The sequence below is a fragment of the Oncorhynchus tshawytscha genome, unplaced genomic scaffold (genome assembly GCF_018296145.1).
Source record: "Oncorhynchus tshawytscha isolate Ot180627B unplaced genomic scaffold, Otsh_v2.0 Un_scaffold_2614_pilon_pilon, whole genome shotgun sequence".
NCBI lineage: Eukaryota > Metazoa > Chordata > Actinopteri > Salmoniformes > Salmonidae > Oncorhynchus > Oncorhynchus tshawytscha.
The window spans coordinates 101063-173151 of NW_024609547.1; the positions used below are offsets into that span (position 1 = coordinate 101063).

General features: G+C 45.8%; 1 protein-coding gene across 1 annotated transcript; it reads left to right on the plus strand.

Moving 5' to 3' along the window:
- The first annotated feature begins 8969 nt into the window (after positions 1-8969).
- Positions 8970-33896, plus strand: has2 (hyaluronan synthase 2). Its single transcript, XM_024388889.1, has 4 exons — positions 8970-9530; positions 21468-22094; positions 29928-30029; positions 31997-33896. The coding sequence occupies exons 2-4, from the start codon at positions 21468-21470 to the stop codon at positions 32930-32932; spliced, it is 1665 nt and encodes a 554-aa protein (XP_024244657.1). The 5' UTR covers positions 8970-9530; the 3' UTR covers positions 32933-33896.
- The last annotated feature ends 38193 nt before the right edge of the window (positions 33897-72089 follow it).

The following is a 72089-nucleotide window of genomic DNA, read 5'->3' on the forward strand; positions in this document are numbered from 1 at the left end:
GTCTGGTTGTTCTAGGAAGGCTTCTAGAGAGAGTTGCAGGTCAGGGGAGTGATAATGAAGTCAACACGTCACGCTCTCTCTTCCTTTTTCACTATCAAATGTAAATGTGGGAAACGTGTGGAGTGCTGTGTATAATCACTGGAGACAATGGAGGCAGTTTGATGGTGCAAGAAGCCGTGGTGATGAATGGAGCTATGGAGCCTCCCAGCATGGGGCGGTAAAGGAGCTAGGGAGAAGACTCAGGAGATCACCACCCCATTTACACCTGGTGTTTAACATGCCTCCTGTGATCAGAATCAGATTTTTTTTTGTCTTAAAGGGGCAGTGTCCTATTTTGAGACGCTTAAATATGGTAGTAATAATAATGATAACAATGTATTGCATTTCTTTGTAAAGTGGTTTCTTGCATCATGTAACACAATATAATCCCATTTGTCAGTCATCTATTTGGCCAATTGTTTTAGATCATTTCTTATTTTTATAAAAGGATGTGAGCTTTTGCACAACGTAAACATCAGTCATGAAATGGTTAAACCATGCATCAGGTTTGAAAAAGTATCTTAGACTGTAGGCCTACATTGAACACCACATATTGACTATTGTAGACAATATCACAAAGGCCAATAGCTATATCCATGTGGAAATGTTATGGCATTTTCTCCATTGGTTTTATTGATAAGCCACTCTGATAGCCCTACCTGCTCTGATAGCTACAATAGCCTATTGGCCACTGTCTGAAACGGAAACTTCAAGCAGGTACAGCCTCAGTGTTCACAGTTAACACACACCAGAAGTTACACAGAATGCTGGCGGCAAAATGAACGTTTCCTGTCTCAAGACCTTTTCTCAGTGCCAAAACATTTTTGTGGGAACATTGCTAGATACATCCCTTTAACCTGTTGTTTAGTTGCATATCACTGTGTCCTGTCCTGCCAATGACAGACAACCACAGTCATGAACAGTCAGTCTGTAGTCTGCCCTTACTGCTGTAGTGGTAATAAAGCTTCTCTTTGAAGCTGAGGAGAGTGACTCAGGGTGGAAGAGAAGCAGTAAAGAGCAGTATTGTGACTTCCTGTCTGTCGTAGGGGGCATTGATTAACTCTGTGACCTCTCAGAGACTTCCATACAGTAATGAAGCAATACTGACGCAATGCGACCGTGACTCCATCATGGCTCAAATGGCTCCAGTCACTTCAAAGGAAACCTTCAAGGCAGGACTACAAAAGTAAACTAAGTCATATTGCATGGTGTCAACCAGTGATTTATATGTACACTAGATAACTGACAGGAGGAGCTGTTTGAAGCCACTGAAAGCCCATCTTCACACTCCCCCACTGTTGTAAAAAAAATATTTTGGAAGCTATACAAATGCATGTATTAACGTCGACATTTGTTTTTGCCACATTTATTATATTACAGACACCTTAATGTATACTTTTAAATTAGATATGTGAGGTAAACATCTTTTTTTTAAATAAAAAACATATATATATAAAAAGGGTATTTAAAAAATAAAAAATAATGTTACTGAGCACACTACAACAACACAATACTTAAATACATGTAATTTTGTCATTGAAACACTTAATTGAAATACTGTAGAATTCCATTAATTCTTATGGAGGACTGCTTCTTCTGGGGAGAGCCAATATGGCCGACCGGTGGTTTCAAAGCCTCTCATTGGCCAATACAAATCATCAGCAATCCAGGGTTTATGTAAGTCATTGGTGACAACTCATTTGGTTTTGCAACTTTAGGAACAACAACATTGTGATTTGTGGAGTTTCTGGATTGCAAATCATCCTAAAATTACATAAAATCAGTATGAAAATATGGTGTAATGATATACACGGCCATTCAAAACATTGTTTACAACACGATCAAAAAACTTGCCAATCGACTCTGATAAATCAGTAGAATGTTGCTGTGTTGAGGGGGCTTGACTACAGTTATTACAGACCTGATCCTTTCACTTTAATCTTCATAATAGTATTCAAGTTGTGTTGTGTTCCTGCCAACTCACTTCCTTCCCATCACAGTGATCTGTCTGCTATTCTGCACTATGGCGAGCTGGTCTCTGATCTGTCGCCTGGGAAACGCTAAAAACAAGCCATGAGGAGAGGGCGGAGGAGGAGGCGGAGGAGGAGGCGGAGGAAGAGTAGGGGTGTAGTCTATCGTCATCTTAATCTTCTCACACTAAAGAACACATGTTTCATTTGGAGAAGATAACTCTTCGGGGACGCAGCAGACACGCATAAACAGTCAAACACTCAACTCAACAGCACAACGTCTTACAGTAACGAACTGCCCTTTAGTCAATGGATCCATTCTCTCTGCAGAGAGCTGCATCTCCCACGTCTCTGATTAGTCAGCGATAATGGAGTCTCAGTGAAAAGAGTGATTATAGTTGAAAGGAAGCCCCTGACCAGAACGTGACTCTAGTGGAGGAGGAGAGGAGCTAGCCAGGGATATCACTGTGGAAAATGTGATGGTGAGCAACCGGCCAGGCCACCTCAAAGCATAGTAAGGTGCTTTCCTTAAAGAGTTCAAAGGGCATTAGTACCCATTACTCACGATCCACTCCCACTGTCTCCGGGTTTGGGGCGATACAGTATAGTAGTAATCCTACAAGACATTGGAAGGGGCTGATTCAGTGAAACCTGTCTAAATAATCCCTAAACCACATCATCTTCTTAGCAACAGGACCCGGGGAAGCTAAATATCAAGACATGGTATTACTCTCAATTGTGCTCTTTTCAGCAGGCTTGTGCTTTAAACAAATGATATGCTTATCCAATTATGGGATAAGGAGTTTGGCTCTCAATGTTCATTAGGATAAATGGCAATACATGAAAGGGACATTATGTGTTAACTGTATGAGTACATTCATTATGTGTTAACTGTATGAGTACATTCATTATGTGTTAACTGTATGAGTACGGCTTTCTTTACCATTCATTATGTGTTAAATGTATGAGTATGGCTTTCTCTACCATTCATTAACTGTATGAGTACGGCTTTCTCTACCATTCATTATGTGTTAACTGTATGAGTACAGCTTTCTCTACCATTCATTATGTGTTAACTGTATGAGTACGGCTTTCTCTACCATTCATTATGTGTTAACTGTATGAGTATGGCTTTCTCTACCATTCATTAACTGTATGAGTATGGCTTTCTTTACCATTCATTAACTGTATGAGTACGGCTTTCTCTACCATTCGTTATGTGTTAACTGTATGAGTACAGCTTTCTTTACTATTCGTTATGTGTTAACTGTATGAGTACAGCTTTCTTTACCATTCATTATGTGTTAACTGTATGAGTACATTCATTATGTGTTAACTGTATGAGTACAGCTTTCTTTACCATTCATTATGTGTTAACTGTATGAGTACAGCTTTCTTTACCATTCATTATGTGTTAACTGTATGAGTACATTCATTATGTGTTAACTGTATGAGTACAGCATTCTTTACCATTCATTATGTGTTAACTGTATGAGTACGGCTTTCTTTACCATTCGTTATGTGTTAACTGTATGAGTACAGCTTTCTCTACCATTCATTATGTGTTAACTGTATGAGTACGGCTTTCTTTACCATTCATTATGTGTTAACTGTATGAGTACAGCTTTCTCTACCATTCATTATGTGTTAACTGTATGAGTACAGCTTTCTTTACCATTCATTATGTGTTAACTGTATGAGTACATTCATTATGTGTTAACTGTATGAGTACAGCTTTCTCTACCATTCATTATGTGTTAACTGTATGAGTACGGCTTTCTCTACCATTCATTATGTGTTAACTGTATGAGTACGGCTTTCTTTACCATTCATTATGTGTTAACTGTATGAGTACGGCTTTCTTTACCATTCATTATGTGTTAACTGTATGAGTACATTCGTTATGTGTTAACTGTATGAGTACGGCTTTCTCTACCATTCATTAACATTTAAGTGTAGTTTGTTTCAGTTTAATCTGTTTGGATTGTTGATAGTTGTAACACTGGACACCATTGAAAAAGAGACCCTGGTCTGAATTGAGATTATTTTGAAGCCTATAAATAAAGGTTAAATAAGTGTATGCATTGGTAATGTACAGTATGTGTAAGGACAGACACTGGAGACGAGAAGCAAGTACAATGAGTGAACATTTAATGAAAACACAGACAGGAACAGAACACAGACAGGAACAGAACACGGACAGGAACGGAACACAGACAGGAACAGAACACAGACAGGAACAGAACACAGACAGGAACAGAACACAGACAGGAACAGAACACGGACAGGAACAGAACACGGACAGGAACAGAACACACAGAACAGAACACAGACAGGAAAACACGGACAGGAACAGAACACGGACAGGAACAGAACACAGACAGGAACAGAACACAGACAGGAACAGAACACAGACAGGAACAGAACACGGACAGGAACAGAACACGGACAGGAACAGAACACGGACAGGAACAGAACACAGACAGGAACAGAACACGGACAGGAACAGAACACGGACAGGAACAGAACACAGACAGGAACAGAACATGGACAGTGTCTGGACAAGAGAAAACATAACAACATGAATGCTGACATGGGGAACCAACGGAGAAACAGACAGATATAGACGGGTCAATCAACAAGGTGAGGGGGCCCAAGGGTGAGTCCAATGAGTGCTGATGTGCATCATAATGGTGACAGATAGTGAAGGGCAGCCTGGCCCTCGAGCGCCAGAGAGGGAGAGCGGGAGGAGGCATGACAATATGTGATGAAGTCGTCCTATAGTATAATGGAGTGTTATTGATTTAACTCTATGTATTTACTGTATGAGAGGGAGTAATGTTTACCTTAGGAGTCTATGCCAAATATGATTTTTCTCTGACTGATTGTGTTTTGGTGAGGAGAGACTTTTTTCCTATGATAAAAAAAACCCCACTGCAATACTTTAGAGGGGCCACTGCATTACCTTAGAGGGGCCACTGCATTACTTTAGAGGGGCCTGGAGATCACTGCATTACCTTAGAGGGGCCTGGAGATCACTGCATTACTTTAGAGGGGCCTGGAGATCACTGCATTACCTTTAGAGGGGCCACTGCATTACCTTAGAGGGGCCTGAGATCACTGCATTACCTTAGAGGGGCCTGAGATCACTGCATTACTTTAGAGGGGCCTGGAGATCACTGAGATCACTGCATTACCTTAGAGGGGCCACTGCATTACCTTAGAGGGTCCTGGAGATCACTGCATTACTTTAGAGGGTCCTGGAGATCACTGCATTACTTTAGAGGGTCCTGGAGATCACTGCATTACCTTAGAGGGGCCTGGAGATCACTGCATTACTTTAGAGGGGCCTGGATATCACTGCATTACTTTAGAGGGTCCTGGAGATCACTGCATTACTTTAGAGGGGCCTGGAGATCACTGCATTACGTTAGAGGGTCCTGGAGATCACTGCATTACTTTAGAGGGGCCTGGAGATCACTGCATTACCTTAGAGGGGCCACTGCATTACTTTAGAGGGTCCTGGAGATAACTGCATTACTTTAGAGGGTCCTGGAGATCACTGCGTTACTTTAGAGGGTCCTGGATATCACTGCATTACTTTAGAGGGGCCTGGAGATCACTGCATTACCTTAGAGGGGCCACTGCATTACTTTAGAGGGTCCTGGAGATCACTGCATTACTTTAGAGGGTCTTGGAGATCACTGCATTACTTTAGAGGGTCCTGGAGACCACTGCATTACTTTAGAGGGGCCTGGAGATCACTGCATTACTTTAGAGGGTCCTGGAGATCACTGCATTACTTTAGAGGGTCCTGGAGATCACTGCATTACTTTAGAGGGTCCTGGAGATCACTGCATTACCTTAGAGGGGCCACTGCATTACTTTAGAGGGTCCTGGAGATCACTGCATTACCTTAGAGGGGCCACTGTATTACTTTAGAGGGGCCTGGAGATCACTGCATTACTTTAGCAGGGCCTGAAGATCACTGCATGACTTTAGAGGGGCCTGAAGATCACTGCATTACCTTAGAGGGGCCACTGCATTACTTTAGAGGGGCCTGGAGATCACTGCATTACTTTAGCGGGGCCTGAAGATCACTGCATTACTTTAGAGGGGCCTGGAGATCACTGCATTACATTAGAGGGACCTGGAGAGAAGAGAACAAATCAAAGCCTCAATTCTCCATGCTAATGCCTAGGCTTTAGCGTGACGAGCCGACACATTCATCCTGGATACCAGGGTTTGATTCCTGGTTGGTCAACAGAGTGTTGTTAGCAACAGTTATGGGCCCTGTCACATGATGCCCTGTAGGCTTAGTCTGACAACATGGATTAAAAATCACCTGACTCATCTGAGGAAAGGGAACATTGTCTCTCTGCCCATCACATTAAACCATGACAACATCCTCTCATAATGCGTCTCACGTCTTACACAATCAACACACTAAAAGGCAACGTTCCTCTAAAAGTGCCACTGTTTCTAGTAGAAGAGTCAAGCCTGACGACCTTCACCTGCGTCAGTTTAGATATTTTCATAAAAATGTCATATACTTTCAAATACTTAAGAGGCACTTGATTGACAAATTCAAAATGAAAGACACATTACAGTTGAATACATTCAGTTGGACAACTGACTAGGTCTCCCCCTTTCCTGTCTTTATTATGTACATGTAGGTAAAGTAACTACGCATGGATAATGAACAGAGAGTAGCAGCAGTGTAAAAATGAGGGTTGGGGTTGGGGACAATGTAAATAGTCCGGGTAGCCATTTGATTAACTGTTCAAGAGTCGTATGGCTTGGGGGTAGAAGCTGTCAAGAAGCCTTTTTTTTCACCTTTAACCAATTTGGAACCAAATTAACCAATGGAACAGCACCAAAAGTATACACCTCAACAGTCTACTGTTTGGAAGGAAAGAGACATTTAATGTGATGTCATAATTGTTTTATCACTAGCGAGGAAGCCAACGTGATGTTTAGATTGGTGCTTGGTTGGCGAGACTGACTAGGCCTTAAAACAATACATGGTTTGTGTCCTAGCCTGCTGCCATTGCTTCTGCTCTGGGCATCCTCAGTTGGGAAACATATGGTTGTTGTTCATCAAAGTCAGGGAGAGCTAGCGTTCCAAATGACACCCTATTACCTATTTAGTGAACTACTTTTGACCATAGCCCATAGGGAAACCCATAGGGCTCTGATCAAAAGTAGTGAACTGTATAGGGAATAGTGTGCCATTTGGGACGTATCCTAAGAAAACCAGTGAAGGCCTGAATTCATCACTCCCCAGCTCTCAGCACTTCTCTGGGCTGATGGAATAGCATAGAACCCTTCATGTTCTCTGTCTCTCTCTCTCTGGCTCTCTCTCTGGCTCTCTGTCTGTCTCTCTTTCTGTCTCTCTCTGTGTCTCTGTCTCTCTCTCTGGCTCTCTGTCTCTCTCTCTGTCTCTCTCTGTATCTCTGTCTCTCTCTCTGTCTCTATATCCTTGTTTGAATCAATATAGTGGCTGGGCAACATAGACAGGAGAAATAAGGGTACTCATATTTGGCCCCCTGTCAAACAGGCCATGACAATGTCCCTCCCTGGCAGAGAAAGTCATTTGAGCTTGACAGGAATATGTTTCATACAGAACAAATAAACACACACAGCTGTATGGGGTATTTCAATGACATGTCATTCGATCCAACTGTTCGTGTTCAACTCAGGGATTATAATAATAAGAAATGTGAGCGACCAATATTATTTTCATCTTATATATTATGTTTGGAATTTCAGCCAAGTGACTTTTAATTAGGAATTTCTGTCACATTCAATAATGATAACATACAAAGCTCTTGGGACGGTAGATGAAAATCACTTTTTCTCTGTTGAAAACATGAGCTAATGAATCACATCAAATAGTATTTGTCACATGCGCCGAATACAACAGGTGTAGTAGACCTTACAGTGAAATGCTTACTTACAAGCCCTTAACCAACATTGCAGTTTTAAGAAAAATACATGTTAGGTAAAAAAAATAGATACTTAAAAAAATAAGAAATAAAAGTAACAAATCATTAAAGAGCAGCAGTAAAATAACAATAGCGAGGCTATATACAGGGGATACCGGTATAGAGTCAATGTGCGGGGGCTCCGGTTAGTCAAGGTAATTGAGGTAATATGTACATGTTGGTAGAGTTAAGGTGAGTATGCATAGATAATCAACTGAGAATAGCAGCAGCTTAAAGGGGGGGGCAATGCAAATACTGTGGCTAGCCATTTGATTAGCTTTTAGAACGACTGATATTGACATTTTTACACCTATTTGAATTCCATCACAAGGTAGAGGATTGTGCCTTGTCCAATGACTGTGCATCTACAGTAGGCCAGAGTCATATATTTAGATCTTATTACATGACTCCGCAGTAGACTATTCCATGGCAAGGGCTCTAGTACTGGGTTTAGAATTATATGGCGCTCCCTGCTGGCCAATGCTTGTACTGCGCTCCTACTGATGGATGGCAGACAAATACCAGATGGATAATTACGGTCTTTACGGGCACAGAAATGATAGCTGGAAAATATTGCAAGTTATATTGCAAGAATAATAGTTATTATTTCGAGCTAGTATAACAACGACTAAATGCAGTGTTTTTTTGTTTTGTTTTGCTAAAGGATTATGTGTTTTACCTGTAGGCTATACTCTGACATTGTCATGGAAAACCCTCATGCAAAGTAGTAAAGAAACTATTTGCAGATTTCGAAAGCATATTGCACGTATTCAAAATCGAATGCAATCTCTCTGCATGTATTGCCCCAATAACAAGGCACGTCTCCATCCCCGGGTCCACGTCTCAGAAGTTTGAATGGGGTACTTACTTGTGGGCATCAACTTTTTTTTTCTCTTCTCTCCTCAATATGTTGCTCCTCCTCATCCCCAAACCTTCCCCCCTTATTAAAACAAGTCCAAAAACTCTCCCTGGTTAAGAGTCTTTTGAAATGTAAGGAGCTACGTGCAGGAAGCATAAACCCAGGACGTCTGGAAGGAATTAGACGCTGAAGAAGTAGTAAAAGTAGCGTGGTTGGGCAGTTCATGACTTTAACCTGTATTACCTACAGCTCTTCTCACCAACATTGACTACTGTTGAATGACAATTTTTTCTTTTTTTATTTCTTTTGTTTATTTCTTTTATTCGTTGTATATATTACACTTATGCCAAAGTTGACTAACAAGATGATTTGTATACATTTAAAATGTATACATTATATAATTAATGTATGCAAAGAGAGAAGTTAAAAGAAGAAAAAAAAATACAATACTTGAATGAATGTTTTTAACCGTTCACAGCAAAGGAGACTTGGAAAATTGCACAAACTTTTTTCTTTATGAAGAGACATTTTATGAAGCTTCATGAGTGTTTCTGCAAAGGTGACTCTAGAAGATACGTTGCTGAGAAGTTTTCTCCAAGTTGAACGCTGCTAACCGAGCCTATGCTGACTGCATCCATTTAAAGAAACGGCACAGCCACACACAGCTACTTCAAGGTATGCCCATCACATCAATATGATTCACTTTGACAACTTTGTTATCAACTAACTACCTGTTTTTATTTCATTATGAGAACATACATTTTTATTTTGTTTTGACATTTTCATTTAGAATAATTTGAATTCAATGAATGGAGCTTTGGATGAAACTTGGCAACTAAAGTTAATTGACATGTCATGATTGTCCGGTAGTTGCCAAGTCATGGTTTAATCCACATCAATGAATCGTGATGCTGTATCTTTCAGGGTGTGGAAAGTATTTAGTGTTTGTTATATTAAAGTACTATGGCATATGTTTGGGATATGGTAGGATATACCCCATACAGAACAGTCCTGTAGACATGTTGATGTGTGGTTTGGTTACGACTTTTTAATTTTTTTATAGACATTAGTATTGCATTAATCTCAGCCAATGCGGTGGATAAATGAAATAGTGGAACTATAAAGTCGAAACAACGTAGTTCTTTATTATTCCATGTTGCCTACGGGGATAAAACAAATCTACACCATAACGTAAACTGGATTCACACGGTACTCCATCGAGGATGGACATAATCACTGTCCAAATAATTTATTGCACCGTTAGAATAAAACATATGTCGACGTCACGGCCTCATACGTCATTCGAATCGCAGGGGTGCTTGAGCCAATGACACCGCAGCTATTGGGTTTCCTTCAGAGCACGCTCAGTATGTTCGAAATGTCGTTTTTTCCATGGATACAGTATTTGATTTATTTTGTATTTATTGTCATATACACGGGTCAGATGCAGTGAAATATGGTGTTTTACACGCCCACCATTCATTCCATAGCAGTTTATTTAGCTCGTGGTGTTGAGTTGACTTGATTCCATAGCGGTTTTATTTAGCTCGTGGTGTTGGAGTTGACTTGATTCCATAGCAGTTTATTTCACGTTGACTTGATTCCAGCAGTTGATTTAGCTCGCCACAGTAGTACTGGAGCAAATTAGGGTGAAGTTCCCTCCTTATTCAAGGACACAAAAATCTTCGAACTTCCTTCCTTTCCCGCTCAGGCGTTTTATATACCCTCAGCGTGGATGCGCGCGGTGTTCGAAACACATAAATAGCAGCCCACCATTCATTCCATAGCAGTTTATTTAGCTCGTGGTGTTGAGTTGACTTGATTCCATAGCAGTTTATTTAGCTCGTGGTGTTGAGTTGACTTGATTCCATAGCAGTTTATTTAGCTCGTGGTGTTACGTTGACTTGATTCCACAGCAGTTGATTTAGCTCGTGGTGTTACGTTGACTTGATTCCACAGCAGTTGATTTAGCTCGTGGTGTTACGTTGACTTGATTCCATAGCAGTTTATTTAGCTCGTTGAGTTGACTTGATTCCATAGCAGTTTATTTAGCTCGTGGTGTTGAGTTGACTTGATTCCATAGCAGTTTATTTAGCTCGTGGTGTTGAGTTGACTTGATTCCATAGCAGTTCATTTAGCTCGTGGTGTTAAGTTGACTTGATTCCAGAGCAGTTTATTTAGCTCGTGGTTTTGAGTTGACTTGATTCCATAGCAGTTTATTTACCTAGTGGTTTTGAGTTGACTTGATTCCACAGCAGTTTATTTATGATAAGCCTATATTTTATGGAGATAATCATATCTCATGTGTTGTGTAGGGATTATATATTTTTTCAAAGATGTACACCTACAGTATACAGTAGACTATTTTCATTTCTGAAAGTTAAATATCCCACTGGGCACAGATGTCAATTCAACGTCTATTCCACGTTAGTTCAACATAATTTAATTAAAATGACGTGGAAACAATGTTGTTTCAACCAGTGTGTGCCCAGTGGGATATGACTGTAAATGGTCAAATGATCAAATACATGCTTTGAACTGTGTGAAAACAAAACCACATGATTGCAAGGGTACATGCTGTCATTCATTATAACCGCATGAAGACTCCTGTTGAGAGGTGGGAGTCCTCAACTCAACATATATGGAGATGCTTAAAGCTGGAATCCTCAGTTGAAACAATAACAAAGCAGTCACCCGCCTCTGTTTTTTAAATTCATTAATCAATAAGTCCAAAAATGAATGTAGCAACTAAGAATTCTAGGTTTAACACAGCCACGACATAAACCTGTGGGCCGACTTCCCTTTCAATATATGTCACTATATTGTCAACATTGTTATGACAGATGGCAGGCATCATAGGTCAGATAACCAGCTTTTATCTACTTTCTCAGCCACAGTTATGACATTGTTATTAAATGGTTGAACATGACCACATAGAATGTCACAATGGCAATACTGTCTTAAAACTGAAACATCCAGTCATCTAGTTAAGACTACTGTCATCTACCGCAAGGTTTCACAAACTCAGTCCACCCCCACCCCACCCCGGGTGCGTTTTTGCCTTAGCACTACACAACCAATTTAAATAATCAACCCTTTGATTCAGGTGTGTAGTGCTTGGGGGGAAAAACTAAACGTGCACCCAAGGGGGGCTCCATGACCAAGTTGGGGAATCCCTGATCTACCGGACCAGTACACATTTATAGTTTAACAATAACTTTGTCACAATAAGCCCGCTGCCTGTGAGGAAAGTCGTTTGTCCGTTCTGGCTCGGACAAAGTTACTTACTCTTCCTTACTATGAGGAAAGTCATGACTCAGCATGCCTGTGTCTACGTGTGGGCCATTGCTCAACAACTTACACAGAGAGATGGCAACACACACAAACTAATGCATTGTTTATGTCTGCATTTCAGACTACCATTTATCCCATTTCTAGTAGGCGTACTCTTCCTATCTAATCCCACCTACACTATATACAGTGTGCAATCAAGATCTCTGAGGGTTATATCCACCAATGAGGTGGTTTGTGTATATACAGAGGAAGAGTTCTGTAGGACTATCCACCAATGAGGTAGTTTGTGTATTTACAGAGGAAGAGTTCTGTAGGACTATCCACCAATGACGTGGTTTGTGTATTTACAGAGGAAGAGTTCTGTAGGACTATCCACCAATGACGTGGTTTGTGTATTTACAGAGGAAGAGTTCTGTAGGACTATCCACCAATGAGGTAGTTTGTGTATTTACAGAGGAAGAGTTCTGTAGGACTATCCACCAATGAGGTAGTTTGTGTATTTACAGAGGAAGAGTTCTGTAGGACTATCCACCAATGATGTGGTTTGTGTATTTACAGAGGAAGAGTTCTGTAGGACTATCCACTAATGAGTTAGTTAGTGTATTTACACAGGAAGCATTCCACGCCTGTTCCGTATTAGTGCTCCCAGTCAGGGCCTTGCCAGCCATGCTTAGGACTATCCACAATGAGGCAGGGAAGACTATCCACTAATGAGGTTAGTGCAGGAAGGGTGCTCCCAGTCAGGGCCTTGCCAGCCATGCTTAAACACTGCAGGCTGGGAAGCAGGTAGGCAGGGAAGCGGGAAAGCTGGGAGGCAGGGAAGGAAGGAAGATGGGAGGGAGGGAAGGAAGGAAGATGGGAGGGAGGGAAGCAGGGAAGGAATGAAGTTGGGAAAGAGGGAAGCTGGGAGGGAGGAAAGCAAGGAAACGGGGAAAGATTGAAGCAGGAAAGGAGGAAAGCTGGGAGGGAGGGAAGCTGGGAAGGAGGGAAGCTGGGATGGAGGGAAGAAGGGAAGCTAGGAGCGAGGGAAGCATAAAGAGGAGGTGAATAGCAGAAAGTCAGGGAGCTGGAGCAACAATAAGTAGTAGTGGTGGAGGATCACTGACCGGACCAGACAGGAAGGAGGGAGGGACAGAGAGATGTGATGGATGAGTCAGAGAGCTAGCTGAATCAGGAAAGCATCCAGGAGCCAAGGATGGCAAGGTGCCACCACCGCCCAAGTTCAACATCACACACAGTCTCCTCCTCTTCCTGAGGTTCAACCCATCCAGAAAGAGAGAGGGAGTTGTATGAGGGAAGACTCTGTGCTGTACGGTAACTACTACAGCTGATTCCAATCAGGAATAGGGTGTTCCATTTAATGATGTAACACTTAATGACAACATGATTCCCCCACCAGGGAGAATACTGCAGCCACAGGGAAAGGCTGTACATCTACATAGGGTTCCGGAACTACAAGAGGGTTAAGGGGAGGAGGGGGGGACGGGGGACGTCACTTCACACACACACAACCACACACACACACACCCTTTTGACACATTACTAGTTGTCTTAATCACGTTTCAGAACCTCAGTGACTTTTGTTCATTGAGTTTGCTTATAAGTCCAGTTCAAGAGAAGGTTTGATCTGAACTAACTACAGAAGCAAGCCTAGCAAGAACTACAAGTAGCTAACTACAGAAGCAAGCCTAGCAAGAACTACAAGTAGCTAACTACAGAAGCAAGCCTAGCAAGAACTACAAGTAGCTAACTTCAGAAGCAAGCAAGAACTACAAGTAGCTAACTATAGAAGCAAGCAAGAACTACAAGTAGCTAACTTCAGAAGCAAGCAAGAACTACAAGTAGCTAACTTCAGAAGCAAGCAAGAACTACAAGTAGCTAACTATAGAAGCAAGCAAGAACTACAAGTAGCTAACTATAGAAGCAAGCAAGAACTACAAGTAGCTAACTATAGAAGCAAGCAAGAACTACAAGTAGCTAACTATAGAAGCAAGCAAGAACTACAAGTAGCTAACTTCAGAAGCAAGCAAGATCTACAAGTTATTAACTTCAGAAGCAAGCAAGAACTACAAGTTACTAACTTCAGAAGCAAGCAAGAACTACAAGTTACTAACTACAGAAGCAAGCTTTGAGATAGTACAGTGCTGTATATATGATTAACATCTTGTACAAGTATCCCTGGTCATTCCGCTCCTGTCTTTTAATCTGCTATAGAATAGTCGTCATGAGGCATGTGTTTCCTGACATTTATAATGGCAGTATTGAGGACCGTCTTCATTTCTCTGCAGCTGTGCCTCTCAGACATGAAGTGGAATCTCTGTCGTCTTGAACTACAGTACTGTAATATAGTACCGTTACTGTATTAGCATGTAACACAAATTCGTTATGAAACTATAAATAATGGAACGGGGATCTAACTTTACTGGTCTTCATGACTACACATGAGGTTCCACTTCAGCATGCAGTCTGTAAGTGCTACGCTAAATCCCATCCAGCAACACAAGGACATCACTTTAACATTTATTAAATACAGGACACCAACTGATTTTTTCCTTCAATAACCCCCTTCTATCCAGATACATTTCTCCCTTCTGCACATGCTGTAAGGTGTAAGAGCCATTGAAGCAATATATTCATGGTGATGGTACACCATTTGATTGATTGATTGATTATTCCACACATGAAGTTCCACCTCACCATACACCTGAGAATGTCAATTCAATGTCTTGTTTTTTCATTCAACAACCCTCTTCTATCCTTTCATCCTCCTTCTACACATACTGTTAGCAAGGCAACTGTTACCAAGACACCTGTTACCAAGACAAGGGTTATTAAGACAACGTTTAGCAAGCAACTGTTACCAAGACAGCTCTTTGCAAGACTGCTGTTAGCAAGACAAGTGTTAGCAAGACAAGTGTTAGCAAGACAACGTTTAGCAAGACAAGTGTTAGCAAGACAAGTGCTAGCAAGACAAGTGCTAGCAAGACAAGTGTTAGCAAGACAACGTTTAGCAAGACAAGTGTTAGCAAGACAAGTGCTAGCAAGACAAGTGCTAGCAAGACAAGTGTTAGCAAGACAACGTTTAGCAAGACAAGTGTTAGCAAGACAAGTGCTAGCAAGACAAGTGTTAGCAAGACAACTTTTAGCAAGACAATTGTTAGCAAGACAAGTGTTAGCAAGACAATGTTTAGCAAGACAATTGTTAGCAAGACAAGTGTTAGCAAGACAAGTGTTAGCAAGACAACGTTTAGCAAGACATCTGTTAGCAAGACAACTTTTAGCAAGACAAGTGTTAGCAAGACAACGTTTAGCAAGACAAGTGTTAGCAAGACAAGTGCTAGCAAGACAAGTGTTAGCAAGACAACTTTTAGCAAGACAATTGTTAGCAAGACAAGTGTTAGCAAGACAATGTTTAGCAAGACAATTGTTAGCAAGACAAGTGTTAGCAAGACAAGTGTTAGCAAGACAATGTTTAGCAAGACAAGTGTTAGCAAGACAAGTGTTAGCAAGACAACGTTTAGCAAGACATCTGTTAGCAAGACAACTTTTAGCATGACAACTGTTAGCAAGACAAGTGTTACGAAGACAAGTGTTACGAAGACAAGTGTTAGCAAGACAATGCTTAGCAAGACAATGGTTAGCAAGATAACTGTTACCAAGTCAACTGTTAGAAAGACAAGTGTTACCAAGACAACTGTTAGCAAGATTAGTATTACCAAGACAACTGTTAGCAAGACAAGTGTTACCAAGACAACTATTACCAAGACAACTGTTAGCAAGACAAGTGTTACCAAGACAAGGGTTATTAAAGTTATATCAAGTGTGGGCATGGATGTGTCCCAAATGGCACCCTATTCCCTATCTAGTGCACTTCATACAGCTGTGGCCTAGAGGGCTCTGGTAAAAAAGTAGTGCACTATATAGGGGATTTGGTGTCACTGACCAGGTGTGAACTGCACCTCCACGGCGGTAGACCCCTACATTAATAAAGTGTTTTAGACTACAGCAGGTATTCATTTTAGAGCTGTAAAGTCCATTGACTCCAGTCATTGCCACGATTATATTTCAGTTGTTGCACAGAACAGACTTCAAGTCCTCTTGGCTCAGTTTCAGCTAATGCTCAGCTCTGCTCTGGCCACAGTGTTGTATTTCATCTAAACTGTAAAAGCCTTAGAGTTTAGGTTTTCCCCGCTGACCACGATTCAACTCTCCGTTGAGTCAATCCAGCTCAGCACAGGAACCCCTCCCTGTGTCCGCCTAGCCTTTATACCCCTCCTGGAACAGGGCCAGCTCCAGCAGAATCAAACTAATGGTCTTCATGTTGGATTCTCAGACATGTAGTCAGACAACAGGTGTAAATATGAAGTCTTTACATGTCAGCTACCATGCCGACATGGTAGCTGACACGCACACGCACACACACACACACACTCTCTCTCTCTCTCTCACGTTACCTCAGCTGTAGTTATAGTACGGTACAACATGACATGTGTTAGATTTGCAGTTGGCTGCAGCCACAAGGTTTTTATTGGTTACTTTCACTCTCCAACATCCACCTTCACTTACTCAGCCTTCACTCTCCAACATCCCCCTTTACTAACTCAGCCTTCACTCTCCAACATCCCCCTTCACTAACTCAGCCTTCACTCTCCAACATCCCCCTTCACTTACTCAGCCTTCACTCTCCAACATCCCCCTTTACTAACTCAGCCTTCACTCTCCAACATCCCCTTCACTTACTCAGCCTTCACTCTCCAACATCCCCCTTTACTAACTCAGCCTTCACTCTCCAACATCCCTCTTCACTAACTCAGCCTTCACTCTCTAACATCCCCCATCACTAACTCAGCCTTCACTCTCTAACATCCCCATCACTAACTCAGCCTTCACTCTCCAACATCCCCCTTCACTAACTCAGCCTTCACTCTCCAACATCCCCCATCACTTACTCAGCCTTCACTCTCCAACATCCCCCATCACTTACTCAGCCTTCACACTCCAACATCCTCCATCACTAACTCAGCCTTCACTCTCCAACATCCCCCTTCACTAACTCAGCCTTCACTCTCCAACATCCCCCTTCACTAACTCAGCCTTCACTCTCCAACATCCCCCATCACTTACTCAGCCTTCACACTCCAACATCCTCCATCACTAACTCAGCCTTCACACTCTAACATCCCCCATCACTTACTCAGCCTTACTCACAATCAATTGAGATCATTGGCGGTGTTATCTCAGGCAAAGGGAGTGTCCCGCCCAGACCCAGGCCCAGACCCAGCCCCAGACCCAGCCAACACAGTGCGTCAGTCAGTCCGCGTTGCAAATGGCGCACTATTCCCTATATAGTGCACTACTTTTAAACAAGGGCCCATATGGCTCTGGTCAGAAGTAGTGCACTATACAGGGTGCCATTTGGGACGTATTGTCAGTCTGCAAGTGTTCAAGCTAACCCACCGGCAAACAGCCCAGGGACAACACACACAGGGCCTTGTGCAACTGTGAGGTGACATCATCTCAATACGTTGATGACACCCTCAATGTCGCACACGTGCACACACACACACACGTGCACACACACACACACGTGCACACACACACACACGTGCACACACACGCGCACACACATACACGTGCACACACACACACACACACGTGCACGCACACACACACACGCACACACACACACACACACACACACACACACACACGTGCACACACACACACACACATGCGCACACACACACACACACATTTGAAATACTTTATTTACATCCACCAAGTACATTTTATTTCAATCCACCATTCAATCCAAACATTTTAAAGGTCCCTGTATACATGGCACTCAAGGGTACAGAAAGCACCTCCTTCTCCAAACAGTCCACGACAGCTGAAACAGAACAGCACCTGGACAATTTCTTTGTGCTAGTTTTCGTCAGGCCCACAATCTGGAGGCTCCACCCGAGGCTGTCCAAGCGTGCCACGAGGGACTGGTGCTTAAGCAGCTTCTCGGCAAAGGCCTGCTCCAAGTAGCAGTCAAATGAGCAGCCCACTTCCAAAATGAGCACCCCCCGCCCCCATCAACAACAATATCTGGTGTTTGGCACTCAGAAAAACACATCATTATCAACATCAAACCAGGGTTTAGATCTACGTACATAGTGTCTGGAAGTACAAGGGGGTTAAGGGGAGGAGGAGGGATGGGGGGGGGGACGTCACTTCACACACACATTAGTGGTTAATCCTTCTGCATCTGGCCCGCAGGGTTTAGTTATCTAGGCTGTTTTAGCACCATCTGAATGAGGGGGTTTAGGTTCACAGTTCACACAAAGTGTAGCCTACAACAGTGAGACTTGAAAATAAAGATTTTAGGGTTGGGACACTCTTTGTACTGGTTTAACACTACAGGCGGTAACACCAATGCGTTAGGTTAACCAGTTGGCCAAGGGGTGGGGACTTGGACCATATGGAGGGGAATGGAGTCAGAGGTCTTGTAAATGTGATGACGCTTAAAGTCCAGAAACATGCCAGTTCAGCACTCAGCTCGCCTCACACACTGATTACATTCACTTTTCATCCTGTATCAAGTGAGCCAGGCCTTATTCGATGCCAAGGAGGTGGCTGATTTAACAAAAAGAAACCAAATTACAGTCTAGACACAAGGCGTATCAGGGTTTCTTTGCTTCACAACAGCACCGAAACACTTCAAGGTGTCACTTATGCAATCACATATCCAAGACTTTAACCACGATGTACCAGCTTCTTCTTCACTGTGACAGATAGAGAGGTATTTCATGGAGAGTAGCCTCTACTGAGTCCCCAACAACCGGATGTTCCAGTTTTCAGGGGAAATGGAAAGAGAGCCTGTGACTTTGTGTGTCTTCCACTTTTGGATGTTAACAAGTAGACACTCCATCTTAACCCATCCTCCACATTTACTGGATTGGTTGAACAGTGCAGAAGAGAACCTCCCCCGACAGTTTATTTCCTTCTTGTCAAGACCAGGATGTAGGGAATCTAGTTTCATACCAGTATGTAGGGGATCTGGTTTCAGACCAGGTTGTAGGGAATCTAGTTTCAGACCAGTATGTAGAGGATCTAGTTTCAGACCAGTATGTAGGGGGATCTAGTTTCATACCAGTATGTAGGGGATCTGGTTTCAGACCAGGTTGTAGGGAATCTAGTTTCAGACCAGTATGTAGAGGATCTAGTTTCAGACCAGTTTGTAGGGGATCTAGTTTCATACCAGTATGTATGGGGGGATCTAGTTTCATACCAGTATGTAGGGGATCTAGTTTTAGACCAGTATGTAGGGGATCTAGTTTCAGACCAGTATGTAGGGGATCTAGTTTTAGACCAGTATGTAGAGGATCTAGTTTCAGACCAGTATGTAGGGGGATCTAGTTTCAGACCAGTATGTTGGGAATCTAGTTTCAGACCAGTATGTAGAGGATCTAGTTTCAGACCAGTATGTAGGGGGATCTAGTTTCAGACCAGTATGTAGGGGATCTAGTTTCATACCAGTATGTAGGGGATCTAGTTTCATACCAGTATGTAGGGGATCTAGTTTCAGACCAGTATGTAGGGGATCTAGTTTCAGACCAGTATGTAGGGGATCTAGTTTCAGACCAGTATGTAGAGGATCTAGTTTCAGAGCAGTATGTAGGGGATCTAGTTTCAGACCAGTATGTAGAGGATCTAAATTCAGACCAGTATGTAGGGGGATCTAGTTTCAGACCAGTATGTAGAGGATCTAGTTCCAGACCAGTATGTAGGGGATCTAGTTCCAGACCAGTATGTAGCGGATCAGGCGTTTTGTTTACGCCTACTGCTTTAGGTCACGTGGAGAGAGGCCCATGCATGCAGCATTTTACATGTCACTGTTCCCGTTCCAGTCCCTAATCCAAGTCAAGGAGGCGGCTGATTTAAAAACTCTAATTACAAGCACAAGTCAAACAAGACATGTCAGGGGTTCTTTGCTTTTAGACAGACTTGGACAGCCTTGGACTGCAACTTAGACTACATATGTAGTCTACCAAGACTCCCTCAGCCTTTAATGTAGTCTACCAAGATGACCTCAGCCTTTAATGTAGTCTACCAAGACGCCCTCAGCCTTTAATATAGTCTACCAAGACGACCTCAGCCTTTAATGTAGTCAACCAAGGCGCCCTCAGCCTTTAATATAGTCTACCAAGATGACCTCAGCCTTTAATATAGTCTACCAAGACGACCTCAGCCTTTAATGTAGTCTACCAAGATGACCTCAGCCTTTAATATAGTCTACCAAGACGACCTCAGCCTTTAATGTAGTCTACCAAGACGCCCTCAGCCTTTACTTGACCAAGAAGTACCACTTTGTTCTCCATTGTGACAGATGGGTCTTTAGTGTTACTGGACAGGCCCATGCAGGCAGCATTGGACACATCAAAGTGTCACTTATGATAGATCCAAGATCTTTAATTAAAACAAAGTAACAAGATGCACTACTACCTGCTTCACTGTGACAGAAGGGTCTTTAGTGGAGACCCAAAAAACTGGCATTCAAATAAAACAAGTCGTGATTAGTGTTTCATTGCTTTTCAACAGCATTAGACACCTTGAAGTGTCACTTAAACTATCACATGTCTAACCTTAAACAAAAGGTGCCACCCTCCTACTGCCTCAACTGATAAAATGTACCATCATATTGTTCAATGTGACAGAAGGGTCTTTAGTGGAGAGGCAGCGTTTTACATTTCCCTGCTCTTGTCTTCCCACGGAGATATAAACAGATGATGTCAGAGGGTGGTGCTCGCTCTCTCTCTCTCGCTCGACTCGTACGTCTGCCCAGCAGATGGGATGCAGCATTAATTAAAGAGACTTGGAACAATCGGCCATAGAGAACCATCTGACATTTAGAGGGGGATTTTGGGGAGGGGGATGTAGGGAGAGAGAGATGGGAGGAGTCTGTTTACAGTCTATCTGAACCCGTTTTTTGTTGTTGTTGTGAAACATGGAGTCTGTTGCTATGGTGACAGTGTAGAGTTAGGGAAGAGCTTTTACAGTGACGCATCGTAATGATGATTATTAGGTACATTTATCATCATTATCATCATTATGGTGATTATTAGGAACATATATCATCATTGTCATCATTATGTCTTCTGTATATCTCTAACAAGTTGACCAATTAATATCTGAAGCTGTGTTCATTTAGTAATTACCATATCAATGTCCTCCCAGTGTCACTACTGTCATCTCATTATTGATCCCACTGTATGTCTCAACTGTCATCTCATTTGACATTGACAGTGATTCTGTTCTTGCTTGCTTTTCCAGATGAAATGTGACAAAGCTCTCACCTACCTAAGAATTTTCGGGACGACAATGTTTGGAGTCTCGCTCCTCGTGGGGATCTCTACCGCCTACATAATGGGCTACCAGTTTTTCACCACGGCACGAAACCACTTGTCCTTCGGGCTGTACGGGGCCATCCTGGTCATCCACCTTATCATCCAGAGCCTGTTTGCTGTCCTAGAACACCGGAACATGAGGAGATCCATGGAGACGCCCATCAAACTCACCAAATCACTGGCCCTGTGCATTGCAGCCTATCAGGAGGACCCGGCCTACCTGAGGAAGTGTTTGGTATCGGTCAAGAGGTTGACCTACCCGGGCATCAAGGTCATCATGGTGATCGACGGGAATAACGAGGACGACAAGTACATGATGGAGATCTTCCGGGAGATCATGGGGTGGGATAAAGCCACCACGTACGTCTGGAAAAATAACTACCACCACAGGGGATCTGAGGAGACGGACGAGATGTACGCTGAGAGCCTGCAGGCCATCTCGCGCCTTGTGCTCAATAATAAATGTGTCTGCATCATGCAGAAGTGGGGAGGCAAGAGGGAAGTAATGTACACAGCCTTCAAAGCCCTGGGGAGGAGTGTGGACTATGTTCAGGTAAGTCCTGGGGGGAGGAGGGGTTGGAGGGGGGGGGGGGGTACACAAAGACCCTTTTGTGCTCTCCTTCTTTAAAAGGATGGTGTGGAGGCCTTGTGTATGTACTGTAGCCCTACGGCTGTAAGGCTAATGCTGTTCACAGAGTGCTAGAGCTCAGCGTGAAACCCATGTACATATGTTTCTGCACTCAGTCCAACTCAGACAAAGTGGAGAGACCTGTGGACTAATAGGTTGGAGTCAGATCATGTTGCATAGCATCGCGTCAAAACACACAGTATTCTCAGTGAGGAACTTTAAAAGTGACAGTATCCGCATTAGATACTATCCCAAGACGTGTATTAAGTTCCTTCATTAACATTAACTAAGTAAACAGCATCAACTGTGCTGTATATACTACATCGTGAATAGTTATACAGCAATACTGTAGTGTAGGTCCTACAAACTGCTCTGGGTAATACTGGAGTGTAGGTCCTCCAAACGGCTCTGGATAATACTGGAGTGTAGGTCCTCCAAACTGCTCTGCATAATACTGGAGTGTAGGTCCTCCAAACTGCTCTGGATAATACTGGAGTGTAGGTCCTCCAAACTGCTCTGCATAATACTGGAGTGTAGGTCCTCCAAACTGCTCTGCATAATACTGGAGTGTAGGTCCTCCAAACTGCTCTGCATAATACTGGAGTGTAGGTCCTCCAAACTGCTCTGCATAATACTGGAGTGTAGGTCCTCCAAACTGCTCTGGGTAATACTGGAGTGTAGGTCCTCCAAACTGCTCTGGGTAATACTGGAGTGTAGGTCCTCCAAACTGCTCTGGGTAATACTGGAGTGTAGGTCCTCCAAACTGCTCTGGATAATACTGGAGTGTAGGTCCTCCAAACTGCTCTGCATAATACTGGAGTGTAGGTCTGATCAAACTGCTCTGCATAATACTGGAGTGTAGGTCCTCCAAACTGTTCTGGATAATACTGGAGTGTAGGTCCTCCAAACTGTTCTGGATAATACTGGAGTGTAGGTCCTCCAAACTGTTCTGGATAATACTGGAGTGTAGGTCCTCCAAACTGTTCTGGATAATACTGGAGTGTAGGTCCTCCAAACTGCTCTGGATAATACTGGAGTGTAGGTCCTCCAAACTGTTCTGGATAATACTGGAGTGTAGGTCCTCCAAACTGCTCTGGATAATACTGGAGTGTAGGTCCTCCAAACTGCTCTGGATAATAGTGGAGTGTAGGTCCTCCAAACTGTTCTGGATAATACTGGAGTGTAGGTCCTCCAAACTGTTCTGGATAATACTGGAGTGTAGGTCCTCCAAACTGCTCTGGATAATACTGGAGTGTAGGTCCTCCAAACTGCTCTGCATAATACTGGAGTGTAGGTCTGATCAAACTGCTCTGCATAATACTGGAGTGTAGGTCCTCCAAACTGTTCTGGATAATACTGGAGTGTAGGTCCTCCAAACTGTTCTGGATAATACTGGAGTGTAGGTCCTCCAAACTGTTCTGGATAATACTGGAGTGTAGGTCCTCCAAACTGCTCTGGATAATACTGGAGTGTAGGTCCTCCAAACTGCTCTGGATAATAGTGGAGTGTAGGTCCTCCAAACTGTTCTGGATAATACTGGAGTGTAGGTCCTCCAAACTGTTCTGGATAATACTGGAGTGTAGGTCCTCCAAACTGCTCTGGATAATACTGGAGTGTAGGTCTGATCAAAATGTTCTGGATAATACTGGAGTGTAAGTCCTCCAAACTGCTCTGGATAATACTGGAGTGTATGGCACCTATTCAGTGCACTACTTTTGTCCAGGGCCCCTAGGGCTCCATTTGGGACGCAGCCTAGTACACTGCTGTCTTTCCACCGTAAACTCCTGGTTTCAGTGATAATTCTAACCTCTGATCCAAAGCTTACGGAGGGCTAACTGTGTTGGCCTTGTCACAGATCTGTTTTAGCTAGCTATTAGCTACCAGACCTGTGTGGTTATTCTCACTGTGGGGATGTCTGTCTAACGTACCTGATCGTGACGGTTAAAGCCTTGGCTTGGCAACACACAGATGACTTCCTTGACTTGACTTAGGATACGTCCCAAATGGCACCCTATTCCCAAACATAGTGCACTACTTTTGATCACGACCCTAAGGGCCCTGGTCAAAAGTAGTGCAGTATATAGGGAATAGGGTGCCAGTTCGGTAGAGTTCGTGCATATACTGTATTATAACAACATTGCGTGACATGTTTGTTAGTTTTGGACTTCGGTCAGGGGGTTTTCAGCTGTTCCTGCACACAGTGTTTTTCTGGAGGCAAGCCTAAGTTCGGTGTCTGACGTTTCCACCCCTTGGTCGGTGATTGGTCAACGGTAGGGATTCTTCAATAAAGTCTTTGTTGTCATTCAACATGAGACGACTTGTTTTCATGCACATTTTTTCATTGAAAAACACAGCACCAAACATCTTAATTAGATGTAAGATCACTAAGATCACTTCGGCAAAAAAAACTATTTCTTGAGTTATCTTGGATTAATTCTGACTATTTTGAGGAAGTGTATACTGGCTACGGCATCTCAAAATGGACAAACAGTACTATTGCCGCTCTTTTATCATTTTTAAAGTGAAGGTGTTTTTAAGGGAGTATGCTAGCACACTCGTTTGGTACGACTAGCTTCAGCCAACAAGTGCTACTAAACATAGAAACGTGCCATTTTCAAATATGTTGACGTTGGAGTGGTGCGGGAGAGGATGGCTATGAGGTTGAATTGTCCCTTTAAGCATTCCTCTTAGCAGTCCTGTTATGTCTGATAAGATATGTAGACGTTGGAGTGGTGCGGGAGAGGATGGCTATGAGGTTGAATTGTCCCTTTAAGCATTCCTCTAAGCAGTCCTGTTATGTCTGATAAGATATGTAGACGTTGGAGTGGTGCGGGAGAGGATGGCTATGAGGTTGAATTGTCCCTTCAAGCATTCCTCTTAGCAGTCCTGTTATGTCTGATAAGATATGTAGACGTTGGAGTGGTGCGGGAGAGGATGGCTATGAGGTTGAATTGTCCCTTTAAGCATTCCTCTTAGCAGTCCTGTTATGTCTGATAAGATATGTTGACGATGTAGTGGTGCGGGAGAGGATGGCTATGAGGTTGAATTGTCCCTTCAAGCATTCCTCTTAGCAGTCCTGTCTGATAAGATATGTTGACGATGTAGTGGTGCGGGAGAGGATGGCTATGAGGTTGAATTGTCCCTTTAAGCATTCCTCTTAGCAGTCCTGTCTGATAAGATATGTTGACGATGTAGTGGTGCGGGAGAGGATGGCTATGAGGTTGAATTGTCCCTTTAAGCATTCCTCTTAGCAGTCCTGTCTGATAAGATATGTTGACGATGTAGTGGTGCGGGAGAGGATGGCTATGAGGTTGAATTGTCCCTTTAAGCATTCCTCTTAGCAGTCCTGTCTGATAAGATATGTTGACGATGGAGTGGTGCGGGAGAGGATGGCTATGAGGTTGAATTGTCCGTTTAAGCATTCCTCTTAGCAGTCCTGTTATGTCTGATAAGACATGTTGCATCAGTGGATGAACTTGACGTGACCTTTCTCTAGCTACCGGTTGCTGCATGATCATCACAATAAACTAACATGGCCGAGTGCGTCCCAAATACCACCCCCTTTTTCCCTATATAGTGCATTACTTTTGACCAGGGCCCATAGGGTCAACAGAACTAAACCTTATATTCTCACCATAACTGTGTGTGGATGTATTGATATGTTGTCATAGGGTAACACTTAACTACACAGGTATAAGAGAAACTTAGTGTAAAGAGTGTTACCCGGCATTGCTTTGCGGTGTCATTATTCTGTTGGCAGGTGCATTATGGGTAATATTCACCACACTGTGGGAGGAAAGCCCCCCAGGACACCCAAGCTGTCCTCAGACAACCCCTCGTTTGTTCGAGGAACTAGCTCCATGTGACAGGCGTACTACAGCGTTAGGAGAAGGACTGCAACGCTGTCTGTCAGACAGAGGACATGTCCTACGTTAGGAGAAGGACTACAACGCTGTCTGTCAGACAGAGGACATGTCCTACGTTAGGAGAAGGACTACAACGCTGTCTGTCAGACAGAGGACATGTCCTACGTTAGGAGAAGGACTACAATGCTGTCTGTCAGACAGAGGACATGTCCTACGTTAGGAGAAGGACTGCAACGCTGTCTGTCAGACAGAGGACATGTCCTACGTTAGGAGAAGGACTACAACGCTGTCTGTCAGACAGAGGACATGTCCTACGTTAGGAGAAGGACTACAATGCTGTCTGTCAGACAGAGGACATGTCCTATGTTAGGAGAAGGACTACAACGCTGTCTGTCAGACAGAGGACATGTCCTACGTTAGGAGAAGACCTACAACTCTGTCAGACAGAGGACATGTCCTACGTTAGGAGAAGGACTACAACGCTGTCTGTCAGACAGAGGACATGTCCTACGTTAGGAGAAGACCTACAACTCTGTCAGACAGAGGACATGTCCTACGTTAGGAGAAGGACTACAACGCTGTCTGTCAGACAGAGGACATGTCCTACGTTAGGAGAAGGACTACAACGCTGTCTGTCAGACAGAGGACATGTCCTATGTTAGGAGAAGGACTACAACGCTGTCTGTCAGACAGAGGACATGTCCTACGTTAGAGAAGACCTACAACTCTGTCAGACAGAGGACATGTCCTACGTTAGGAGAAGGACTACAACGCTGTCTGTCAGACAGAGGACATGTCCTACGTTAGGAGAAGACCTACAACTCTGTCAGACAGAGGACATGTCCTACGTTAGGAGAAGGACTACAACGCTGTCTGTCAGACAGAGGACATGTCCTACGTTAGGAGAAGGACTACAACGCTGTCTGTCAGACAGAGGACATGTCCTACGTTAGGAGAAGGACTACAACGCTGTCTGTCAGACAGAGGACATGTCCTACGTTAGGAGAAGGACTACAATGCTGTCTGTCAGACAGAGGACATGTCCTACGTTAGGAGAAGGACTGCAACGCTGTCTGTCAGACAGAGGACATGTCCTACGTTAGGAGAAGGACTACAACGCTGTCTGTCAGACAGAGGACAAGTCCTACGTTAGGAGAAGGACTACAACGCTGTCTGTCAGACAGAGGACATGTCCTACGTTAGGAGAAGGACTACAATGCTGTCTGTCAGACAGAGGACATGTCCTACGTTAGGAGAAGGACTACAACGCTGTCTGTCAGACAGAGGACATGTCCTACGTTAGGAGAAGACCTACAACTCTGTCAGACAGAGGACATGTCCTACGTTAGGAGAAGGACTACAACGCTGTCTGTCAGACAGAGGACATGTCCTACGTTAGGAGAAGGACTACAACGCTGTCTGTCAGACAGAGGACATGTCCTACGTTAGGAGAAGGACTACAATGCTGTCTGTCAGACAGAGGACATGCCCTACGTTAGGAGAAGACCTACAACTCTTTCAGACAGAGGACATGTCCTATGTGTAGTATGAATCCAGATGGAACCGCGGTGAATCCATTGTTCGTCTGCTGACTTCATGACCCCCCCCCCAGACCTTAGCCTTTTGTGATGTCAAAACCCTGTGGTATTTGTGGCACAGATCAACCGACTGACGCCAGATTGCACATGTTTTACAGAGGAGACCTTTTACACAAGCTATTCCCGATAACCACTTATCGAAGGAACAACTGATTATTAGCGGTTTTCATGTCATCTCCCCGAGCTGAGGCTCGTTACAGCTGCAATCTGTTACCTCTTTTACAGTCAAACTATAAATATTAAATGGGACTTTCCCCCTTCGTTTTCAGCATCTGTAGTCTTTGCAGTAATTTGATGCGGGTGATCTGTGAATATTAATGCCATTTATGGACCCGTCAGAACAGGTTTGGTGCTAACGTTGCTATGGGACTGGTTGCCATGGGGCAGTGATCAAAGAAACAGAATTCCATTTCTATGGCAGTGATGCAGCTTCGCTTAATCAAACACACTCTGCTGATGATGAAAATAACATGAGGAATGTTGTGCACATTAGCAGACGTGCCAACAGGCTATGCCTAACTACACATGAGTATCTGTTCTCACCGGGAAAGGGGGAGTGTGTGTTGGTGTTCTGTGTATCAAAACCAATAGACTGGTTAGGGGTACAGAAGTCTTTTCCTGAGGTGGTTTGATTATCTTCTGGCCATATCATTCTCTTTAGTTACTCTCCTTTCATGCCATTTGTGTTTTAATACATTGCTCTTACAGCAGAAAGATAGAAATTGAATTATCACAGTGCTACACAATCTAAATGTATTCCTCTTCAAACAATTCAAACAGCTGATCTTTCTCCATATATGACCATTTTGAAACAGCTATACAGCTATATGACAAAATCTCTATCACCATCAGAACACAACCAATCACAACCCTCTCTCAGTCAGAACACAACCAATCACAACCCTCTCTCAGTCAGAACACAACCAATCACAACCCTCTCTCGGTCAGAACACAACCAATCACAACCCTCTCTCAGTCAGAACACAACCAATCACAACCCAGCCCTGTCAGTCGGAACACAACCAATCACAACCCTCTCTCAGTCAGAACACAACCAATCACAATCAGAACAACCAATCACAACCCTCTCTCGGTCAGAACATAACCAATCACAACCCTCTCTCAGTCAGAACACAACCAATCACAACCCTCTCTCAGTCAGAACACAACCAATCACAACCCTCTCTCAGTCAGAACACAACCAATAACAACCCAACCCTCTCAGTCAGAACACAACCAATCACAACCCTCTCAGTCAGAACACAACCAATCACAACCCTCTCTCAGTCAGAACACAACCTCACTTCCACTTCCAGTCCTTCCTTCCAGCCTTCCAGCCAAACCCCAGCCCTCCTTACACCGGCCCCAATGACTTCACTTACCCAATGAAATCATTCCCAATTAAGGAGTGACTGAAGAAACCTTTCCAATCTGTGAAGAGATCGCTGCAAATATGACTTTACTCACACGGTTGTTTGTTGACCAACTGACGGACCTTCCCACTTGACACTAACTTGTTTTGGAACGATCTTTCCGGGGAAACATCCACGTTGCAAACAAAGCTTCAACTTGACATCCAAAAGAGTTTCAAAGAAACACAAAGCAACCCTGTACATCAGTAATCAGTGTAATTAATGTACCAACCCTGTACATCAGTAATCAGTGTAATTAATGTACCAACCCTGTACATCAGTAATCAGTGTAATTAATGTACCAACCCTGTACATCAGTAATCAGTGTAATTAATGTACCAACCCTGTACATCAGTAATCAGTGTAATTAATGTACCAACCCTGTACATCAGTAATCAGTGTAATTAATGTACCAACCCTGTACATCAGTAATCAGTGTAATTAATGCGCTGCCGATTGGTCAAATTGGCCAATATAAAACAAACATATCCCGCCCAAAAACTTGATGAAGGACTCTTTGTCTGTGTAACGAGATCTTCTGGCCTAGTTTAACTTTCTAACTTTGTGTTGTTTTGTGTGTGTGTGTGTGTGTGTGTGTGTGTGTGTGTGTGTGTGTGTGTGTGTGTGTGTGTGTGTGTGTGTGTGTGTGTGTGTGTGTGTGTGTGTGAGTGTGTGAGTGAGTGTATGAGTGTATGAGTGTATGAGTGAGTGAGTGTGTGAGTGAGTGAGTGAGTGAGTGAGTGAGAGAGACAGAGACAGAGACAGAGACAGAGACAGAGAGAGAGTTTTGGGGATTGAATTGGATAGTGTGTACCCTTGTGTTTCAGGTGTGAAGTGATTTGTGGATTCAACAGGATTGTGTCCCCCCCCCTTGTGTTTCAGGTGTGTGACTCTGACACTATGCTGGATCCTGCGTCCTCTGTGGAGATGGTGAAGGTTCTGGAGGAAGACCCCATGGTGGGAGGAGTGGGAGGAGACGTCCAGGTAATGTCTCCATTGTTATTGACTAGTCTGTATGTCTGAGACTGTGTTCTCCTAGCCTGGTACCGTACTGTAGGTGCTGAAACCAGCTCCAGTCTCCATTGTTATTGACTAGTCTGTATGTCTGAGACTGTGTTCTCCTAGCCTGGTACCGTACTGTAGGTGCTGAAACCAGCTCCAGTCTCCATTGTTATTGACTAGTCTGTTTGTCTGAGACTGTGTTCCCCTAGCCTGGTACCGTACTGTAGGTGCTGAAACCAGCTCCAGTCTCCATTGTTATTGACTAGTCTGTTTGTCTGAGACTGTGTTCTCCTAGCCTGGTACCATACTGTAGGTGCTGAAACCAGCTCCAGTCTCCATTGTTATTGACTAGTCTGTATGGCTGAGACTGTGTTCTCCTAGCCTGGTACCGTACTGTAGGTGCTGAAACCAGCTCCAGTCTTCTGTTGATAGAATACTAGCGTTGGGTGCAGCACAGTGGAGTCTGCTGAGGGAAGGACGGCTCATAATAATGTCTGGAATGGAGTAAATGGAATGGCAGCAAACCATGTGTTAGATGTATTTGATACCATTCCACTCATTCCACACCAGTCATTACCACGAGCACCGTCCTCCCCAATTAAGGTGCCACCAACCTCCTGTGGTTCAGCACCTACAGTACATATGGCATGGATACAAAGCTAGGGTTGCCCAACTGCTTTCAGAGATGTACTGGGTGTGCAGGTGGGTCATCTAACCCAGTGGATACTGCTGAGGGGAGGACGGCTCCTAATAATGTCTGGATTAGGTTTATGGACTGAATGAAATGGTATCAAACACATGTAGGCTGAGAGAATCTTCAGAGTTGCTCCGGGTTGAGCTGAGTGAATCTTCAGAGTTGCTCCGGTTGAGCTGAGAGAATCTTCAGATTTGCTCCGGGTTAAACTGAGAGAATCTTCAGAGTTGCTCCGGTTGAGCTGAGAGAATCTTCAGATTTGCTCCGGGTTAAACTGAGAGGATCTTCAGAGTTGCTCCGGGTTGAGCTGAGAGAATCTTCAGAGTTGCTCCAGGTTAAACTGAGAGAATCTTCAGAGTTGCTCCGGTTGAGCTGAGAGAATCTTCAGAGTTGCTCCAGGTTAAACTGAGAGAATCTTCAGAGTTGCTCCGGGTTAAACAGAGAATCTTCAGAGTTGCTCCGTGTTAAACTGAGAGAATCTTCAGAGTTGCTCCGGGTTAAGCTGAGAGAATCTTCAGAGTTGCTCCGTGTTAAGCTGAGAGAATCTTCAGAGTTGCTCCGGGTTAAACTGAGAGAATCTTCAGAGTTGCTCCGGGTTAAACTGAGAGAATCTTCAGAGTTGCTCCGGGTTAAACTGAGAGAATCTTCAGAGTTGCTCCGGGTTAAACTGAGAGAATTTTCTCACCCTGTGGTTTATTAACTGATGTAGTGATGTTGATGCCTTTTACGACCCACATCTAGAAGCTACAAAGAAATAAACACAAACCTAGTAAAAGTATTTTGATAGCTTTTCAACAAGTAAGCTTCAGTGCATAAAATAAAGCTTGATAGTGCTTTCTTTTATGATCCTGGAAAGTATTCTGGACAAGAGTAAGAGTCATGTTTAAGCCTACACTGTTGTTGAGGACCAAATCTGCCCTTATTTCATTTAAAGTTCCCCGAATACCAAATAATACAAACTATAAAAATGCATCTACACAACAGGACATTCCTTGACAAAATTGAGTTAGCCTATACCTTAGGCTTACATTGATTACTCCCATGTGAGAATTCTACACAATAGCAGGTTGATAGGTGAAACATTTGTAGGAGCTCTGGGAGAGTTGATAGCATTTTCTTTTGCTAATTAGGGGTCCTTAAACCAATTGCCCACGATTGTGCCGTTTGGTTACTATGCTGACACTATAGAATGTGTTTACAGCAGTTGTTAACCAACTTAAATACCCTGACCCTATGTGTCTTTCTTCCTCCACAGATCCTGAACAAATACGAGTCCTGGATCTCGTTTCTTAGCAGCGTCCGTTACTGGATGGCCTTCAACATCGAGCGAGCGTGTCAGTCCTACTTTGGCTGCGTCCAGTGTATCAGCGGACCACTGGGAATGTACAGGAACAACCTGCTCCACGAGTTCATAGAGGATTGGTACAACCAGACCTTCATGGGCAGCCACTGTAGCTTCGGCGACGACCGCCACCTCACCAACCGCGTGCTGAGCCTGGGCTACGCCACCAAGTACACGGCCCGGTCCAAGTGCCTGACCGAGACCCCCATCACCTACCTGCGCTGGCTGAACCAGCAGACCCGGTGGAGTAAGTCTTACTTCAGAGAGTGGCTCTACAACGCCATGTGGTTCCACAAACACCACCTCTGGATGACCTACGAGGCTGTCATCACCGGGTTCTTCCCCTTCTTCCTCATCGCCACGGCGATACAGCTGTTCTACCAGGGGAGGATCTGGAATATCCTTCTCTTCCTGTTGATCGTCCAGGCGGTCGCCCTCATCAAGTCCTCCTTTGCCTCTTGCATGAGGGGCAACATCGTCATGGTCTTCATGTCCTTCTACTCAGTGTTGTACATGTCCAGTCTGCTACCGGCCAAGATGTTCGCTATCGCCACCATAAACAAGGCTGGCTGGGGCACGTCAGGGAGGAAGACGATCGTGACTAACTTCGTAGGGCTCGTTCCCATATCGGTCTGGTTCACCATCCTCTTCCTTGGCATTATCTATACGGTCGTCCAGGAAACCAGAAAAGATTTTCCTTTTCCAGACTCTGAAAAGATAGTGTTAATCGTTGGTGCGATAGTGTACGCCAGCTACTGGGTCATGCTCTTGACGTTGTACATGGTACTGATCACTAAATGTGGAAAGAGGAAGAAAGAACAGCAGTATGATATGGTGCTGGATGTATGACATCTTCCTCCTTTCCTCCTCCTCCTCCCCCTCCTCCACTGAAACTCCTCGATTGGGTCTTAAACGCCACTCTATTTCCTGTATAGTGCACTACTTTTGACCAGGGTCCATACAGGGCTTTGGTCAAAAAAGTAACACACTTTTTACGGGTCAGGGTGCAGTTCGAGACGCAGACATTGTCCCTCTCAACGTTTACAAAGTGAAGAATCTCAAACTGCTCATTGATCGTTGGACTCTCGGCAGGTGACGTGAAGTGACGATGCCAGAAGAGCGATATCATTGCTGCTGTGACTGACTGCAACAAGAAACTACAGATATTTCCTTCTGAAATATTATGATGATGAGGTAAAAAAACACTTGTTGGTGATGTGTTTTGCCAAATGGAAAACCACCAAATGGACATCCTGTTTTTCCACATAGATACACAGAGATGATATGCATAATGTCCTATGCACTTTTACGTCTCACTCCCATTGTGCATAATGCTTGACAGAGTCATTTGAAGATGAAATACCTCAGTGGTTATGCTTTTCATTGTATGAGTGAGTGATCGGGATGCACCCAGAAAATGGCTCGTTCTTGATTATAACATAATTTATGATGTTTTTTGGTCATATTTGTCCTCTTTTTTTTATACACAGTTGTTAATGAAAGTCAAAGCTGGAATTTCTCAGTTCTTTGGCCATGCTGTATCTGTTGACTTGTTACTTTGTAATTTACATATTATATTTTAATGCCTTTTTATATAGACTTTTTTAAATTCTATTTTTGCTTTAATAAACACCAAAGATTCTTTATTTTCATTCATTTTTTATATGAAATGGAGAGAAAAAAAATGCATTGTGCATTCAACTGTTATAACAATGATGTGTGTATCTGACCAAAAATGTGAAGTTAACAGCTGGGTTTTTGTCTGCAATGATAACAATAAAATGCAATTCTAGGGATAAGTTATTGAATACAAGAAGGGTGATTAACCTGTGTTTTTTTTACGTACATTGAGAGAAAACCAGCAATATTTATAAGAAGATTCTGTGGTTTATAGATAATTATATATTTGATGATATACATTTCATAATAGACCTTATAGAGACCATCGTTGGTTTTGGAGAGGTAGCCGTTCTGCAGGATTTTGTTCCAGCCCTAATCTTAACATAGCCTTTCGCAAATCTAAATTAGCAAGACAGCACAAACAGATCTGGGACCAGGCTAGCTCTAACACACTCTAATCTACTCATCAGCACAAACTAATCTGGGACCAGGCTAGCTCTAACACATCTATCTCAGCACAAATCTGGGACTGAGCTCTCACAGTCAAACTGGGACCAGGCAAGCTCTAACACACTCTAATTTACTGATCAGGACAAACATCTGGGACCAGGCTAGCTCTAACACACTCTAATCTACTGATCAGCACAAACTGATCTGGGACCAGGCTAGCTCTAACACACTCTAATTTACTGATCAGCACAAACTGATCTGGGACCAGGCTAGCTCTAACACACTCTAATTTACTGATCAGCACAAACTGATCTGGGACCAGGCTAGCTCTAACACACTCTAATCTACTGATCAGCACAAACTAATCTGGGACCAGGCTAGCTCTAACACACTCTAATCTACTGATCAGCACAAACTGATCTGGGACGAGGCTAGCTCTAACACACTCTAATTTACTGATCAGCACAAACTAATCTGGGACCAGGCAGCTCTAAACAGCTCTAATCTGGGACCAGGCTAGCTCTAACACACTCTAATCTACTGATCAGCACAAACTGATCTGGGACCAGGCTAGCTCTAACACACTCTAATCTACTGATCAGCACAAACTGATCTGGGACCAGGCTAGCTCTAACACACTCTAATCTACTGATCAGCACAAACTGATCTGGGACCAGGCTAGCTCTAACACACTCTAATCTACTGATCAGCACAAACTGATCTGGGACCAGGCTAGCTCTAACACACTCTAATCTACTGATCAGCACAAACAGATCTGGGACCAGGCTAGCTCTAACACACTCTAATCTACTGATCAGCACAAACTAATCTGGGACCAGGCTAGCTCTAACACACTCTAATCTACTGATCAGCACAAACTGATCTGGGACCAGGCTAGCTCTAACACACTCTAATCTACTGATCAGCACAAACTGATCTGGGACCAGGCTAGCTCTAACACACTCTAATTTACTGATCAGCACAAACTAATCTGGGACCAGGCTAGCTCTAACACACTCTAATCTACTGATCAGCACAAACTGATCTGGGACCAGAATAGCTCTAACACACTCTAATCTACTGATCAGCACAAACTAATCTGGGACCAGGCTAGCAAAAGCCTGCCACACAGTATCTCTTCAGGCGGCGGTTTTGACCACCTCTTGCCTTACTGTAGGACTTCCTGAAATAGGTTTCAAGGTTTCATACGAGTTCACATGGGGACATTCGTCACATGATGCATTCTGAAAATTGTACAAACAATGCGTTAATCCACATCAGATTAAAATCCCAAAAGATACATTTTCGCAAAAATGTAATGATCTATTCCAGAGTATTGATTATTGAGTATTGATTATTGACTCTTTAGAGGGTTTAAGAACACATTTTAATCCGTTTTATTAGAATTGATCAGACCGAATATTGAACAGTGACTTTGGGATCATGGGTAGTATTATCATGAAGCACTTTTGTGTTGTGCCAAAAAATTAATAAATGTCTTACTATGTTTAGAAAGTTGTCATCATTGATCTGTAATACTACTTCTGTCATAATGAATATGTGTGACTCCCTCGTGTCTTATAACACTGATGGTCAGTAAAACACACTTGTTTGCACATAAAATGAGACATTCTCACTCGTGTAGTAGTGTTAGTTTACAATGGCGGATGTTGTGTTTTATTGTTTCAATGGAGACAGCTGAATCTGGGGAATAGAGGACCTTTCTCCAGACAAGTATCACGGGGTGGAGAGTTGCCATGGCAGAGAAGCTTATTTATTGTACACACAAACGTTTTAGTATACTGTAGCAGAGTAGTGAAATCAGTCGTCTAGACTTGGCCATTCCATAAGAATCCTCTCACTGATCTTCCCAGGTCATCCAGGAGGTTCACTTTGAATGAGATACATCACACGGTATTAATGGGGAAGATTTTTCTTTTTCAGAATTCTCCCACGGAATTCTCCCACGGAATTCTCTCACGGAATTCTCTCACGGAATTCTCTCACGGAATTCTCTCACGGAATTCTCTCTCACGGAATTCTCTCTCACGGAATTCTCTCACGGAATTCTCTCACGGAATTCTCTCACGGAATTCTCCCACGGAATTCTCCCACAGAATTCTAACTCAATACTCTATTACTCAAGACAGCCCCTTCCAGAGTACAGAACTAGGTTATTACTCACACAATATGACATGTTCAAGTCCTCCTAGACTAACATTGGATTGAACACCTGCTGTTAAAATCCTCCTGAGTTCTGCTGTATTTCTGTCCAGTCTCCAACATGGCTCCCAAATGACCCAAGTCCAGAAGAGTACACTATATAGGGAATAGGGTTCCATTTCTGATGAAAACTCTTGTCTGGTCTCAGACCATAAGGGGAAAAATAGAACTGCAACATTGTACTATACCACTTTCAACAGGTGGTAAAAAACAGAAATCCAGCTTCTTCCTGGTTGGTTGGGTCATGGAAAGAAAAAGTACATGTGAATTCTCTCAGTATTGCACAGCCACCAAGCCAGCTGTGTTTTCTCTGTCTAGCTACCTCACTGTAGTAACAGGCCGAGAGACCCAGTCATACATCCAGAACGGCACATGTGGGCAACATCGGAGCCAAGTCCCCCAGTGAGTCACACCTGGGTTCAAAAACTATCCGAAATCCTTATACATACTTTGTCTATGTTTGATTGAGCTTGCCTGGCAAAATGGAACCAATGGAATCATTCCAAAAGTGTAAAACCCCGCCCATCGGGCACTCCAGGCAGGCTAAAGCAAACGCAGAAAGTATGTGAAAGATTTGGAATACTACTTGAACCCAGCGTCTGCAGTGCGTCAGCAGTGAAACGCCATTCCCAGCTTTGCCAGAGGCATTAAAGTAGCGCTCAGAGCTGGAGCTATTCCCCTCTGTCTGTGGGAATGAATGTATGTAACTCATGTCATGTTCTCCTGCATGCAGAGCTCCAGTTCTTGGTCAGAGCTGCCAGACTCTACACAGTGGAATCATTAGCAGTACAGCTGATACATATTCCATGAGGATCTGTGGGACTGAATAACTCAACCATTCTAGAAGCCATTGAGACTCTAAAGAACACATTGGCTGTTGTGAATGTTCTAGATGTGAAGAGCTTCATTCCAAAACGCTACAGTGGAGCAAAAAAGTATTTAGTCAGCCACCAATTGTGCAAGTTCTCCCACTTAAAAATATGAGAGAGGCCTGTAATTTTCATCATAGGTACACTTCAACTATGACAGACAAAATTTTGTAAATTCAATTTTTTTGGTTTAAAGAATTTATGAAAGAGATTGGTGTGTTTTCGCCATCTAATCATGGAACGGTGTTGTTGAATGACAGACAGGTGTGTTTAAAACCTATCACTACGTGGTTTCATGTCAGAGAGACAAACCATCGCATGTTGTTGCAAAACAAGATACACAGCATTCGGAAAGTATTCAGACCCCTCCCCTTTTTCCACATTTTGTTACGTTACAGCTTTATTCTAAAATGTATTAAATTAAAAATATTTCCTCATCAATATACACACAATACCCACAATGACAAAGTGAAAACAGGTTTAGAGGTTTTTGCAAATGTATTAAAAATAGAGAACATAAATACCTTATTTACATAAGTATTCAGACCCTTTGCTATGAGACTGAGAAATTAAGTTGAAATTAAATGAGAAATTAAGTTCAGGTGTCTCCTGTTTCCATTGATCATCACTGAATTGTTTCTACAACTTGATTGGAGTCCAAATTCAATTGATTGGTCATGATTTGGAAAGGCTCACACCTGTCTATATCAGGTCCCACAGTTGACAGTGGATGTCAGAGCAAAAACCAACCCATGAGGTCGAAGGAATTGTCCATAGAGCTCAGCAACAGGATTGTGTCGAGGCACAAATCTGGGGAAGGGTACCAAAACATTTCTGCAGCATTGAAGGACCCGAAGAACACAGTGGCCGCCATCATTCTTAAATGGAAGAAGTTTGGAACCACCAAAACTCTTCCTAGAGCTGGCCGCCCAGCCATATCAAATCAAATCAAATTTATTTATATAGCCCTTCGTACATCAGCTGATATCTCAAAGTGCTGTACAGAAACCCAGCCTAAAACCCCAAACAGCAAGCAATGCAGGTGTAGAAGCACGGTGGCTAGGAAAAACTCCCTAGAAAGGCCAAAACCTAGGAAGAAACCTAGAGAGGAACCAGGCTATGTGGGGTGGCCAGTCCTCTTCTGGCTGTGCCGGGTGGAGATTATAACAGAACATGGCCAAGATGTTCAAATGTTCATAAATGACCAGCATGGTCGAATAATAATAAGGCAGAACAGTTGAAACTGGAGCAGCAGCACAGTCAGGTGGAAGTTGAAACTGGAGCAGCAGCATGGCCAGGTGGACTGGGGACAGCAAGGAGTCATCATGTCAGGTAGTCCTGGGGCATGGTCCTAGGGCTCAGGTCAGTTGAAACTGGAACAGCAGCATGGCCAGGTGGACTGGGGACAGCAAGGAGTCATCATGTCAGGTAGTCCTGGGGCATGGTCCTAGGGCTCAGGTCCTCCGAGAGAGAGAAAGAAAGAGAGAAGGAGAGAATTAGAGAACGCACACTTAGATTCACACAGGACACCGAATAGGACAGGAGAAGTACTCCAGATATAACAAACTGACCCCAGCCCCCCGACACATAAACTACTGCAGCATAAATACTGGAGGCTGAGACAGGAGGGGTCAGGAGACACATACTAAGCAATTGGTGGAGAAGGGCCTTGGTCAGGGAGGTGACCAAGAACCCGATGGTCACTCTGACAGAGCTCCAGAGTGGAGCTCTGTGGAGATGGGAGAACCTTCCAGAAGGACAACCATCTCTGCAGCGCTCCACCAATCAGGCCTTTATGGTAGAGTTGCCAGACGGAAGCCACTCCTCAGTAAATGACAGCCCACTTGGAGTTTGCCAAAAGGCACCTAAAGGACACTCAGACCATGAGAAACAAGATTCTCTGGTCTGATGAAACCAAGATTGAACTCTTTGGCCTGAATGCCAAGCCTCACGTCTGGAGGAAACCTGTCAGGGACTGGGAGACTAGTCAGGATCGAGGGAAAGATGAACAGAGCAAAGTACAGAAAGATCCGGAATGAAAGCCTGCTCCAGAGTGCTCAGGACCTCAGACTGGGGCAAAAGTTCACCTTCCAACAGGACAACGACACTAAGCACACAGCCAAGACAACACAGGAGTGATTTCGGGACAAGTCTCTGAATATCCTTGAGTGGCCCAGCCAGAACCCAGACTCTAACCCGATCGAACATCTCCGGAGAGACCTGAAAAATAGCTGTGCAGTGACGTTCCCCATCCAACCTGACAGAGCTTGAAAGGATCTGCAGAGAAGAATCGGCGAAACTGAAATACATACAGGTGTACCAAGCTTGTAGTGTCATACTCAAGAAGACTTGAGGCTGTAATCACTGCCAAAAGTTCTTCAACAAAGTACTGAGTAAAGGGTCACTTGAACACTTGATATTTCCGTTTTTTTAATACTTAATACATTTGCAAGAAATGCTAAAAACCTGTTTTTGCTTTGTCATTATGAGGTATTTGGTGTAGATTTATGAGTGGGAAAAAACGATTTAATCAATTTTATAATAAGACTGTAACGTAACAAAATGTGGAAAAAGTAGTACTGGAAGGTTTTACACTGTCAAATGTGACAAATGGTACATTTGTGACATCAATATTTAAATTTAATTTGTTTTTAATCTTGGCTCTGGTCAAAAGTAGTGCACTATATAGGGAATAGGGTGCCATTTGGGAAGAGGCCAAACACTGTAGCATGAGGCTAGAATTGGTGTTAAATATACAGGATTGAAACATTCCATTCCAGATAACCAATGGATATACAGCGTTTTGCAACTAAACCCTGAATGAATCTACAGTACACACTAGGCCAACCCTACATGAATCTACAGTACACACTAGGCCAACCCTACATGAATCTACAGTACACACTAGGCCAACCCTACATGAATATACAGTACACACTAGGCCAACCCTACATGAATCTACAGTACACACTAGGTCAATCCTACAGTACACACTAGGCCAACCCTACATGAATCTACAGTACACACTAGGCCAACCCTACATGAATCTACAGTACACACTAGGCCAACCCTACATGAATCTACAGTACACACTAGGCCAACCCTACATGAATCTACAGTACACACTAGGCCAACCCTACATGAACCTACAGTACACACTAGGCCAACCCTACATGAATCTACAGTACACACTAGGCCAACCCTACATGAATCTACAGTACACACTAGGCCAACCCTACATGAATCTACAGTACACACTATGTCAACCCTACATGAATCTACAGTACACACTAGGTCAATCCTACAGTACACACTAGGTCAACCCTACATGAATCTACAGTACACACTAGGCCAACCCTACATGAATCTACAGTACACACTAGGCCAACCCTACATGAATCTACAGTACACACTAGGCCAACCCTACATGAATCTACAGTACACACTAGGCCAACCCTACATGAATCTACAGTACACACTAGGCCAACCCTACATGAATCTACAGTACACACTAGGCCAACCCTACATGAATCTACAGTACACACTAGGCCAACCCTACATGAATATACAGTACACACTAGGTCAATCCTACATGAATCTACAGTACACACTAGGTCAACCCTACATGAATCTACAGTACACACTAGGTCAACCCTACATGAATATACAGTACATACTAGGTCAACCCTACATGAATCTACAGTACACACTAGGTCAACCTTACATGAATATACAGTACACACTAGGCCAACTCTATATGAATCTACAGTACACACTAGGCCAACCTTACATGAATCTACAGTACACACTAGGCCAACCCTATATGAATCTACAGTACACACTAGGCCAACCTTACATGAATCTACAGTACACACTAGGCCAACCCTACATGAATCTACAGTACACACTAGGCCAACCTTACATGAATCTACAGTACACACTAGGCCAACCTTACATGAATCTACAGTACACACTAGGCCAACCCTACATGAATATACAGTACACACTAGGCCAACCTTACATGAATCTACAGTACACACTAGGCCAACCCTACATGAATCTACAGTACACACTAGGCCAACCCTACATGAATCTACAGTACACACTAGGCCAACCCTACATGAATCTACAGTACACACTAGGCCAACCCTACATGAATCTACAGTACACACTAGGCCAACCCTACATGAATATACAGTACACACTAGGCCAACCCTACATGAATCTACAGTACACACTAGGCCAACCCTACATGAATTCCACTGAATGAATTTATTTTTAGGTTTATACTTGTGACGTCAATGTTCATTACAACTGTTGGCCTTAATAAGACAATTAGATTTGGGACATGCTAGAGCAGGGTTACTGTAAGATATAAACACTCAGGCTAGTTGAAGAAGGCACTGAATAATTGTTAGGAATCTAGAGGTCATTACAGTACATTTTATAGATTTGGCCTCTTTCCTCAAGACACCCAAATGTGGCTGGCCACTATACCATTATCAGTTTCCCATGGTTTTAAGAGGCCAAAATACATACTTAATGAGGGTATATATGTAAATAAATAGATAACATCTATCCACATAGAAAAGGTTGTCCAAGGCCATACGATCTGAGTCTTAATAGCTGTGTTTAATTCAGCATCAACTATTGCTTCCCATGCTTATATACAGTATATCACAAAAGTGAGTACACCCCTCACATTTTTGTAAATATTTGAGTATATCTTTTTCATGTGACAACACTGAAGAAATTACACTTTGCTACAATGTAAAGTAGTGAGTGTACAGCTTGTATAACCGTGTAAATTCGCTGTCCCCTCAAAATAACTCAACACACAGCCATTAATGTCTAAACCACTGGCAACAAGAGTACACCCCTAAGTGAAAATGTCCAAATTGGGCCCAATTAGCCATTTTCCCTCCCCGGTGTTAGTGTTACAAGGTCTCAGGTGTGAATGGGGAGCAGGTGTGTTCAATTTGGTGTCATCGCTCTCACACTCCCTCATACTGACTGGTCACTGGAAGTTCAACATGGCACCTCATGGCAAAGAACTCTGAGGATCTGAAAAAAATTATTGTTGCTGTTATTTTTTATTTAACCTTTATCTACCATTCAATGTCATCTACCATTCAACGCCATCTACCATTCAACGTCATCTACCATTCAAGTGTCTGTTCTCAAGATGTCCTGTTCACTTATCTCCAGGGGGTTTTGTCTCTTGCCTCCCAACAATAAACATGTGTTTTATTTCATTTGTGTCATTGTTTCGCTCAGCAGGGAATGGTCCAAACAGAGACAAATGAAGAGACCCTCCCTCCCCTCGACAGCAATTATTTACTGACTGTCGTCATTAGTCTTTCATGACCAACAGGACATTCAGAGAAATCATATTTACCCTGCCGCCGTTAATAAAATCACAGATGGAACTGGAACCTAGATTCAACGAAACGCACCGCCTGCCTTTGTTCCCCTCCCTGCTAAAACAGCCTGCCTTTGTTCCCCTCCCTGCTAAAACAGCATGTTGTTCCCCTCCCTGCTAAAACAGCCTGCTGTTCCCCTCCCTGCTAAAACAGCCTGCTGTTCCCCTCCCTGCTAAAACAGCCTGCTGTTCCCCTCCCTGCTAAAACAGCCTGCCGTTGTTCCCCTCCCTGCTAAAACAGCCTGCTGTTCCCCTCCCTGCTAAAACAGCCTGCCGTTGTTCCCCTCCCTGCTAAAACAGCCTGCCGTTGTTCCCCTCCCTGCTAAAACAGCCTGCTGTTCCACTCCCTGCTAAAACAGCCTGCTGTTGTTCCTCTCCCTGCTAAAACAGCCTGCCTTTGTTCCCCTCCCTGCTAAAACAGCCTGCCTTTGTTCCCCTCCCTGCTAAAACAGCCTGCCGTGGTTCCCCTCCCTGCTAAAACAGCCTGCCGTGGTTCCCCTCCCTGCTAAAACAGCCTGCCGTGGTTCCCCTCCCTGCTAAAACAGCCTGCCGTGGTTCCCCTCCCTGCTAAAACAGCCTGCCGTGGTTCCCCTCCCTGCTAAAACAGCCTGCCGTGGTTCCCCTCCCTGCTAAAACAGCCTGCTGTTCCACTCCCTGCTAAAACAGCCTGCCGTTGTTCCCCTCCCTGCTAAAACAGCCTGCCGTGGTTCCCCTCCCTGCTAAAACAGCCTGCTGTTCCACTCCCTGCTAAAACAGCCTGCTGTTCCACTCCCTGCTAAAACAGCCTGCTGTTCCACTCCCTGCTAAAACAGCCTGCTGTTCCACTCCCTGCTAAAACAGCCTGCTGTTCCACTCCCTGCTAAAACAGCCTGCCGTTGTTCCCCTCCCTGCTAAAACAGCCTGCCGTGGTTCCCCTCCCTGCTAAAACAGCCTGCTGTTCCACTCCCTGCTAAAACAGCCTGCTGTTCCACTCCCTGCTAAAACAGCCTGCTGTTCCCCTCCCTGCTAAAACAGCCTGCCGTGGTTCCCTCCCTGCTAAAACAGCCTGCCGTGGTTCCCCTCCCTGCTAAAACAGCCTGCTGTTCCACTCCCTGCTAAAACAGCCTGCCGTTGTTCCCCTCCCTGCTAAAACAGCCTGCCGTGGTTCCCCTCCCTGCTAAAACAGCCTGCTGTTCCACTCCCTGCTAAAACAGCCTGCTGTTCCACTCCCTGCTAAAACAGCCTGCTGTTCCACTCCCTGCAAAACAGCCTGCTGTTCCACTCCCTGCTAAAACAGCCTGCTGTTCCACTCCCTGCTAAAACAGCCTGCCGTTGTTCCCCTCCCTGCTAAAACAGCCTGCCGTGGTTCCCCTCCCTGCTAAAACAGCCTGCTGTTCCACTCCCTGCTAAAACAGCCTGCCGTGGTTCCCCTCCCTGCTAAAACAGCCTGCCGTGGTTCCCCTCCCTGCTAAAACAGCCTGCCGTGGTTCCCCTCCCTGCTAATACAGCCTGCCGTGGTTCCCCTCCCTGCTAAAACAGCCTGCCAGACGGGTTCCCCTCCCTGCTAAAACAGCCTGCCGTGGTTCCCCTCCCTGCTAAAACAGCCTGCTGTTCCACTCCCTGCTAAAACAGCCTGCCGTTGTTCCCCTCCCTGCTAAAACAGCCTGCCGTGGTTCCCCTCCCTGCTAAAACAGCCTGCTGTTCCACTCCCTGCTAAAACAGCCTGCTGTTCCACTCCCTGCTAAAACAGCCTGCTGTTCCACTCCCTGCTAAAACAGCCTGCTGTTCCACTCCCTGCTAAAACAGCCTGCTGTTCCACTCCCTGCTAAAACAGCCTGCCGTTGTTCCCCTCCCTGCTAAAACAGCCTGCCGTGGTTCCCCTCCCTGCTAAAACAGCCTGCTGTTCCACTCCCTGCTAAAACAGCCTGCTGTTCCACTCCCTGCTAAAACAGCCTGCTGTTCCCCTCCCTGCTAAAACAGCCTGCCGTGGTTCCCCTCCCTGCTAAAACAGCCTGCCGTGGTTCCCCTCCCTGCTAAAACAGCCTGCTGTTCCCTCCCTGCTAAAACAGCCTGCCGTTGTTCCCCTCCCTGCTAAAACAGCCTGCCGTGGTTCCCCTCCCTGCTAAAACAGCCTGCTGTTCCACTCCCTGCTAAAACAGCCTGCTGTTCCACTCCCTGCTAAAACAGCCTGCTGTTCCACTCCCTGCTAAAACAGCCTGCTGTTCCACTCCCTGCTAAAACAGCCTGCTGTTCCACTCCCTGCTAAAACAGCCTGCTGTTCCACTCCCTGCTAAAACAGCCTGCCGTTGTTCCCCTCCCTGCTAAAACAGCCTGCCGTGGTTCCCCTCCCTGCTAAAACAGCCTGCTGTTCCACTCCCTGCTAAAACAGCCTGCTGTTCCACTCCCTGCTAAAACAGCCTGCTGTTCCCCTCCCTGCTAAAACAGCCTGCCGTTGTTCCCCTCCCTGCTAAAACAGCCTGCCGTGGTTCCCCTCCCTGCTAAAACAGCCTGCCGTGGTTCCCCTCCCTGCTAAAACAGCCTGCCGTGGTCCCTCCCTGTTAAAACAGCCTGCCGTGGTTCCCCTCCCTGCTAAAACAGCCTGCGGTTCCACTCCCTGCTAAAACAGCCTGTGGTTCCACTCCCTGCTAAAACAGCCTGCTGTTCCACTCCCTGCTAAAACAGCCTGCTGTTCCACTCCCTGCTAAAACAGCCTGCTGTTCCACTCCCTGCTAAAACAGCCTGCCGTTGTTCCTCTCCCTGCTAAAACAGCCTGCCTTTGTTCCCCCTCTGCTAAAACAGCCTGCCTTTGTTCCCCTCCCTGCTAAAACAGCCTGCCGTGGTTCCCCTCCCTGCTAAAACAGCCTGCCGTGGTTCCCCTCCCTGCTAAAACAGCCTGCCGTGGTTCCCCTCCCTGCTAAAACAGCCTGCCGTGGTTCCCCTCCCTGCTAAAACAGCCTGCCGTGGTTCCCCTCCCTGCTAAAACAGCCTGCCGTGGTTCCCCTCCCTGCTAAAACAGCCTGCCGTGGTTCCCCTCCCTGCTAAAACAGCCTGCCGTGGTTCCCCTCCCTGCTAAAACAGCCTGCTGTTCCACTCCCTGCTAAAACAGCCTGCTGTTCCACTCCCTGCTAAAACAGCCTGCTGTTCCACTCCCTGCTAAAACAGCCTGCTGTTCCACTCCCGACTAAAACAGCCTGCTGTTGTTCCCCTCCCTGCTAAAACAGCCTGCCTTTGTTCCCCTCCCTGCTAAAACAGCCTGCCGTGGTTCCCCTCCCTGCTAAAACAGCCTGCCGTGGTTCCCCTCCCTGTTAAAACAGCCTGCCGTGGTTCCCTCCCTGATAAAACAGCCTGCTGTTCCACTCCCTGCTAAAACAGCCTGCGGTTCCACTCCCTGCTAAAACAGCCTGCGGTTCCACTCCCTGCTAAAACAGCCTGCTGTTCCACTCCCTGCTAAAACAGCCTGCTGTTCCACTCCCTGCTAAAACAGCCTGCTGTTGTTCCCCTCCCTGCTAAAACAGCCTGCCTTTGTTCCCCTCCCTGCTAAAACAGCCTGCCTTTGTTCCCCTCCCTGCTAAAACAGCCTGCCGTGGTTCCCCTCCCTGCTAAAACAGCCTGCCGTGGTTCCCCTCCCTGCTAAAACAGCCTGCCGTGGTTCCCCTCCCTGCTAAAACAGCCTGCCGTGGTTCCCCTCCCTGCTAAAACAGCCTGCCGTGGTTCCCCTCCCTGCTAAAACAGCCTGCCGTGGTTCCCCTCCCTGCTAAAACAGCCTGCTGTTCCACTCCCTGCTAAAACAGCCTGCTGTTCCACTCCCTGCTAAAACAGCCTGCTGTTCCACTCCCTGCTAAAACAGCCTGCTGTTCCACTCCCTGCTAAAACAGCCTGCCGTTGTTCCCCTCCCTGCTAAAACAGCCTGCCTTTGTTCCCCTCCCTGCTAAAACAGCCTGCCGTTGTTCCCCTCCCTGCTAAAACAGCCTGCCGTTGTTCCCCTCCCTGCTAAAACAGCCTGCCGTGGTTCCCCTCCCTGCTAAAACAGCCTGCCGTGGTTCCCTCCCTGCTAAAACAGCCTGCCGTGGTTCCCCTCCCTGATAAAACAGCCTGCCGTGGTTCCCCTCCCTGATAAAACAGCCTGCTGTTCCACTCCCTGCTAAAACAGCCTGCTGTTCCACTCCCTGCTAAAACAGCCTGCTGTTCCCCTCCCTGCTAAAACAGCCTGCTGTTCCCCTCCCTGCTAAAACAGCCTGCTGTTCCCCTCCCTGCTAAAACAGCCTGCTGTTCCCTCCCTGCTAAAACAGCCTGCTGTTCCCCTCCCTGACTAAAACAGCCTGCTGTTCCCCTCCCTGCTAAAACAGCCTGCTGTTCCCCTCCCAGACTAAAACAGCCTGCTGTTCCCCTCCCTGCTAAAACAGCCTGCTGTTCCCCTCCCTGCTAAAACAGCCTGCTGTTCCCCTCCCTGCTAAAACAGCCTGCTGTTCCTCTCCCTGCTAAAACAGCCTGCTGTTCCCCTCCCTGCTAAAACAGCCTGTTGTTCCCCTCCCTGCTAAAACAGCCTGTTGTTCCCCTCCCTGCTAAAACAGCCTGTTGTTCCCCTCCCTGCTAAAACAGCCTGCCGTTCCTCTCCCTGCTAAAACAGCCTGCCCTTCCCCTCCCTGATAAAACAGCTGTGAGCTCCATCTGAAAACAGTGAAAAGTCAAGACTCTCCTGATGGGCATGGGTTAAGTGAAACAACACACGCACACACATAGGACACACACGCACACATCCTGGCTGGATCCCGTGTGGCCGACTCGGCCATCCTGGCTGGATCCCGTGTGGCCGACTCGGCCATCCTGGCTGGATCCCGTGTGGCCGACTCGGCCATCCTGGCTGGATCCCGTGTGGCCGACTCGGCCATCCTGGCTGGATCCCGTGTGGCCGACTCAGCCATCCAGACCGGATCCCGTATGGCCGACTCAGCCATCCAGACCGGATCCCGTATGGCCGACTCAGCCATCCAGACCGGATCCCGTATGGCCGACTCGGCCATCCAGGCCGGATCCCGTATGGCCGACTCGGCCATCCAGACCGGATCCCGTGTGGCCGACTCGGCCATCCAGGCTGGATCCCGTGTGGCCGACTCGGCCATCCAGACCGGATCCCGTATGGCCGACTCAGCCATCCAGACCGGATCCCGTATGGCCGACTCAGCCATCCAGACCGGATCCCGTATGGCCGACTCAGCCATCCAGACTGGATCCCGTATGGCCGACTCAGCCATCCAGACTGGATCCCGTATGGCCGACTCAGCCATCCAGACTGGATCCCGTATGGCCGACTCATGGCTGAGTCGGCCACTGCCTGTTCACCCCGCTGTCATCCAGAAGGCGAGGTCAGTACAGGTGCATCAAAGCTGGGACCGAGAGACTGAAAAACAGCTTCTATCTCAAGGCCATCAGACTGTTAAACAGCCACCACTAACATTGAGTGGCTACTGCCAACACACTGTCAATGACACTGACTCTACTCCAGCCACTTTAATCATGGGAATTGATGGGAAATGTAAATATATCACTAGCCACTTTAAACAATGCTACCTATATATGTTACTTACCCTACATTGTTCATCTCATATGCATACGTTGATACTGTACTCTATATCAGACTGCATCCTTATGTAATACATGTATCACTAGCCACTTTAACTATGCCACTTGGTTTACATACTTATCTCATATGTATATACTGTACTCGATATCATCTACTGTATCTTGCCTATGCTGCTCTGTACCATCACTCATTCATATATCCTTATGTACATATTCTTTATCCCCTTACACTGTGTATAAGACAGTAGTTTTTTTGGAATTGTTAGTTAGATTACTTGCTCGTTATTACTGCATTGTCGGAACTAGAAGCACAAGCATTTCGCTACACTCGCATTAACATCTGCTAACCATGTGTATGTGACAAATAAAATTTGATTTGATTTGATTTGATTTTATGGCCGACTCAGCCATCCTGACTGGATCCCATATGGCTGACTCAGCTATCCTGACTGGATCCCATATGGCTGACTCAGCTATCCTGACTGGATCCCATATGGCTGACTCAGCTATCCTGACTGGATCCCAGATGGCTGACTCAGCTATCCTGACTGGATCCCAGATGACTGACTCAGCTATCCTGACTGGATCCCAGATGACTGACTCAGCTATCCTGACTGGATCCCAGATGACTGACTCAGCTATCCTGACTGGATCCCATATGACTGACTCAGCTATCCTGACTGGATCCCATATGACTGACTCAGCCATCCTGCCTGTTTGTCTGCCCTGAATCAGGTTTACAACCATAGAAGAACCCATTGTGTTTTAACAGGATTAAACTGTATATCCCACGGTTGCCCCACTTTGATGGTGTTACGTCCCAAATAGCACCCTATTCCCTATATAGGGCACTACTTTTGACCAGGGCCTTTGGCCCATAGTAGGGAATAGGGTGCCATTTGAGACGCAGAAATGGTGTTTCTGTGGGGGAACCCTGGGTGGTCAACCACAAACCTCTGGTAGAGCAGCAGACGGAGTTTACCAACGTCCCCAGTCATACTGAAGCCCTGGCTGGCTGCAACAAAAGGGAGTTAAACTCATTACCTGCTGGTGATTACATGTAATTATGTAGTTCAGTTCTGGTGAATAGATGTAATGACGTTATTAGTGGTTAAGTAGAGAGGGTCTGAAGAAGGGAAGGAAAGAACACTAGAGGGGATACTGTGATTGTGGAGCACCAGGCCAGATCAGCCCGACCACCCGTAACATTGGGAGGGAGAAGTCAGTGGGATTTACCATGGCTGCCCCAGGGCAGGAGTGTCTGGAAAGAGTCAATACGATTTGCTTATGCTCTACAATGACAGGTAAATTAGTGACTCCACAATGGCAGGTTATTTAGTGACTCCACAATGACGGGTCAATTTGTGACTCCACAATGGCAGTGTAACGGTTTTCTTGTGGTGAAGGAGAGGTCGGACCAAAACGCAGCATGGTTTCTATTCATGGTACTTTAATAAAGCAACTACACATGAACAAACTAACAAAACAAGAAACGTGAAAACCTAAACAGCCCTATCTGGTGCAAACACCGAGACAGGAACAATCACCCACAAAACCCAACACAAAACAGGCTACCTAAAATATGGTTCCCAATCAGAGACAATGACTAACACCTGCCTCTGATTGAGAACCATATCAGGCCAAACATAGACAAACCAGACACACAACATAGAATGCCCACCCAGCTCGCGTCCAGACCAACACTAAAACAAGGAAAACACACGAACGATGGTCAGAACGTGAACGTCCTGGCTGACTGGCTGTGCTGGGCAGACTGGCGGCACTGGCTGTGCTGGGCAGACTGGCGGCACTGGCGGCGCTGGGCAGACTGGCGGCACTGGGCAGACGGGTAGCTCAGGCGGCGCTGGGCAGACTGGCGACACTGGCGGGTCCTGGCAGACTGGCGGCACTGGCGGGTCCTGGCAGACTGGCGGCACTGGCGGCTCCTGGCAGACTGGCGGCTCCTGGCAGACTGGCGGCAATGGCGGCTCCTGGCAGACTGGCGGCTCCTGGCAGACTGGCGACACTGGCGGGTCCTGGCAGACTGGCGGCACTGGCGGCTCCTGGCAGACTGGCGGCACTGGCGGCTCCTGGCAGACTGGCGGCTCCTGGCAGACTGGCGGCAATGGCGGCTCCTGGCAGACTGGCAGCTCCTGGCGGCTCCTGGCAGAGCTGGCGGCGCTGGGCAGACTGGCGGCGCTGGGCAGACTGGCGGCGCTGGGCAGACTGGCGGCACTGGCTACGCTGGGCAGACTGGCGGCACTGGCTACGCTGGGCAGACTGGTAGCTCAGACGGAGCTGGAGAGGAAGGCTCTGGCAGTGCTGGACTAAGGAGCTCTGGCGCCTCTGGAATGAGGGGCTATGGCGCCTCTGGAATGAGGGGCGGGAGCTCTGGCAGCGCCGGACAGGCGGGAGACTCCGGCTGCGCTGGAGAGGAGGAAGGCTCTGGCCGCGCTGGACAGAGAAGCTCTGGCGCCTCTGGACTGAGGAGTGGGAGCTCTGGCAGCGCCGGACAGGCGGGAGACTCTGGCAGCGCTGGACAGAGAAGCTCTGGCGCCTCCGTACTGGGGGGCTCTGGCGCCTCTGTACTGGGGGGCTCTGGCGCCTCTGTACTGGGGGGCGGAAACTCTGGTAGCGCCGGACAGGCGGGAGCACCTGTGTTGATGGGATGGAGAGACAGCCTGGTGCGGGGTGCTGGCACTGGTGGTACCGGGCTGGGGACACACACCTCAGGGCGAATGCCTTGCATACTACGTCAAATCAACTGCTCTCTCTCGTCACACTCCCCCAATTCTATTAACACCTCCTCGAGTGTCTCCTCATCTCCCATCCGTTCACTCTCCTCCATTCTGTCCAATAACTCCTCGACCCTCTCAGACTCAGCCCTCAGCTTCGCCGATAGCTCCGATAACATCCATGGCTCCTTACGGTAAACAGGGGGAGTTGGCTCAGGTCTGGCTCCTGACTCTGCCACACTCTCCCTGTGCCTCCCCCCCAAGACATTTTTGGGGGTGCCTCTCGGGCTTCCAGCCGCTCTGCCGTGCTAGCTCCTCATAATGCCGCCTCTCTGCCTTCGCTGCCTCCAGCTCGGCTTTGGGGCGGCAATATTCCCCTGGCTCTGCCCAGGGTCCTTTCCCATCAAGGATCTCCTCCCAAGTCCATTTCTCCAAATAGTGCAGCCTCTCCAACTGCTGCTGCTGCCTCTGTTGCTTCTCCTGCTGCTGCCTTTGCTGTTGCTGCTCCTGCTGCACCTGTCGCTTCTCCTGCTGCTGCTGTTGCTGCTGCCTCGGTTTACCATGCCGCTTGGTCCTTGGATGTTGGGTGATTCTGTAACGGTTTTCTTGTGGTGAAGGAGAGGCGGACCAAAACGCAGCGTGGTTTCTATTCATGGTACTTTAATAAAGCAACTACACATGAACAAACTACCAAAACAAGAAACGTGAAAACCTAAACAGCCCTATCTGGTGCAAACACAGAGACAGGAACAATCACCCACAAAACCCAACACAAAACAGGCTACCTAAATATGGTTCCTAATCAGAGACAATGACTAACACCTGCCTCTGATTGAGAACCATATCAGGCCAAACATAGAAATAGACAAACCAGACACACAACATAGAATGCCCACCCAGCTCACGTCCTGACCAACACTAAAACAAGAAAAACACACACTAACGATGGTCAGAACGTTACAGGCAGGTCAATTAGTGACTCCACAATGGCAGGTCAATTAGTGACTCCACAATGGCAGGTCAATTAGTGACTCCACAATGGCAGGTCAATTAGTGATTCCACAATGGCAGGTCAATTAGTGACTCCACACTGGCAGGTCAATTAGTGGGGTTATATATGATTACTAGCAGGGCTGCTCCCTACAGGATGACAAATGAAAGTAAAGACACTGACATGATGGATCAATCCTGAAAAACAGGATTTATAAAATGTACAGTATATTGGTAATGAAGATTGCAGTTTCCCTTTTTCCACTGGGTAAACCACTTGGGATAGTTTTCCAAATATATCCGATTGCCCCAGTCAGGATCATTGGGGTTTGCCAGCAATCAGCTGCTCTGTTGATTGAAAAGAATATCGCATTTATAAAGAAAACATTATGTCATAACACTGAGGAAAATACACAGCATGAGAGGCTGATCAGACTCAGACCTGGGTTCAAAGACTATTTGTTATCCTTTCACATCCTTTATCTGGGCTTGATTGAGCTGGCCTGGCACAATGGGACTAATGGAATAGTCACAAAACTGCAAACCTCACCCACCTGGCACTCCTGACAAACTAAAGCAAACGTTACACGTGTTTGAAATATTTCAAGTAGTACTTGAACCCTGCATGTCTCGACTGGACGGTCTTCCACCACCTGTATTTACTTTCTACAGCCAATACTGGGCATTGGAGATCATTGTGCCACAAATCAAATGAATGAACATTGTAAGTGATTCCGTGTTTGACTGTTGATGAATGGCTGTAGGACAGGAAGTCAATGCACACCGTCTTGTGAGCTGTTTAATTCATGTGCTGCTGCCAACATTATGTCTGGAAGAACCTGGGTATGGAACAAGAGTTTGTCAAAGAGGATTAATTGAATGTAAACACAATGATGTTCGAGGGTCTAAATGATTGTCCAATGATTTCTAGATTGTAGTAGTAGATATATTACAGGATACCACGCCAGAGTTCAACCAATTATTGACCTTTATTATTTGACCTTGCGTTGACCTTGAGGTATTGTTCTATCATCTCTGTGTGTGGCATATTGGAGGAAATGTTGTTTTAAATGTTGTGGACCTTACCAAGGAGAGCTCATTTAAAACTCTGTAAACACTGCAGACGTTGTCTTGTGGCTTTCTCTGTATGTAGTCAGTTTGGAACAGTTTCCCTATACGCTGGGTGGGATTGTCAGGGTTCACTATACGCTGGGTGGGATTGTCAGGGTTCACTATACGCTGGGTGGGATTGTCAGGGTTCACTATACACTGGGTGGGATTGTCAGAGTTCACTATACACTGGGTGGGATTGTCAGGGTTCACTATACACTGGGTGGGATTGTCAAGGTTCACTATACACTGGGTGGGATTGTCAGGGTTCACTATACACTGGGTGGGATTGTCAGGGTTCACTATACACTGGGTGGGATTGTCAGGGTTCACTATACACTGGGTGGGATTGTCAGGGTTCACTATACGCTGGGTGGGATTGTCAGGGTTCACTATACGCTGGGTGGGATTGTCAGGGTTCACTATACGCTGGGTGGGATTGTCAGGGTTCACTATACGCTGGGTGGGATTGTCAGGGTTCACTATACACTGGGTGGGATTGTCAGGGTTCACTATACACTGGGTGGGATTGTCAGGGTTCACTATACACTGGGTGGGATTGTCAGGGTTCACTATACACTGGGTGGGATTGTCAGGGTTCACTATACACTGGGTGGGATTGTCAGGGTTCACTATACACTGGGTGGGATTGTCAGGGTTCACTATACACTGGGTGGGATTGTCAGGGTTCACTATACACTGGGTGGGATTGTCAGGGTTCACTATACACTGGGTGGGATTGTCAGGGTTCACTATACACTGGGTGGGATTGTCAGGGTTCACTATACACTGGGTGGGATTGTCAGGGTTCACTATACACTGGGTGGGATTGTCAGGGTTCACTATACACTGGGTTATTGGCAGGGTTCACTATACGCTGGGTGGGATTGGCAGGGTTCACTATACGCTGGGTGGGATTGGCAGGGTTCACTATACGCTGGGTGGGATTGGCAGGGTTCCTATACGCTGGGTGGGATTGTCAGGGTTCCCTATACGCTGGGTGGGATTGGCAGGGTTCACTATACGCTGGGTGGGATTGGCAGGGTTCACTATAAACAGTGTTGGGTGGGGTTATCAGGGTTCACTATTGGGTGGGGTTATCAGGGTTCACTATACACTGGGTGGGATTGTCAGGGTTCACTATACACAGGGTGGGATTGGCAGGGTTCACTATACACTGGGTGGGATTGGCAGGGTTCACTATACACTGGGTGGGATTGGCAGGGTTCACTATACACTGGGTGGGATTGGCAGGGTTCACTATACACTGGGTGGGATTGGCAGGGTTCACTATACACTGGGTGGGATTGGCAGGGTTCACTATACACTGGGTGGGATTGGCAGGGTTCACTATACACTGGGTGGGATTGGCAGGGTTTACACTGGGTGGGATTGGCAGGGTTCACTATACACTGGGTGGGATTGGCAGGGTTCCTATACACTGGGTGTTGGGTGGAGTTGTCAGGGTTCACTATAAACTGTGTATTGGGTGGGGTTGTCAGGGTTCACTATACACTGGGTGGGATTGGCAGGGTTCACTATAAACTGTGTGTTGGGTGGGGTTGTCAGGGTTCACTATACACTGGGTGGGATTGGCAGGGTTCACTATAAAAAGGGTTCACATTGGGTGGGGTTATCAGGGTTCACTATAAACCATGTGTTGGGTGGGGTTATCAGGGTTCACTATAAACCATGTGTTGGGTGGGGTTATCAGGGTTCACTATAAACCATGTGTTGGGTGGGGTTATCAGGGTTCACCATAAACCATGTGTTGGGTGGGGTTATCAGGGTTCACCATGTGTTATCAGAAAATGAAGAAACTGATTGCATCTGTCTTCACACCCCAGATTTAATAGTGGGTGAAAGCACCTATACAGCAGTTAATCTTTTTTTTTACGTCCTTTTCGTGGTTTCCATTTGTTAGTAGTTAATATCTTGTTTCATCGCTACAACTCCCGTATGGGCTCGGGAGAGACGAAGGTCAAAAGCCATGCGTCCTCCGATACACAACCCAACCAAGCCGCATTGCTTCTTAACACAGCGCGCATCCAACCCGGAAACCAGCCACACCAATGTGTCGGAGGAAACACCGTGCACCTGGCGACCTTGGTTAGCGCGCACTGCGCCCGGCCCACAACAGGAGTCGCTGGTGCGCGATGAGACAAGGATATCCCTACTGGCCAAACCCACCCTAACCTGGACGCTGTGACAGAGCCTGATGCAGTGCCCTAGACCACCGCGCCACCCGGGAGGCCCTAGATTAATACTTTGGAATAAGAGTCTACCAACTTTGCATAACTATTAGGGCAACATATATCCATAGTTTGTCAAAACTGCTCAAACTCAGTAAATTTGGTTGGGAATCATTGATGGAAAACAATATTCAAACCTTGTCTCTCATTTTCTAGAAGATATAAGTCAGGACTGAGACTGAGACACCTCAGGCACACTTAACACTGCTTGGAAAGCCATTCTGGTGTGTATTTGGCATTAAAATGTGTGTAATTGTCTGGCTGAAAAAGAAAACTATTATTTTGAAAATGTAGATGTAGGTTGTGTAGATAAAGAAAAAAAAGAATCCCTTTTCAGATATAATTGTAGCCCTTTCCTGCAGTCACATGACCTAGTGGCCTCATGGGTGGAATGTTATTCATATTCATAATTAATGCACTTTTTTTTTTACACTGAAAATCCGGTGTTTCTATGTCAAATGGTTTTGTGATATTTCAGTCTTCTCTGATGTACTGCATATAAAGTGTAATGTTTGGATGCAAACTTAAAATGTAATACATTTCAACTCTATTTCTGACATGGTAAAGGTCTTCTTTTTTTAAGCCCATAACCATGTGTGTGAGGTGTATACTTTTGTTTCAAAGTAGATTTGTTTAAGACTACCAAGAAACACTGTGTGACCCCGATTTAGCCCACTGCAGTAAAAGGTTAAGGTGGCAAAATGTGAAGACTGTGCAGGGGGGGGTGTAGACTTTCACTAGCAACTGTATGTAGAAGATGGAGGAGTGGACTGGACTTCATTTAATGAACTTCATCTTTGAGATTTTATTTCCCCAACTTTCCACGCATTATTTAACTCAGGTATATCACAAGGGACTAATAAATAAATATATTTCTACTCAAAATGGCCGTGGACACTGGAGGAATGGCTGGTAGAACAGAGAAAATGGCCGTGGACACTGGAGGAATGGCTGGTAGAACAGAGAAAATGGCCGTGGACACTGGAGGAATGGCTGGTAGAACAGAGAAAATGGCTGTGGACACTGGAGGAATGGCTGGTAGAACAGAGAAAATGGCTGTGGACACTGGAGGAATGGCTGGTAGAACAGAGAAAATGGCTGTGGACACTGGAGGAATGGCTGGTAGAACAGAGAAAATGGCTGTGGACACTGGAGGAATGGCTGGTAGAACAGAGAAAATGGCTGTGGACACTGGAGGAATGGTTGGTAGAACAGAGAAAATGGCTGTGGACACTGGAGGAATGGCTGGTAGAGAATGGACACTGGAGGAATGGCTGGTAGAACAGAGAAAATGGCTGTGGACACTGGAGGAATGGCTGGTAGAACAGAGAAAATGGCTGTGGACACTGGAGGAATGGCTGGTAGAACAGAGAAAATGGCTGTGGACACTGGAGGAATGGCTGGTAGAACAGAGAAAATGGCTGTGGACACTGGAGGAATGGCTGGTAGAACAGAGAAAATGGCTGTGGACACTGGAGGAATGGTTGGTAGAACAGAGAAAATGGCTGTGGACACTGGAGGAATGGCTGGTAGAACAGAGAAAATGGCCGTGGACACTGGAGGAATGGCTGGTAGAACAGAGAAAATGGCCGTGGACACTGGAGGAATGGCTGGTAGAACAGAGAAAATGGCTGTGGACACTGGAGGAATGGCTGGTAGAAAAGAGAAAAGCCAATGCAGGAAGGACATATTGACGCTTGAGTTACTCTAAAACAAACAATGAATAAATAAATAAAAATGGGATTTCCTCCTCCCTAAACCAAGATCTGGTTCAAAAAAAGGCCTTAGTGTCCAATATCGGGCTGATCCAGTAGATGTCAGGCAGACAGGCTACAGTACTCAGTTAAATAAAAATGAATACAATTCAAAATGAAAGTACTCAGACCATACTGAAGAAAAATAAATCTCCATTGGAAAGGACTGTGTGTTTTCTTGCATTGGAGACAACAGCTATAAGAGGAAAAGGCAAGATTCAACCGTATCTGAAACATGTCTCTGTACTCTTTTCAGGTCTGAAAGTAACTTCCCATTCGTCCATTTGGTTGCGTTTTTGATTGAGGATGCAACAAAGGCCCTTCTGACATGGCTGTTCTCTGGTGATTTACTGGTCCCCAGGGACACTGCCATTCCGCTCAGCTACAGATGCTTTATAAACAAGGGGACTTCCTGTGATTCTGGAGACTACGTATCAAATGGCACCCTATTCTCTATATAGTGCACTACTTGTGACCAGAGTCATATGACCAGAGCCCTAAAGTAGTGCACTTTATAGGGAATAGGGTGCCATTTTGAAATGCAGCCTGACTGGTGCTCCTTGCACAAAGCACTCGCCTCAGTCAGCCCTCAGTCCCACTTCCAGCCCTGAAAAGTGCCTGGCGCAGTCTCTGAAGGGTGGGGGGGCTTGGAGGGCCCTGGTTTTATAGTGTTGTAGTGGTGCACAGCAGTACTGTGCAGCCTGGCTGCTGAGTCTCCCCAATAGTACTGCTGGGATTATCTTGTCACCGAGCAACATCTGTTAAGAGTGTTTACGCTGTACATCCGACATGAAAAGACAAGCCCCTCTAAAGAGTTATTTGCTTCAGAACACAGTGATTTAAGACTGAGCCTTTTAACGGACATGTTTTAAATCATTGTTTAACGCGTGAGGAAATGAACACGTTGAAAGTGCTGTGTTGAAGTGACTTTGATTCATGAATAGTTGAACTCTCTGGATAACCTTGAAAACATTAAACAAACTATGATATATTGTACATCTACAGTCTCTGCCAATGTCAAAAATAAGTTGTGCCTAAATCCAACTATAGCCTTTCATTCATTATCAGTAGTTTAGTGTCTTAGACTCCATAGAGCCTCAGAGATAATGTAGGGTACAGAACACCTATTCTGTACCTCAGAGATAATGTAGAGAACAGAACACCTATACCTCAGAGATAATGTAGAGAACAGAACACCTATCCTGTACCTCAGAAATACTGAAGAGAACACAACACCTATCACGTATCTCAGAGATAATGTAGAGAACAGAACACCTATCACGTATCTCAGAGATAATGTAGAGAACAGAACACCTATTATGTACCTCAGAGATAATGTAGGGTACAGAACACCTATTCTGTACCTCAGAGATAATGTAGAGAACAGAACACCTATACCTCAGAGATAATGTAGAGAACAGAACACCTATCCTGTACCTCAGAAATACTGAAGAGAACACAACACCTATCCTGAACCTCAGAAATACTGAAGAGAACACAACACCTATCCTGAACCTCAGAGATCTCCACTCACATCCTTTACATCTGAAATCCACAGGCGAAGCTGGACACTGAAGTACTTTCTCAGATGCTTTGTGTGTCTGAGTGCTACTGGCCTGGCGTTATTTATGTAATTCTCTGTTCATTTAGGAGTGTTGGGGGACACACTGCTGCATCAGCCTCACCTTAAAACTAAACTTTTCTTCCATCTAGGTAAGGAGTCATTCTGATTTAGGGGTTTAACATGGCTGTAGTGCCCTCCCAGCCTGCCTGGATGGATGGATGGACGATGGAATCCTCATGGCGTTTGTCCTGGGTTGTTAAATACAGACGGTAAGGCATTTTTCATCTTATTCAAAACTGCTGTCAAGTCTACATAGTTTTGGTCGTTAAGATGAGCAGACTTTGGGGAAGTGAAATGTGCCTTTGTTTTTGTAATTCTTTTGTAAATTTGGTGCCTGTCCTCCGTCTCCCTCAGACTACAGCAACATGGTGGAGAAAAGCGCTTTGATGATAAAGACGTACAAGAGACATACAATGTAGGTGCTCCAGTAACACTCTTCAGATATTGGCTCCCTGTAACCTTTAAAAACCTTTGAATTAACAAAGTGTTGTCAAACAAAGCCTAACATCAATCTGCTTAAGTAACGAGACGCCAATCCAACTGATCGGATAAGACGTCTCTGGCTACTGTAGAGGCTGAAATGATGGAAAATGCAACAAGACAACTATTGCCCTCCAAGACTAGACAACTATTGCCCTCCAAGACTAGACAACTATTGCCCTCCAAGACTAGACAACTATTGCCCTCCAAGACTAGACAACTCCAAGACTGCCCTCCAAGACTAGACATTGCTCTCCAAGACTATTGCCCTCCAAGACTAGACAACTATTGACCCTCCAAGACTAGACAACTATTGCCCTCCAAGACTAGACAACTACTGCCCTCCAAGACTAGACAACTACTGCCCTCCAAGACTAGACAACTACTGCCCTGCCCCAAGACTAGACAACTACTGCCCTCCAAGACTAGACTCCAAGACTAGACAACTACTGCCCTCCAGGACTAGACAACTATTGCCCTCCAGGACTAGACAACTATTGCCCTCCAGGACTAGACAACTATTGCCCTCCAGGACTAGACAACTATTGCCCTCCAAGACTATATAACTATTGCCCTCCAAGACTAGACAACTATTGCCCTCCAAGACTAGACAACTATTGCCCTCCAAGACTAGACAACTATTGCCCTCCAAGACTAGACAACTATTGCCCTCCAAGACTAGACAACTATTGCCCTCCAAGACTGTTACGAATCCCTTTTGGCCCGACAGTCTAGGGGGGGGATGGTAATGAGACCCGTAACATAACTCATGCAAATTATTATTGTGACAAAGTAAAAAAGTGTGAACGAAATAACCATGACAACAGAAATCTACCGTCAAACTCCAGGTTTATTTATAAACACACGGTAATGGGGGGAAATCAGGAAAAGGGGCTGAGCTGGACCCAAGGAAGAAACAATAAATATACAAAAACACCCCTAAGCTAGACTAGCCTACTTTAACAACAGCTAACCAACCAAAAATACAGTGGGTGGTCCACCCAGTTCTAACTAGTGTATTTAACAAAGTTCACCTACGGGTAGTGTATGCCCATGGGCGACTTGTCTTGGTTTCCCCCTTTTCCCACCAGCAACAAACACCATGACCAAAAACAATACTCACAGGTGATGACAAAGCGCTATGGATGTGCTCAAACGAAAGAGAGGTTAAGACACAAAGAGAGAGTGAAACACAGAGATCTACAGACATGGCATTTACAGAGAGATTGAGCTCTAGAGCAAACAAATGATGGGGTTTTTAAACCATGGGGAAGGAACTGTGATAGGGTAGGAAATAGGAGGAGGTGTGTCTTCTGATTGATGATTGATTGGTGACTGATTGGGGAGTGATGATTTTCACCTGTGAGGGGAGAAGGAGAGAAAAGAAACACACACACAGGATACACACACACACAGGATAACTGTATCCGTAACAAAGACTATATAACTATTGCCCTCCAGGACTAGACAACTATTGCCCTCCAGGACTAGACAACTATTGCCCTCCAGGACTAGACAACTATTGCCCTCCAGGACTAGACAACTATTGCCCTCCAGGACTAGACAACTACTGCCCTCCAAGACTAGACAACTATTGCCCTCCAGGACTAGACAACTATTGCCCTCCAGGACTAGACAACTATTGCCCTCCAGGACTAGACAACTACTGCCCTCCAGGACTAGACAACTATTGCCCTCCAGGACTAGACAACTATTGCCCTCCAGGACTAGACAACTATTGCCCTCCAGGACTAGACAGATTGCCCTCCAGGACTAGACAACTACTGCCCTCCAGGACTAGACAACTACTGCCCTCCAGGACTAGACAACTATTGCCCTCCAGGACTAGACAACTATTGCCCTCCAAGACTAGACAACTATTGCCCTCCAGGACTAGACAACTATTGCCCAGGACTAGACAACTATTGCCCTCCAGGACTAGACAACTACTGCCCTCCAAGACTAGACAACTATTGCCCTCCAGGACTAGACAACTATTGCCCTCCAAGACTAGACAACTATTGCCCTCCAGGACTATATAACTATTGCCCTCCAGGACTATATAACTATTGCCCTCCAGGACTATATAACTATTGCCCTCCAGGACTATATAACTATTGCCCTCCAGGACTATATAACTATTGCCCTCCAGGACTATATAACTATTGCCCTCCAGGACTATATAACTATTGCCCTCCAAGACTATATAACTATTGCCCTCCAGGACTATACAACTATTGCCCTCCAGGACTATATAACTATTGCCCTCCAGGACTATATAACTATTGCCCTCCAGGACTAGACAACTATTGCCCTCCAAGACTAGACAACTATTGCCCTCCAAGACTATATAACTATTGCCCTCCAGGACTAGACAACTATTGCCCTCCAAGACTATATAACTATTGCCCTCCAAGACTATATAACTACTGCCCTCCAGGACTAGACAACTATTGCCCTCCAGGACTATATAACTATTGCCCTCCAAGACTATATAACTAGTCTCCACCTCGGCTCTAGCTGATGGGTCCAGTCAAGTTTAAGGAACTAAAAACGTTAAAACCAGCGGTCAACCTCGAGTTACAGTTAGGGCTTCTGAACATCCCTGAGGCAATAGTTCCTTGGTCATCATTACAGACACCAACCGGAGGATGAGGGTTGCTTGCTTTGTCTTGCCTCAGTGATGGGACCTGATCCAAGTCTCCACTCTGACTCTAGCTGACGAGTCCATCCTGACTCTAGCTGACGAGTCCACCCTGACTCTAGCTGACGAGTCCACCCTGAGTCTAGCTGACGAGTCCACCCTGAGTCTAGCTGACGAGTCCTCCCTGAGTCTAGCTGACGAGTCCACCCTGACTCTAGCTGACGAGTCCACCCTGACTCTAGCTGACGAGTCCACCCTGACTCTAGTGACGAGTCCACCCTGACTCTAGCTGACGAGTCCACCCTGAGTCTAGCTGACGAGTCCACCCTGACTCTAGCTGACGAGTCCACCTTGACTCTAGCTGACAAGTCCACCCTGACTCTAGCTGATGAGTCCACCCTGACTCTAGCTGACTCTAGCTGACGAGTCCACCCTGACTCTAGCTGACGAGTCCACCCTGACTCTAGCTGACTCTAGCTGACGAGTCCACCCTGACTCTAGCTGACGAGTCCACTCTGACCAGTTTCAAAAGCATATTCAAAAAGCCTTCAAGACCGAAGGTCACCCCAAATGTACTGTCCATCTGACCTTTGATAACACTAGACTGAACTGGCTTGTACTTTAAAGGCTGTACAGACAGACTGTACCTGATTAATATATCTCTAGTATCTAGAATGGCTCTCGTCGTTACGACCCTGGCTGTACAGACAGACTGTACCTGATTAATATATCTCTAGTATCTAGAATGGCTCTCGTCGTTACGACCCTGGCTGTACAGACAGACTGTACCTGATTAATATGTCTCTAGTATCTAGAATGGCTCTCGTCGTTACGACCCTGGCTTTACAGACAGACTGTACCTGATTAATATATCTCTAGTATCTAGAATGGCTCTCGTCGTTACGACCCTGGCTTTACAGACAGACTGTACCTGATTAATATATCTCTAGTATCTAGAATGGCTCTCGTCGTTACGACCCTGGCTTTACAGACAGACTGTACCTGATTAATATGTCTCTAGTATCTAGAATGGCTCTCGTCGTTACGACCCTGGCTGGACGCGTCCTGCCCAGTCCTGTCTTATGAACTCATTCTTAAAAGCTGTTAAAACCAAAGGTCACGTCATACGGACTGTCCATATCACCTCTGACACCACTTGTGTCTGGTGGGCTGTATTTAAAAGGCTTGGGCTGTGCTAACCGATTAAGATTAAAGTAACTAGTGGTAGATGTGGCTGTAGTATCTACAGTAGTACAGTGCTCGGTATCATGACACTTATGGTGCAGTCCAGTCATAAGAACTCTTCAGAAGAAGTTAAAGACTTTAAAACTGAACGGTCACTCCAAACAGACTGTCCATGTCACTTCTGATACCACTTGGCTGTACTTTCAGATCACCTCAGACTGTCCATGTCGACTCTGATACCACTTGGCTGTACTTTCAGATCACCTCAGACTGTCCATGTCGACTCTGATACCACTTGGCTGTACTTTCAGATCACCTCAGACTGTCCATGTCACTTCTGATACCACTTGGCTGTACTTTCAGATCACCTCAGACTGTCCATGTCGACTCTGATACCACTTGGCTGTACTTTCAGATCACCTCAGACTGTCCATGTCGACTCTGATACCACTTGGCTGTACTTTCAGATCACCTCAGACTGTCCATGTCACTTCTGATACCACTTGGCTGTACTTTCAGATCACCTCAGACTGTCCATGTCACTTCTGATACCACTTGGCTGTACTTTCAGATCACCTCAGACTGTCCATGTCGACTCTGATACCACTTGGCTGTACTTTCAGATCACCTCAGACTGTCCATGTCACTTCTGATACCACTTGGCTGTACTTTCAGATCACCTCAGACTGTCCATGTCGACTCTGACACACCTTGGGACAGAGCCAACTGTACAGTAATTAAAAGGCTTTAAAAACAGTCTGAGATAATAGTTACAATGATAAAACGTCTCTCACGCCGCCGATGAGATTCAAACTGTCAGAAAGAACAAATGGTTTGAATCCCAGCAGCCTGATCCAGGGCAGGCTGCAGCAGTTACCATCACAACCACCGCATCACAGACGGACAGCATCCGACCTCCATGACTGACTTTAATTCTCTAGCGAACTTAAACAATGTCCTTAAATACTTATTTACACAGAGAATAAAGTGACCATATCAAAGGTCTTGATGAATGTCTTTTTAGACCGGTCTCTGTAAACACAGCCATTAATGGAAGGACTAATAGTGACTGATGGTCTTTCTGGCAGAGGGAAAGTAGAAACAGATGTGGACTTACAGATGGAACATCTCATTGGAATGAATGGACAGTCAAGAGGAGACATCCGGCAGGGTTTCAGGCAGTTGCAGAGAGAGATACAAGTAGCTAATGCTAACGCTAATGCTCTTTCTTTCATCTGGAGCAATCCCAGAGCACATGGTAGACCTGCAGGGTGGTGTGGGGAGAGTAGCATTCCCAGAGCACATGGTAGACCTGCAGGGTGGTGTGGGGAGAGTAGCATTCCCAGAGCACATGGTAGACCTGCAGGGTGGTGTGGGGAGAGTAGCATTCCCAGAGCACATGGTAGACCTGCAGGGTGGTGTGGGGAGAGTAGCATTCACAGAGCACATGGTAGACCTGCAGGGTGGTGTGGGGAGAGTAACATTCCCAGAGCACATGGTAGACCTGCAGGGTGGTGTGGGGAGAGTAACATTCCCAGAGCACATGGTAGACCTAAAGGGTGGTGTGGGGAGAGTAGCATTCCCAGAGCACATGGTAGACCTGCAGGGTGGTGTGGGGAGAGTAGCATTCCCAGAGCACATGGTAGACCTGCAGGGTGGTGTGGGGAGAGTAGCATTCCCAGAGCACATGGTAGACCTGCAGGGTGGTGTGGGGAGAGTAGCATTCACAGAGCACATGGTAGAACTACAGGGTGGTGTGGGGAGAGTAACATTCCCAGAGCACATGGTAGACCTGCAGGGTGGTGTGGGGAGAGTAACATTCACAGAGCACATGGTAGACCTGCAGGGTGGTGTGGGGAGAGTAACATTCCCAGAGCACATGGTAGACCTGCAGGGTGGTGTGGGGAGAGTAACATTCCCAGAGCACATGGTAGACCTGCAGGGTGGTGTGGGGAGAGTAACATTCCCAGAGCACATGGTAGACCTGCAGGGTGGTGTGGGGAGAGTAACATTCCCAGAGCACATGGTAGACCTGCAGGGTGGTGTGGGGAGAGTAACATTCACAGAGCACATGGTAGACCTGCAGGGTGGTGTGGGGAGAGTAACATTCCCAGAGCACATGGTAGACCTGCAGGGTGGTGTGGGGAGAGTAACATTCCCAGAGCACATGGTAGACCTACAGGGTGGTGTGGGGAGAGTAACATTCCCAGAGCACATGGTAGACCTACAGGGTGGTGTGGGGAGAGTAACATTCACAGAGCACATGGTAGACCTACAGGGTGGTGTGGGGAGAGTAGCATTCCCAGAGCACATGGTAGACCTGCAGGGTGGTGTGGGGAGAGTAACATTCCCAGAGCACATGGTAGAACTACAGGGTGGTGTGGGGAGAGTAACATTCACAGAGCACATGGTAGAACTACAGGGTGGTGTGGGGAGAGTAACATTCCCAGAGCACATGGTAGACCTAAAGGGTGGTGTGGGGAGAGTAGCATTCCCAGAGCACATGGTAGAACTAAAGGGTGGTGTGGGGAGAGTAACATTCACAGAGCACATGGTAGACCTGCAGGGTGGTGTGGGGAGAGTAGCATTCCCAGAGCACATGGTAGAACTAAAGGGTGGTGTGGGGAGAGTAGCATTCCCAGAGCACATGGTAGAACTAAAGGGTGGTGTGGGGAGAGTAACATTCACAGAGCACATGGTAGACCTACAGGGTGGTGTGGGGAGAGTAACATTCCCAGAGCACATGGTAGACCTACAGGGTGGTGTGGGGAGAGTAACATTCACAGAGCACATGGTAGAACTAAAGGGTGGTGTGGGGAGAGTAACATACACAGAGCACATGGTAGAACTAAAGGGTGGTGTGGGGAGAGTAACATTCACAGAGCACATGGTAGACCTGCAGGGTGGTGTGGGGAGAGTAATATTCCCAGAGCACATGGTAGACCTGCAGGGTGGTGTGGGGAGAGTAACAATCACAGAGCACATGGTAGAACTAAAGGGTGGTGTGGGGAGAGTAACATTCCCAGAGCACATGGTAGACCTGCAGGGTGGTGTGGGGAGAGTAACATTCACAGAGCACATGGTAGACCTGCAGGGTGGTGTGGGGAGAGTAGCATTCACAGAGCACATGGTAGACCTGCAGGGTGGTGTGGGGAGAGTAACATTCCCAGAGCACATGGTAGACCTGCAGGGTGGTGTGGGGAGAGTAACATTCACAGAGCACATGGTAGACCTGCAGGGTGGTGTGGGGAGAGTAACAATCACAGAGCACATGGTAGACCTGCAGGGTTGTATTTGTAATGGGTGATAACCTGACCAACATTACAAAAGTGAACAAACTAATTAAAACCAGCAGTTGGAAAATGAGTACTGTAAACAGACGGTAAAAGGTTGTGCAATGCTTGCCTGATTTTATTTCAATTCCAGATGTAAATCCGTTTTGTTGAAATCCCTTCCCATTAGAACTCAGTCACTACGACCAAACATACTACTCAATCCATTTGTATTGGCGTGGTCCAAGGTATTGAAAGGTTGATAGCCTTTCACTTTATACAGAAGGTTATGACATCATAGAGGAAGACACACCCCAGAATTCACATTTCCCTCCCTGATCTGAGTGTACTCGTGTAAAATGTACATGTGCCAGCAAATGCAGCTGTCAGGACCCAAAACAACAACAACAGGAGAGGGTTTTATGCATATCCAACGTATTGGGAGCACCAAGTAGTGAGCGTACATTTGATTTCGTTAAACAAGACCACATAACCACAGATAAACCAGGAAGCCGGGAATATGTCTGGCAAACAAATGTCACTTATGTTTGGGATATTTGATGATTGTTCGTCATTGGTTATTGGATTGTTTTTAATGTGCCGTCATGTTTTTATGGATCTCTAGTGAGAGAAACCATGAGAATCCAGCGTGTTTATAGTCCCTATATAGTGCACAACTTTTGTCCAGGGCCTATAGGAGCCTGGTCTAAAGTAGTGCACTATGTAGGGAATAGGGTGCCATTTGGGACTCAAACATGAACTACTTTCAAATATCCAAGCTGAACTAAATATGAGACTTTTCTGTCCTCCTCCCCATCTTCCTCCTCCTCCCCTTCCTCACCCACCACACCACCTTTTCCTTCTCCTCCTCCCCTCCTCCGCCTCTCTCTCCTCCTTCCCTCCTCCAACTCTCTCTCCACCACCCCCTTCTCCACCTCCTCCTCCCCTCCTCCAGCTCTCTCTCCACCACCCCCTTCTCCACCTCTCTCCACCACCCCCTCCTCCACCTCTCTCTCCACCACCCCCTCCTCCACCTCTCTCTCCACCACCCCCTCCTCCAGCTCTCTCTCCACCACCCCCTTCTCCACCTCCTCCCCTCCTCCAGCTCTCTCTCCACCACCCCCTTCTCCACCTCCTGCTTAACCTCCCCCTCGTCTTCCTCTAGCATTACGAGGGAGTACATGACATCAGCTGAGCGGTGCTAACAGAGGTCCATTCAGGTTGCTGGGCTGCTAGTTTGCTCAGTGGACCCGTAACAGGCACACCCATTCACTAACAGCTGTTTATATGCACAACCTCTACTACCACCTGAGTGAACCAGACAGGTCTGAATCCCAAATGGCACCCGATTCTCTATATGTATTTAATGTCATCTTTATTTAACCAGGCAAGTCAGTTAAGAACACATTTTTATTTACAATGACGGCCTGCCCCGGCCAAACCCTCCCCTACCCCGGCCAAACCATCCCCTCCCCCGGCCAAACCCTCCCCTACCCCGGCCAAACCATCCCCTCCCCCGGCCAAACCCTCCCCTACCCCGGCCAAACCCTCCCCTAAACCCGGACGACGCTGGGCCAATTGTGCGCCGCCTTGTGGGAGTCCCGATCACGGCCGGTTTGTGATACAGCCCAGTATCGAACCAGGGTCTGTAGTGACGCCTCTAGCACTGTGATGCAGTGCTAACATTGGGATGAATCCCACTACTGAAGCCAGACGTCTAACATTGGGATGAATCCCACTACTGAAGCCAGACGTCTAACATTGGGATGAATCCCACAAGTCAAACATTGGGATGAATCCCACTACTGAAGCCAGAAGTCTAACATTGGGATGAATCCTACAAGTCAAACATTGGGATGAATCCCACTACTGAAGCCAGACGTCTAACATTGGGATGAATCCCACTACTGAAGCCAGACGTCTAACATTGGGATGAATCCCACAAGTCAAACATTGGGATGAATCCCACTACTGAAGCCAGAAGTCTAACATTGGGATGAATCCCACAAGTCAAACATTGGGATGAATCCCACTACTGAAGCCAGAAGTCTAACATTGGGACAAATGACCTGAATTAGTATGGTTGTCTCATGCAGTACACCTTTATAATCGTCCTCCTCCTCAGCACCAGCCAACATTCCCGCTCATTAACATGTCCTAATGGGGTTTAATAGATATTACCTAGCTCCAGATGATAACGTAAAAGTCAAAGGTTTCATAGAGTTAGTGATTAAATAACAGGTGCTGAGGCTATGAGTAATCAGACCACCAGGTGAGTTCAGCTGTAAACTGACTTGATGTCACTGATACTACTTCTCTTGTAGTACTGCGGCTCTGACAAAAACCAGCGTAAATATATAACACGCTTTCAGTATTTCCAAAGGGCCAATACCCTGAATTTAAATGCAACATTATAAATACAGTAGTTTGTCTAAATAGTATTTGACAAAGACATGAGGCCACCATAAAGCCGAGCTACGGAAAGAAACCTAAGGGGAGATTATGTCATTGCTGTAATGGCTGCTGGTTGTAAGAGCTGAAGGCTCGTGTCTGGAGGCTGTTAGACACCATGCTGTGACCTACACTTCAGTCAGAATGAAAGGGCCTCAGAGAGCGGAGTGGGGGGTGTCTGTCTCTCTCTCTCTCTCTCTCTCTCTCTGACACTTTGTTCCTCTCTCTCTCTCTCTCTCTCTCTCTCTCTCTCTCTCTCTCTCACTCTCTCTCTCTCTCTCTCTCTCTCTCTCTCTCTCTCTCTCTCTGACACTTTGTTCCTCTCTCTCTCTCTCTCTCTCTCTCTCTCTCTCTCTGACACTTTGTTCCTCTCTCTCTCTCTCTGTCTCTCTCTCTCTCACTCTGCCTCTGCCTCTCTCTCTCTCTGACACTTTGTCTCTCTCTCTCTCTCTCTCTCTCTCTCTCTCTCTCTCTCTCTCTCTCTCTCTGACACTTTGTTCCTCTCTCTCTCTCTCTCTCTCTCTCTCTCTCTGACACTTTGTTCCTCTCTCTCTCTCTCTCTCTCTCTCGCTCTGCCTCTCTCTCTCCCTCTCTCTCCCTCCCATCTCTCCCTCCCTCTCTCCCTCTCTCTCTCCCTTCCCCTCTCTCTCCCTCCCTCCTCCCTCTCTCTCCCTCCCTCCTCCCCCCTCTCTCCCCCTCTCTCTCCCTCTCTCTCTCCCTCCCCCTCTCTCCCAGAACACTCCAGCTAATGTTGGGAAGGATGACGTCAGCGCTTGCAGGCATCAAACGCTTGGCAGTAGAGACAGAGAGAGACAGGCCAGGTTGTTGTAGGGCCTTACACTGTGCTTCTGTTGCCTGTTACAGGGGAAATGTTTGTGGGACATTAAGGAATACCCTATACTGCCAGCAAGAGGGCAGCGTAGAACCAACACATGTAGAGCTCCCGCCTTCAGAACAGATCTGGGTTCAAGTACTATTCGAAATCATTTCAAATTCTTTAACTGTCCTTATCCTGTCAGAGAGTACCAGGAGACCTATAGGATGCTAAGTCCTTACCCTGTCAGAGAGTACCAGGAGACCTATAGGATACTAAGTCCTTACCCTGTCAGAGAGTACCAGGAGACCTATAGGATACTAAGTCCTTACCCTGTCAGAGAGTACCAGGAGACCTATAGGATACTAAGTCCTTACCCTGTCAGAGAGTACCAGGAGACCTATAGGATACTAAGTCCTTACCCTGTCAGAGAGTACCAGGAGACCTATAGGATACGAAGTCCTTATCCTGTCAGAGAGTACCAGGAGACCTATAGGATACTAAGTCCTTACCCTGTCAGAGAGTACCAGGAGACCTATAGGACCGACTCCATCTGATCTACGCCCTGTTAGCTCTCCTGCAGCGATCTGGGGCCCAATGTTAACTCTCCTGCAGCGATCTGGAACCCAATGTTAGCTCTCCTGCAGCGATCTGGGGCCCAATGTTAGCTCTCTTGCAGCGATCTGGAACCCAATGGTAACTCTCCTGCAGCGATCTGGAACCCAATGGTAACTCTCCTGCAGCGATCTGGAACCCCTATAACATTGAATTCAAAGGTACATCTGTACAATGTATATAAAACGTTAGTTGACAACTCAACTCAATGTAAATCAGAGCTGGATGTTGAACTGACATCTGTGCCCAGTGGGTTATGGGATTAGTGAATTTATTAACTTGTATTACGTCATGGGAAGCTGCTATGGGAGACTGTCAAGGATGATAACGGACGATATTGATATGATTCTTGCTCCATGCCAGGTCTCTGTTATGCATTAGTATAGGGTCTAGGGAGAGAGAGAGGGGAGAAGTGGAACAGAGAGAGGGCAGAGAGGAGAGAGGACCTAGGGGAGCGAGACAGGACCACTAGCAGTATTGTTATGCATTAGTATAGGGTCTAGGGAGAGAGAGAGGGGAGAGGTGGAACAGAGAGAGGGCAGAGAGGAGAAAGGACCTAGGGGAGCGAGACAGGACCACTAGCAGTATTGTTATGCATTAGTATAGGAAGGGGAGAAAGTAAGCCAGTTTGGTCTGGTACAGCGTCCAGACAAAATAAATAGTGGGGGTTCGACATACCGGAATTTTTCATATTAATTAACACAAAATGTCAAGAATACTGTAGGCTATTACACCAGGTCCCCTATATATCAAATCAAATCACATTTTATTTGTCACATACACATGGTTAGCAGATGTTAATGCGAGTGTAGCGAAATGCTTGTGCTTCTAGTTACGACAATGCAGTAATAACCAACGAGTAATCTAACCTAACAATTCCACAACTACTACCTTATACACACAAGTGTAAAGGGATAAAGAATATGTACATAAAGATATATGAATGAGTGATGGTACAGAACGGCATAGGCAAGATGCAGTAGATGGTATAGAGTACAGTATATACAGTGGGGCAAAAAAGTATTTAGTCAGCCACCAATTGTGCAAGTTCTCCCACTTAAAAAGATGAGAGAGGCCTGTAATTTTCATCATAGGTATACTTCAACTATGACAGACAAAATGAGGGGGAAAAAAATCCAGAAAATCACATTATAGGATTTTTAATGAATTTATTTGCAAAATATGGTGGAAAATCAGTATTTGGTCACCTACAAACAAGCAAGATTTCTGGCTCTCACAGACCTGTAACTTCTTCTTTATGAGGCTCCTCTGTCCTCCACTCGTTACCTGTATTAATGGCACCATTTTGAGCGTGTTATCAGTATAAAAGACACCTGTCCACAACCTCAAACAGTCACACTCCAAACTCCACTATGGCCAAAACCAAAGAGCTTTCAAAGGACACCAGAAACAAAATTGTAGACCTGCACCAGGCTGGGAAGAGTGAATCTGCAATAGGTAAGCAGCTTGGTTTGAAGAAATCAACTGTGGGAGCAATTATTAGGAAATGGAAGACATACAAGACCACTGATAATCTCCCTCGATATGGGGCTCCACGCAAGATCTCACCCCGTGGGGTCAAAATGATCACAAGAACGGTGAGCAAAAATCCCAGAACCACATGGGGGGACCTAGTGAACGACCTGCAGAGAGCTGGGACCAAAGTAACAAAGCCTACCATCAGTAACACACTACGCCGCCAGGGACTCAAATCCTGCAGTGCCAGACGTTTCCCCCTGCTTAAGCCAGTACATGTCCAGGCCCGTCTGATGTTTGCTAGAGAGCATTTGGATGATCCAGAAGAAGATTGGGAGAATGTCATATGGTCAGATGAAACCAAAATATAACTTTTTGGTAAAAACTCAACTCGTCGTGTTTGGAGGACAAAGAATGCTGAGTTGCATCCAAAGAACACCATACCTACTGTGAAGCATGGG

Bases quoted from the DNA above. Each gene is read 5' to 3' on its own strand.
- has2 (XM_024388889.1), top strand. From the start codon at position 21,468: ATGAAATGTGACAAAGCTCTCACCTACCTAAGAATTTTCGGGACGACA. The intron at 22,095-29,927 runs GTAAGTCCTGGG...CTTGTGTTTCAG, and splicing joins GGAGTGTGGACTATGTTCAG to GTGTGTGACTCTGACACTAT. The intron at 30,030-31,996 runs GTAATGTCTCCA...CTTCCTCCACAG, and splicing joins GAGTGGGAGGAGACGTCCAG to ATCCTGAACAAATACGAGTC.